Raw genomic sequence first — 72,089 nt, forward strand, 5'->3', positions numbered from 1 at the left:
GGATGTTAAAAATACTACACATTACTCTGTTTTTGTTCTCACCTGTCCACATTTAGTTTGTTTTTACCCACAATTGCAAATTTCCTAGCATCTCTCTTTTACCTATGTTTTTTGTGGTTAGCCCAGTTGCAGAGCACTGGCAGAACTAGTAAATGCTTGCATGCACAGTGTGAACACATAAGCTTGCCATTAACATTTTAAGGCAATATATATATGTAAATAAATACTAATGTTAAAAAGTATAAATCATTTATTGTTAGGTCAAATGTTTGATTGGATCCAAATGATGACTGGTCCGTAGTCTGCCACTGTCATATCAGCTTTGTTAGGGAGTGTGGGCATACTGAAGGCTGTGTTAACATCTTGTTGGACTGCTCCTTTAAAATGCAGTACGTGTCCATCTCCATCATCTGGTGCCGTAGCTATGGTAACGACATTTTCTTGCTGTTAGCATAGGTATAGTAGTGTGAAGCCACCTGCATTTTGCATTTTGTCACCAACCCTGAAATTAATTATTCGAAATGCAGAAATAAATATAAATAAATAAATGTATAAAAGTGATGCATCTCAAATGAAAAATAATAGAAATTAAGGATGCATGCGTTGAGTCATACTTTTGGCATTGTTAGTCTTCCATACACATGTGGGAATTTGAAGGGTAGGTGTGTAGCCACAGGAAAAGAGCTATGATCTAATGTGTTGCTTGTTGTCTGAGTCTTTAACAATGGTAGAAATTTCACCATTAGATATTTCTCCTTGTTTTCCACTGCATTGTTTGAGAACAAACTCACCACATTCTATCTTTGCCAGTGTACTCTGGTTCAAGCTAAGGAGAGCTACTGCCAAAAATAACTCCTTGTCCTCACTATTTTCTGTCTGAAACAGATCAATACAGTCAACAATCTGTCTCTTAATATGCAGTCAGTCTCAGCAAACCAGTAACAATATATGGAGCAAACCTATGTGAGTCCAAATGGGATAAACGAACATTGCTTTACAAGCACGTGCATGTGAACTCATGTACTTCTGCACAATAATACATGCTGTCTGACGGGGGCTGTTGTTGGAGGAGGGAAATTCACTCCAACCTCTCACAACTCATCCATTTGTTCTATGCTTGAGAGAGTGAGAGCAGCACATGTGCAGCCAAGCAGCCACATCAACATTAGCTTTGCTGCACCCTTGTGTATGTGGGTGTATGAAATACGATGTGTGGGAGGAAGTAGGTGGGGGGCAGCGATCATATAAGTGAACCAGGAGTCAGGTACTGCCTCAAACTGTTGACGGTAAAGTCAGCCGCTGAAGGTAAGCTTGCCTTTGTCACTGCACTTCCTCTGTCCTAGCCCGTTGCTTTCACTTTTTTTTTTCTGTCCAACTGTGTTAGCCTCGTATCCTTCCATCTGTGCTTAGGGCCTCACCGCTCATTCACTCCCGCTGATCTCTTTCTGTATAATCTATGTTTTCAACTTGTCCTCCGGAAGTCTTTGTTTGACAGTCACACACACACACACCCACCCAGCCAGCCCTTCTCCTTCCCTCACTCCCCTCCTCTCTGCCTCACCACTTTCAGAGTGCATCTTCTCTCTCATTTGCATTTCTTCCGCTTCCTCGTGACAAGAAACAGTTCATGTCAAAGAGCCGTGAGAGAAGATCAGATTGGAGAGGTGCTAGATGGCAGAGCAACACGAAAGGAGCAGGTACACAGAGGATGGGCCGGTTCACTGTGAACGGCTGTTTAGACTGGATAACTATCAGTGATTGGAGTGCAAAGCGAGACGGTAAGTGACTTCTGCTTTATTGTCTTCTGCTGTTTTTTCTTCTCTCAATTGTTGCGCCTGAGTTTTGACCTAGTTAAACACACTAAGTTCTGGTTTCTGGCAGTGCTGTTCTTACCTAAACACTGTGATGGCTGGCAGCACTGTCAGATATTTCCTCTTTTCAAACTTTCATTTTATAAAGTCACATCCATAACTGGAAATGACATTTTCACTTTCCACAGACACATTTAATACGTCTTCTTTATGTCCCCATGTCGAGAGATTTTTGTGATGTTTTGTTCTTAGTGCAAGCACAGGCTGGTGTTTCAGCACAGCGCAACTTCTTCTTAAAACTAACTCGCACATCTTTAACCTCTTAACAACCATTTGGTCAGTAACAACCCATCCAGGGTTAGGGCTGGAATTTAATTTTTTTTTGACACATCATAATAAATACGGAAATATCCAAAAATTACAAGTTGTTACTCTTCAAGTTCTAAGTCGGCTGTTGCAAGCTTTTCCACTTGGTGTTCCAGATATGAGAAAGGTGGATGCTCACTAAACCCTAACCTTTATCTCTCACTTAGACTAAGCGTGCTTATAGGATGAAAGCTCCCTTCATTTCTCTTCCTACATGAAGTTGCAGCATGTGCACCATATGACATATTTACATAACGGTAAGGAAGTGAAAGCACATTACAGCAGGAGGGTCGAGCTCCATGAATAATGTTGTAAAAGTAAGACACACTCACAAGGGGCTCTTCGCTCACTCAGCCGAATGTGAGCAGAGACCAACTTTCCTCAGTTCACAGCACCAGAAAAAGTCTCTGACGTGGGCGTGCTCATGCTGTACAACCAACAAAAGAACGTGTCGAGTGCCAACTGTACTTCTGTGGGTGAATTATGCAAAATCACCATCACAGCAACAGGAAATGAAATTTTCTCACTCTAATGCACAGCTCCCCTTTGATTTGATTTGATCTGATTATTGCACCAATATGACAGTCAGTCAGGACCGAACGCTGCCACATGATACTCTGAACATCAAAGGTTTGCCTTATAATTGATGCAGACTGGTGACAGAGGTAACAGCTAATGCCAGCAGACATACTTGATTTGGCGAGATAAAAGCCCGCCCCAACACACAGACACACACACACACACACCACTGTGACACTACATGCGCGTATGTGCACATTTCTCTCCACGGTTTCGACTAACATTTCCACACGCAGTGCACATCTTAACCTGCCACTGAAATGAAAAAGGAGAGCTTGAAATGCCTTTGCTCCCACTGTGGATATTATTGCTCATTATCACAATGATATTACTCAGAACCAAGTGTGTTTTCATTTTTCTTTTATATTGCAAAACACATCTCCCTGGATTTTTATCAGGCAAAATCCAGACTGGATTAATTGCTTTATTAGCCATCTGTCCTGGAGAATATTGCATATCTGTCATCAGTACTGTGCTCATTTCTTGGGGCTGGTCACCAGTTAAAGAACAAAACATACTCCAAGAGTAATCACATTTTCCTCTTTAAGTGAGCTGTAGCAAAATTCCTGCCCCCTTTTAATCTAACGCAAACTGAGGTCTAATGCAAACTGTTCTTATCTTACAGGTAATTAGAGACCTGCCACTGGTACATCACGACAGCAGCAGTGTTACCATGGAGACTGGCAAGCCAGGATTGGCGAGTGCTCCAGTGCACATCAGCTCCGTCACAGCGCAGGCAGAGAAAAGGATGGATGTCCAGGCTCCCATGACGGCTGTTTACATCCACACAGTACCTGCGCTGCCCGCGCAGCCTTACCCTCAGCCGCCTGCAGCTGCTCCAGAAGCAGCCACACTCCATCTGGGCATGCCGCCGCTCTACACCAAGGAGACATTTCCCATCCTCACGCTCCATATTGCTGGTGGGTTGCAGTCTCAGCCGGGATTGAGCCTGGCAGCTGCTGCTCCCGCAGCCAAACCCAAGTCTGCAGGAAAGCACGTGTGTCCTCACTGCGGACGGGACTGCATGAAGCCCAGCGTGCTGGAGAAGCATCTGCGCTGCCACACGGGGGAGCGGCCCTACCCCTGCACCACTTGTGGAGTTTCATTTAAGACTCAGAGCAACCTCTACAAACACAGACGTACCCAGGCACATGCACGCCTTTCACTGGAGTCAGAGCAGAGCAGCTTAGACAGCATGTCTGGCTCAAGAGAGACTTGCACTTCCAGTTTGTCTCTGGAGGAATGCGTCGAAGAGCCAGGCAGCACAGAGAAGGACTCCTCACTATCTGCTGCTGAAAGCACCGGTCCAGCCAGTACTCCAAAGGTCTGCTCTGTGAAGACACAGCGCTGTGTGCAGGAAGACAACGAGCTGAGCCTCACAGTTCAAAACTCAAAACCAAATGGAAGCGAAACGGTAATAAAGGAAAGTGAAAAGCTTCCACCGAGTGTTAGTAGACACCTTCCCCTTCAGAGACAAGAGGCCACGCTGTTTTCCAAACAGTGGGAAAGCTCAGTGTCAAGAGGGAAATCGCAGAGTCACGAGAGCACAGACTCTGGCTTCAGCGAGACTAGTGACCACTATCCAAGCCCTGGCAGTGTTTTGCTCGATCACAGTATGGATTCAGTCGCAGAATCCACCAAAGAGCATCTTGAAGAACCCGCCACCAGGCGCACACCTACAGAATCAGATCACGGCAGACAGGAGTCCAAAGACTCTGCCAGGGAGCAGGAGCAGAAGGCCCTAGAGGAGCGCATATCTAAGCTGATATCAGACAATACAGCTGTTGTGGAGGACAAACAGCTGGAGAACGTGAGGCCACGCAAGACGGTTTTATCAAAGCAGGGAAGCATCGACCTTCCCATGCCATACACGTACAAGGATTCGTTTCACTTTGACATGAAATTAGGTCAGACTCAGAATGTTTTGTCACAAAGAAACAAGAAGCCAGGGATTTACAGCTCTGTGCCCACTCAGCGCTCCTCCACCATGGACCATGCCCCCTTGACTCGCAGCAATTCCCTCCCCTTCAGTGTCACCCTCCTGCAGCCCGAGAGAAGCAGCCCAACCTCCTCCAATCAGAGGGATTATGTAACGCTAGTCCGAAGGGGAAGCTCTGGCCAGATCAACCCAACAGGTTTCACGATCAAGCCTGCGAACCAGCAATCATCCACCCACCGCCCACTGGTCCGGCAGACAGCCGTAGACTGCAACCACGCAACAGACGGTCTCATCAGGAATTCATCTGTGGAGGAGGCGTGGAGCAGCAGCCTCAGTTGTGACGGGGATGGCGGTGACATTTGTGGAGAACCGAGCAACAGAAAGTTCCGGAGGAAGAAAGCGCAGAAGTTCGCCTACAACAAGTGGTACATGTACGGGGGTGGAACATTTAAAAAGCTATACAATGCTGAGAAAAGTAGCGATAACAGTGTTATCAAAGGCAGGAAATGTTCAGCAAACCCTGAGCATGAGCCTGTTCAGGGTCTGCAGAAAAGGGCACCGCTGGCAGTAACGACAACAGGTTCGACAAGCAACGGTACCACAGTTGGCCCTCCTGCCAATCTCTCCTTTGTCCCTGCTGTGGATTTTAATCTACAAACTAACTCGCTTAATTCATCATGCCTCGCTCTCAAAGCTCCACTCAGGAGGAATCTGTCTTTGTCAGTACTGCCATTACCTTCTATCGGCTCACTGGTTAGTCACAAAACAGACTGTGTGAACAGACCAGAAGCTGGGAGACTGATGAACGAAGACAAAAAACATAGTGTTTCCACATCGCAGCTGTGCGGAGCCCATATTCCTTCAGACAGGAAAAAGCTGAGAACTGATGACAAAATAATTTGCCCTCTGCAGATGGAGACTGACCCAAACACAATGCTTGCTCATCCCACACCCTCTGTCACTCAGCAGGAAGCGAACCTCTCTTACATCAATCTTAAAAACAATCCACAACATACTCCGCTCAAAGGGCCTCTATTCAAGTCGGGCATAATCAATGCAAACACAACCTCTGTTAGCACCTCAGCAACTGCTTCTAGTCCCCCTGCTGCAAAGAACAGCTTCCTGCCCAAGTACCAACTCAAGTTACCCAATGTTGCTGAACCTGATTTAACTTTTTCACCACAAGTTGTGGATAAACCACCAGGAACTGAAGCCCACACTTTCACCTCAGTTCTGTCATCTCCTCACATCGAGCGCAGCGTGACCTCGGTCACAACGAGTGTAAAGAACTGCAAAGACCCCACAGCTTCACAGCTGGGGCTAACTTGTGATCTTAAGAAGACGAATGCTTTCAGCTCCGCGCAGGACCAGCTTGTCTCAACAGTTTGTCATGCTGCAACATCACGACTCAGTCAGAATTTGCCAGGCAGCGTAGCTGTAGTGCACAAACAATTTGCAGCAACCACAATAACCACAAGCTGCCTGCAAGATTATCAGGCAGGATTATGCAGCACTTTGATCCAGCCTTCGAAATGTACGACGTCTGCACAGCAACCCAGACCTGTTGCACCTGCTGTTTCTACACTTACCGTAACCACAGCGAGCAGTCAGACATCTGCCACTGCCGTTAAAGCTGCGTCATATGATCAGTCTAACCCTCCACTCTCTCACATACAACTCTCAGCACAATCAAACCTGCTGAATCCTGTTAGCGTACCACACGTTAGCACAAACACCCCCGTGGTGCCTTGTCACATTGTACCGTTTGACCAGGTACAGCCAGCTGCTCAGAACGTGTTCCATGTGCACACAGCAGACCTCCAGATCTGCCTCCAGATCATATCTGATGAGCAGTTAGCCCTCATCGAACCCCAGATAGAGCGTCTATCGGGTACCAGTGTCTCCCAGAGACAGGACGCTGAAGGTGGGACCTTAGAAGGTGTCCAAAGCAAAACTCTGGGCTCTTTTGCTGCTGAAAGCAACAGTGAGGCAAAAGAGAGTGCACAACCCAGACAACAAATGGACAAAAATGAGTCTTTCCCTGCACTTACCACTGAGAGAATAATGACTTCTGTGCCTTTGCAATTTGGGAAAGCAGAGCCAAGTTCCCACCTGGCTCAGCAAAGCACTTCCACTCAGGCTGCAGCATCAGCTGAATCTCTCCCTCCGCCACTACACCCACACAAAAACAGTCATGTAAACATGGTCACAGAGACTCAGAGCACTGCGGGTGATGTAATGTCAACTTCTGCTCTGCTTGGAGGTGTAAAGTCAGGAAGACGACAAACTTCAGTGGAGGAACAGACTCTCTCTCTGAACCGCTGTGCTGAGGAGCAGGTTTTGCTGGACCGGAGGGTCAGCCAAGGTGCAACCGTCTTGCAAGCTCTCTCTGGCCAACACAAGCTCAGCAGGAGCTCTCCCTGTTCCAGCACAGAAAATCACAATAACTTGAAAAGTGAACTGCTGTGCAAAGAAGGCCAACATAAGCTTAATAATCAGGGCGACTCATGTAATGTCAGCATAATGAAAACTAAGGGCAAGGCCTCCGAATACAAAGGAAGCAGGTTAGAAAGTGGAGAGCACTGCAGCCATTCTCCCTCTCCTGCATGCTCTGATAAACATTCTGGGTCGGTCTCTTCACTTTCTGTCAATAAAAGCAAAGCTGTGGGACAGCCAAACCCACAAGCATCCATCTACTGCAGTAATCAAGTGGAGCCCACAATATCTGAGACTTTGAATCCATCCAAAGATACAAACATGGGATGTGACAGAGTCGGATCTGTAGGTGATTCCAAAACTTTATTGGAAATCACCCCTCATGGATCACAGGATGTAATCAGCTCACGCCACTCAGAAAAAAGACCGACTCACTTTGCTTCAGCGTCCTCGAACATCCAGGTGGACAGATGCAAAGACAACACATCTGTGTGTGCAAGTATTCAGAGCCAGACAGCAGGTACAATTCACTATTTAAATGTATTACGTAACATATATGTTATTATTGCTTCCTACAGTGCAGTTTAAGAATATGACATCATTTTTGGCTCCGTACTGCAGTACAGTGGATTTAAATACAACATGGAATGAGAAAGGAGTGCCTGCTGTCCCCAAACTGCACCTGTCCCTATCTCTTTAAAGTCAACTTAAAGTAATGTGCTGACACTGACATGTCAGTCAATATTAAATTCAAAATATAGGTTAGCTGACAGACATACACTCAGCAAATGATAAACATCTGGCATTAGGATACAGTATAACTAGTATCTTTTATTTGACAGTCATATTTAATTAAGATTCTGTTAAAATATTCCACTTCCTTCTGTTATGTATCGTCATACATAGTCTTAAACTGACAAATTGTTTTAAAACAAGGTGAACTGATACGGTGAAATACAAATACTAGAACATACGCATGCTTTATTGCAGTTTTTGCATTTTTTCTCTTTCAACACTAGGTGGCACTAAAGATTCACAGATTTGCAATATGGAGCTCTGGTCTGTGCTCGCACAATTACCCAAACCTACAACTTACTGGGAATCAAATGTTTAGGCGAGCAGGGATTTGAATTGTAGGGAAAACAATCCAGTGGAGTTTCATCTGGAAATGTTTCTGTAGCAGAACTCGATATGGCTTCAGTTTTTGATCATCTTTGTCCTTTTCCGCTGTGACGTGTGGGCTGTTCTCAGGCTTTCATGCAGAACTCGTGTGTGTCCCACAGTGTTTGAAAGTGTCATTTGATCACCATCGCAGCATTGATCACATACTTTCACGCTTTTTAAATGAAAGGACTGAGGGATTTCAGACAGCTACAGGGTTAAAGGTCACCCCAGAGAGCAGAGGATAAACAAAATGCCTGCCACTCATTGACCTCCAGCTACTGCCTCCTGGGTAAAGGGGTTTGTACCTGTCCTGTATCGCTGACACAGAGGTTCAGACACATGGTAGCTGTCTGCATCTGTTTACCGCTAATAGGATTTTCCTGTAGTTTGTTATCATCTCTACCAGGCTAGTGGCACTGATAAAAAAGGTAGCTGTGGACCACAGAGCTTGCCAGGTTAAAAACATTTTCATTTCAATTGTAGTCATATCCTCAAATGCATATAACAGATGTGCACATTTATCTGTGTGTGGCACAAGAATGGGCACGCCTACTGGAAAAATATCTTTTTATCGCCCAGTGAATTCTTGTTTTATTGCTTTTACTTAGCTGGAATAAAGAGCTTTGGTTTCCACATTTATGCTTCTTCTCACATCGTAAAATCTCAGGTGCCCTTATGAACCAGCTTTCACTTGCTGTAACCCTTCCTCTCCCCCTTCATGTTGAACAGGGACCTCTTTATGTTCACCTGGTTTTATATAAAAGTTGTTTTTTAATAAAAAATCTGTTAATGTGGCTGATTCGCATGCAGCCAGAACAGTATCTGCAAATTAGGTTCCTTCTGACGTGTCGAAGAAGAATGTTTGAGAATGTTTTGTTGTGCATTTCTTGTGTAGTATAAGTAAAAGGGAACAAATCGTTCCAAGCAGTATCCCATTCAAAGTTTATCCTGATGTAACTCAGGCTGTAGCAGACTCATGTTGTTATCCTCCAAAATTCTTGCCTCTTTAGTATAAAATCCCACTGTTGTTTACTGCCTCACCACTGTAGATACATACTTTGTCTAACCGACCCATCTGAAGCCTCATGTGTGCTCCAGATAAACTTAAATACCTACCAGAAGGAAGATCAGAGTAAAAGCTTCTTTCAACAACCAGCATGAATAATATGAAGAATTACAGTGAACGCAATCCGCTTCAGTGTTCATGTGTGGCTGACTACTGCTTGAAAAAAAATGCAGAATGACTGATAAGCAGTAAAACTGTGGATTCAGTTCCTAAAGAAAACAACTGCTTTTTCATTTGTTTTTCTTCCTGGAGGGCTTATGGAGGGAGCCTCCCTGGCGAGGTGTGCAGCCCAGAAGGAGCTGCAGATGCAGGAACATGTAAGGACTCCCGGGCAGCCAGACAGCACAGACTGGAAGCAGAAGCAGAGCCAAGGGGCTGAAGAGAAAAACCACCAATGCCTGGGAGAGCGAGGTGACAGTGGGGTGACGGGAGAGGAGGAGGAGAACAGAGGAATCAAAGCAGACAAAGCTCCAGGACTGTGGGCCGAGTCAGACTGCAGATCCACAGTTTTATCAAAGGCAGAGGTGAGAGAGAGTGCATCTAATCAGGATCCGTGTTTACTATACAGTTCTTTTTTTCATGTGGTCTTAGTGTTTACAACACACATGCTGATTTACAAGAACAATTACAACACAACAAAAGCAAAGCCTCAGAGCCGCTTAACCCCCAACATCCAAGTTTTATATAAAATTTACAGTTTTCCGAAAATGAAACGCTAATAAATAATAAATAATAACCTCTCACGCTAATAAATGCATGAGAGGTTATTGAAATGTACCGTACTCTTGCTTCTAAAAAACGTACCTGATGACCTGCATTTTGGGAACTGAATGTTTAAGAGTTTACATATAAAAGACTTGTATCTGCAAAGGAAATAAAAACTATCAAACTCAAACTCAGGAGAATTTGAATGTTTAGACTTCTAAAGTTGAGTCAGTTTTATTGGATTAGTTAATTAATTCAAGCTCTTAGTAAAAAAGCCAAGCTGGAAAATAGAAAAATGAAAAACATAAAAGTATAAAACCACGTAACACAAGACAGAGAGAGGAAGCAGGAAGTTACAGTTAGAGATGGTAAACAGCACAACTATCACTAACCTTTCTCTCCAGCCGTCACCAGCATGCACAATGAGTTAGGAAAATAAGATGACAAGGATCAAATCAGAATTTAACAGTCCTGGAGTTGACCCCACTGTATTCTCTCTAATTTGCACTTTGCTGCAAGGTTATTAAGCTTTTAACATCTCTCATTTCAAATGTAGAGTCAGGATTAGGATTTAGTTTTAGAGACCCTCAGTCTGTTTGGAACACCCGGCTGAAAAATCTGGAATTGCAGAAATTCCAAAACAAATCATCAGACTTTATTTAAATACAGAGTCTTATTCTTCAAACATGTCCTGTTTAACACGTGGCTAAAACAAAAGCCTAATGCTAGAACCGTTGAGGTAAGAGGTTAACTAAACGTATCCCCAGGAGCTCATCTCTCTGGCTTTAGCTACACTGGTTTTAGTCCCTTTAGACAGAATAATGAAAACACCATGACTTGGATTATTAGTCTCATTACATTAGTCTATGCAAAACTCTTATAGGGTAGGTACAATATTGATAAATCATAGCACTGATAATGATATAATCAGTTTATCATACCTGTTCTATCGCCTCCTCAGCCACTGTAGAGCTGGTTCTAAATCCATCAGCTGCTGAGGCTGCACTTCTGCAGTAGCCTTGTTACTTCCTCAGACAGGGGCAGTGGTTAAAGGCTCATGGAGCTGGCTTCTCTAATATTTCAAGATGGGCTGTTTTAAAATTTGTTGTTGTATCACTGCTTTTCTTTGTGAGGATAAATGATGAAGAAGACCATGTAAGGAATGTTGTCACTGACATAATAGAAATGGGATGTTTTTAGTTTATAAGATTTACATACACACATGTGCAGTAACGCGTTACTGTAATGTTTTTCAAGTAACAAGTAAAGTAAGGGGTTACTATTGCAAAAAAAAGTAATTAGATTACTGTTACTTTCCCATAAGCACGCTACGTTACTAAACCGTGATTTTTTTGGCAAGAGTGTCTCATGACAATGACGTACGAGCGTGCGACGTCCGTGGCAGCAACAGACGTGTGCAGATCAACGATGGATAATATGGTGTGCAGGAGAGAGTACGACCGTGCAGCGTTTAAAGCTTGGAAGTACTCACATTACTTTAAGTTTGAGTCTGTAAAAAGTGCCAAAAACATTAGTGTCTGCTGTTCACTCTGCGTGGGAAGAAAACTTCTTTCTACAGTGAAAACTTAAACTTCAAGTCTGAGCGAGCACCGAGCACGCTGCCACGGGAATGTGACATTCACTGAGAAACCCCCGGATCCTCCCACTGACATGAACGCTGTGGCACCGGGCAAACCTCCACCCGCCCCACTCTTGCTAAACAGGTGAAAATAGATTTAAGAGCGACAGGACTCAGTGCTGCTCAATCTTTTATTTATTTTTTGCTGTTTTACTTGCATCTATTTGAAAGAGTGTAAACACAAAACTTTATTTTATTTTATAAGCTGGAATCTGCAGGAAATAGGTTTAAATGTTAAAGAATTTCTTCTTGCATATAATTCAATTTTTTGTTGATGCAATGCGCATGAAGTTAAAAGATTAAAACTAATAAAACAAGTTTTAAAAACAGACTTTTTCATTTGATTCAGTTTTATATGATGGATTATGCAGAAAAAATTGAATTGGGCTGAAAGATCTGCTGCTTTATTACTTATTCAGTTTGTGTATCAAGTTTTAAAAAAGTAACTAAGTAATTACTTGCTTTTGAAAATAAGTAATCCGTAAAGTAACGGAATTACTTTTTGGAGAAGTAACCAGTATTTAGTAACTAATTACTTTTTTCGAGTAACTTCACTAACAGTGCTCCTATTTGTGTGACCTCATTATTTAATGTTTAATACGACAGTTCACCATTGTTATATACAGAGATGGGCAGTAACGCGTTACTTGTAACGCGTTATTGTAATCTGATTACTTTTTTCAGGTAACGAGTAAAGTAAGGGATTACTATTGCAAAAAAGGTAATTAGATTACGTTACTTTCCCGTAGGAACGCTGCGTTACTGCGTTACTAAAACCGTGATTTTTTTTTTGCGAGAATGTCTCACGACAGTGACGTAAGCGAGTGCGCCGTTAGTGACAACAGCTGTGTGCAGATCAACAGTGCATCACATATCGAGTGCAGGAGAGAGTATGAGCGTGCAGCGTTTAAAGTGTGGAAGTACTGACCTTACTTTGAGTTTGATTCCATAAAAAGTGACAAAAACATTAGTGTCCATCGTGCGTGGGAAGAAAACTTCTTTTTACAGCGAAAAAAACCCCTAAACTTCCGAGCAGAAACTGCTGTATCCTTCCACTGACCGCGGCACACCTGCACCAGGGTAAACCTCCGCCTACCGCAGTCCTGCTTTACAGGTGAAAATAGAGCAACAGGACCGCTGAGTCTTTGACTTTATTTATTTTCTGCTGTGTTTTACTTGCATCTATTTGAAAGAGTGAGTGTAAACACAAAAAATATTTTATTTTATGAGCTGGAATGTGCAGAAAATAGGTTTAAATGTTAAACTAATTTCTTCCAGTCAGTGAATGTTGCATATAATTAAATTTTTGCTTGATGCATAAAGTTAAAAGATTAAAACTGATAAAACAAGTTTAAAAAAAGAGATTTTTCCATCTGATTACATTTTGTATGATGGATTATGCAGAAAAAGTAGAATTGGGCTGAAAGATCTATCACTTTATCACCTACTCAGGTTGTAAATCGTGTTTTTAAAAAGTAACTAAGTAACTAAGTAATTAATTACTCTTGAAAATAAGTAATCAGTAAAGTAACGGGATTACTTTTGGGGGGAGTAATCGGTAATTAGTTACTGATTACTTTTTTCAAGTAACTTGACCAACACTGGTTATATATATGTGGGTAATCTGCAAAGGCAAACAGCCTTTCCCACATTGACTCAGACACATGAACAAAGCTTGTTCTTGTTCTGTACCAAACATTATTTTGGATACTTATTTATTTACTTATTATTGCTGTATTCTTATTTTACCAAAGAGCGTGAGGTAGGTGATTCTTCCTCTGCTGTTTGAATATAAACCCTCTCAAAACAAAGTCACCTCCCAAATCTACACACTAAAAACACTCACACTGTGCACAATCCTTTCCAATCCAGCAGTCTTTTGCAATACTTTTTACCATTTTAATTTATTCTTTATCTACTAAAGTTTGCCACAAATCCCTGGTGCAATAAGGCCGTCCTTATTTGGGGATCATATAAAAGCAGGTTTGAGGCACACTGGGTTGTTACATCACATGATTGTTTTTCATTTTTTAACACATTTACCAAACAAAGCACAACAGCCAAGCCAGAATTTGTGTTCTTTCATTCTTATGAAATATTTGCAGCACCATAAATATAAAACCTCCCAAGATGTGTCACAACACAGAAGAGAGTGGTGCAAGAAAAAAAAGATTTATAAATATACTGAACAAAAAAGTGTATACTACCAAGCCACACACAGGGGCAAATATTTTGTGAGAATTTATGGGGCATTTGCACTTGAAGCAACAGCAATAAATTCAATTCCGCAGTATGTTAATACTAGAATTAGGCAGCTGACAGCAATTACAAGAGATTTTTATGGCAGTAATACTTCTTCTGGATTTCGAACTTCAAGTCTTATTATAAAGAAGAGTCTTTGTCACAGCAGGTCTCTATCAAATTCAATAGTATTTAGAAGTGGGTCACATCAACCTTTATGCAAAATGTCAACAAGATCCACCATTTTCATTCAATTAAGTTTCAGTTCAAATGTATTTGTACAGGGTCGAATCACAACGACAGTCATCTCACTTCACATTCCTTGTCTATGTAAAAAGCAATGCACGGTATTCTTTAGCAATTAGGTTGTTCACTCCTCATTTGTATTAAGTTGGCTCCAGGCAATACAATTACAAATCAAAGTGTGTTGGTATCAGTGAATGTTGAGTGCAGTAATGTTGATACAGATGTTCCAGAAAGTGTTACAGCTACATGTCCAGCATGTGGTGCAAAGGGTGTTGGGGATTTATGAATTATCAGTGTCGTCTTTTGGCTAGCTTATTATTCCAGCTAGATATCTGATGACCAGGAGGGTGTATGCATTGATGGCTTCTCAGCATCTCCCTTGCCTTCTGGAGGAATTTGGCTGTGGCTGCCCTTTTTGCATGTTTGCCATGGTCTAAGGAGCTTGGAAAGAAAAGCATCTGGAATTCTTTAAGCTTCCTTCAAGACATTTCACCTTGAATCCGAAAAGCTTCTTCCCTATGGGAGTGTCCCCAAGTGAACCCATTGTGAAACCTAGCCCAACATGTGACTTACTGAGGTCAAATAGCCCAGGATGTGAGTGGGTGCTAAGGCGGCTGGTGTAAATCTGGGACTCTCCACCAATTGCTCTTAGAACTGAAGAAGCTTCTCGGATGAGACGTGAAACGTCTTCAAGGAAACTTGAAGAAGTCCAGGCACTTCTCTTTCCAAGCTCCTTAGACTATGATGACCTGGATGACTGAGAACCTTCACAGACACGTTCGCCATGATTCTTATTGGTCTGTGGAATACCCAGGTACTTGTAGCTTTCCTGTATCTTGGCTATTCTACCTTCTGACATTCAGTCTAGATCTTTCCTCTTTTTGCAACCATTTGGCCACACTTATCCAATCACAATGACATGTCTATGTCCTTGCTGTAAATCTTGGTGAGGTGGATCAGTCAGTTGATGTGTTGCTTGTGCCTGGCATACAGCTTGATATCCAGCAGGGACAGGATGTGGCTGATGGTCGGTCCACTCCTGAATCTATATCTGTATCCACTGGTAGTGAGGAACTGGTTCAGGGGGTCGATCCATATCCTGAACAGCAGTACAGACTCTCCATCGCGTGGGTATATTCTGCACTTGGTGATGACTTGTGCGACTGTCTTGGAGCTGGCCTCTCTAGTGTTCCACAATCCCACTGAGTTCCCAATGAATGTTTTCAGTGCACTATTAGCCACGTCCAGTATCCATGTTCGGAGCATTGAGTTAAAGACTTTCTTCTAGTCAGTCCATGTGGTGCTCAGGTTGGTCTGCTGGTCTTAAAGTTCTGGTGTGCAGCTCTATCCACCGGTAGTTGGTGCTTTGACTCTCTGGTGTTATTTCCAATGCCCTTCTGAGCTATGCTTATGCACTCACCCATGTGCGCACTCCGGTTGGTTGTTATGATGCCTGAGAGGAGCTTCCATGTTGTGCAGAGGAAGTTAATCTGTCCGTAGTTTGATGGTGTCTTGTGTTGATCCTATGTGATCAGAATTGTTCTGGCCCATGTTAGCCAGTCTGGATGAGTACTTGCTGTTATCAGCCCATTTATTTGTGCTGCCAGGTAATCATAGAGTGCTGTTAGCGTGTTCAGCCAGAATGGATCGTGTCAGATCCTAGCGCTGTCCACCTCTTCATTGTATGTCTGCCTTTGTGATGTTAACTGGTTCTTGGCATTGCCATCTTGGCCTTTGTTTGTCCAGTTATGGCCATCATGTTGTACTTATTCATCCAGGACCTCTCACTCACAACACCCTACTGCACCTCAGTTGGGTGGAGCGTTCTCTATATGCATTCTTTATTTTTATACCCAAGTGTTCCTGGGATTACTGCGGCAGTACCACTACAAGCTCAGTGGTTTGAGTGATAATGGTAATGGGGGTGGTATATCCAGAGAAGATCAATATCCAAACACTGCTGGGTCATAAAAATTGAAATTAAAAATTGCTGTAAATCTTGGTGAGGTGGATCAGTCAGTTGATGTGTTGCTTGTGCCTGGCATACAGCTTGATATCCAGCAGGGACAGGATGTGGCTGATGGTCGGTCCACTCCTGAATCTATATCTGTATCCACTGGTAGTGAGGAACTGGTTCAGGGGGTCGATCCATATCCTGAACAGCAGTACAGACTCTCCATCGCGTGGGTATATTCTGCACTTGGTGATGACTTGTGCGACTGTCTTGGAGCTGGCCTCTCTAGTGTTCCACAATCCCACTGAGTTCCCAATGAATGTTTTCAGTGCACTATTAGCCACGTCCAGTATCCATGTTCGGAGCATTGAGTTAAAGACTTTCTTCTAGTCAGTCCATGTGGTGCTCAGGTTGGTCTGCTGGTCTTAAAGTTCTGGTGTGCAGCTCTATCCACCGGTAGTTGGTGCTTTGACTCTCTGGTGTTATTTCCAATGCCCTTCTGAGCTATGCTTATGCACTCACCCATGTGCGCACTCCGGTTGGTTGTTATGATGCCTGAGAGGAGCTTCCATGTTGTGCAGAGGAAGTTAATCTGTCCGTAGTTTGATGGTGTCTTGTGTTGATCCTATGTGATCAGAATTGTTCTGGCCCATGTTAGCCAGTCTGGATGAGTACTTGCTGTTATCAGCCCATTTATTTGTGCTGCCAGGTAATCATAGAGTGCTGTTAGCGTGTTCAGCCAGAATGGATCGTGTCAGATCCTAGCGTTGTCCACCTCTTCATTGTATGTCTGCCTTTGTGATGTTAACTGGTTCTTGGCATTGCCATCTTGGCCTTTGTTTGTCCAGTTATGGCCATCATGTTGTACTTATTCATCCAGGACCTCTCACTCACAACACCCTACTGCACCTCAGTTGGGTGGAGCGTTCTCTATATGCATTCTTTATTTTTATACCCAAGTGTTCCTGGGATTACTGCGGCAGTACCACTACAAGCTCAGTGGTTTGAGTGATAATGGTAATGGGGGTGGTATATCCAGAGAAGATCAATATCCAAACACTGCTGGGTCATAAAAATTGAAACTAAAAATTGCTGTAAATACTTAATACACTGGCAGGATACTAGACTAGCCCATGTCGACAACTGGATTTTCCTGTAAGATCATTTTACAACAGTTGTGTGTGTGCATGACCATGGTAGTTGTTTATGTACATGCTTCTCTGTCCAAGTTTGAATAAATTTTGAAGTTTGAATAAATGTTATGAGCTACAGAATCAAAATTAATTGAAGTTATATTCCTGTATTTTATTAAATAATTAAAAAAAAATCATGTGTATATAGACATGTTTTTAAATTTCTGAATGTGTTATAAGTTGTGGTCAGTTGACTGAAGTGGTTAAAATGAATAAATACATTTGGGTAGGCTGTGCTGAACAAAAGAACTCTTGGAATTGAACCAGCACTTATATTGTGCTTTTGTAGTCTGACTGATGACTCAAACTGCTGTCTTTGAGGGGTGAGTATGCATGAGGTCTATGCGGTATTTGGGTAATCCAGAAAGATAATGAGAGGGTTCAGTGGCTATAAAATGATTCCATTGTTTTGATGGTATAGTGGTAATAACACTCCTCATATTTTTCTCTCATTAAAAGGAAGAAGATCAAAAGGTCAAGAATGATTCTTTTAAAAACCCTTGGCCACCCGAGGAACACCTTCAGCATGTTTCCCAGATGCACTCAGGAATGTCTGAATACCCCCAACTGAGCTGTCAGCAAGCGTTGAATACATCGAGTAATCTCAACATACCTGCGTGCAGCATTCAGACGACCCTTTTCACTTCTCCAAAACTCCCTCTGGAAATTAACCACTCGTATCACTCGCAACACAACTGGCAAAGCGGTGTCACTCATAACCAACCAACACAGGTCTTACCTGAATTCAATTCAAGTCGACATATCAGTGCAGGAGCTCAGTTATCACAAACACAACATATTTTTTCAAGAACTGAGCCCACTATTCAACAAACTTTCTCAGTCCCAGACCAAAAGCAAACCAGCGTCAGTCTGACCATTCAACAAGGAAATAGCACTGCAGGTAACAGCAGCACAACAATAAGCAGCTGTAAGAAGTTCAACTTAACAGGTCACCAAAACTCTAATGTTGGGACATTACCCTCCACACATGCCGATCAAGTTTCTCAAGCCTGTAGAGTTGTTACTGGAGCTAGAGGAGACATCCAACCATCAAAGATGTATCACGATACTGGGTCTCCATGCAAGCCATTTCTATACGCTGACGAGAAGCATGACACTACAGCCAGTGACTCTGGAAGAGCTGACATTACCAGCAAATATCATTCTTTTTACTTGGCTGGCCCACTTCATGGCTACCAGTCTGCTGAGTGTCTGAACAGTGGAGTGAGGCCTGTGCAGAGCTGCCAGGAGTATACAGAAGACACGAGCAGCAGTGACGATGAAGGAAAGCTTATCATTGAACTTTAACAGACAGTAAAGCATACATAGAGTCTATTATTTTAATTTTATTTGCTGTAGATATTTGTTCAGAGGTTAAGTTGCTCAGGAGGCAGAAGTAATGTCAGTGACTGGGTTAACTCAGTGGCAGAGCTTTGTTTAATTAAAAGTCACGATATTTCAATATGGGGCCATACATCAAGGTAAAGTAATGCTACAGTCCTGTAATTTTGTACCACTCTCTTAATTTGACTGAACAGGAAGTTCAATCACAGTATCTAACATATGGCGCAATAGCACAGATTTGTGTTTAGCTTTGTTGTCACTTTATTAATACAGAGTAACAACTGAGATAGTCATCGTTGATTCATGTGAAAACACTGACAGTCTAGAATAACTGGAGTTCTTCCTCCTCTTTCCCACTCTGCCAACAGCAGAACACATGTAGCGACATGCTTGCAAGCCTGCAATGCCATTAACAGGCCTCCAGGCTTGCTTGGAAATCTTACAGTTGATATAAAAGTAGGGGAGTGTTCAAACGCAACAAACAAGACGAAGCTTCAAACTCTCTTCTTCACAGTAAGGCTTTCTTTTTGCACAGAGAGTGAACTCTGAGCTTCTGGCTTTTCCAGCACTCAAACAAACCTGAGGTGCAGGTCATACTATAAGAGGTTATTCATTAGACTTGCATGAATGTAATGAATTGGTCCTTAATGTGTTTTGTTGCCTCAGCTTCAAACCCTCCACATAGGAATCCCCAAAGTGTCCATTGCACTCATGTTCACTCGTATGACAATTATTTTCCTCACCTCAGACAGGTGAGCTATTAGAAACACTTTTTACAGTTAAATCAGCTCTTTTGTAGCATCTGCCCTCAGTTTGAGCTCCTGAGCTCTGTCATAGCTGCTGGAACATTTTTTCAAGCTCAGTGAAAGTCTGACCTGTTTAAAGTCCAAAAATATTTCCATAGTATTTGGAACTGCCAATACACAACCTTGCATTTTCTTAACCACTTATCTGGTTCCTGATGGTGGGAAACTGGAGTCTGTGTGAGTTGTGATAGGCCAAGAGGTAGGGTAATCCGTGGAAAGGTCATCAGGCTATCACAGGAATAACACACAGAGACCAGCATTCACATCCACACCTACAGCCAATTCAGAATTACCAGTTAACCTAAGATGCACGTCTTTGGCCTGTCAGAGGAAGCCAGAGTAACCATGAAAGCAAACTCCACATAGAAAGGCACCAGCTGGCCAGTGGATTTAATCCAGGACCTTCTTGTTGTGAGGCAACATTGTTAACCACTGCACCATTGTGTGACAATTATGACAATTGTTACATCATTGTTGTGCACGTGATGTTTTTTACAGAAAGACAAATTAGTAGCAATAACAAGACATTTTCTGATACAAGAAGTTGCTGTAGGTGGATACATTAATAACTAAAAATGCTTTTGCAAACAACATTAATCATTTATTAAGTTGCAAGACTTCAAACCCAGGCTTAAGTACACCAAAACACCAAAGCTAATTAAAATGACCAAAACCATTTTGTCTGCCTCTCGGGGGTACACTGTACCAGTACAGTCGAACCTAGCGCTGTCATTGCTAATGCCACTCGATAGTTGAAAGTTCTCAACTATCACTCAGTTTGCTTAACCCAGCCACTGAGTTTTCTTCTGCCTCTGAGAAATGTTGTGCGACTTCCATTCTGCTCTCTCACACATGCACATATACACAGACACACAAACAAACTTTGCCATAATTAGTGTCTACCTTCCCACAATGACTCTCTCTGATAAATTGCACTTTGTAACTTTCCCAGACAACACCTGCTTGTGTGAATCATGTACACATGCTGCCAAGTATCTATTAAGTTGATCTCTGCTGTCAATCAGCTCACCCAGGTAAAACAGACACTGGCTGCAGGGCCGTGACCCTTTTCCTAGTCTGGGTTTTGTAATGAATCAGCATCTACAATAAGGCACCTGGGACAGGAAGTGTGCATGTGTGTAACATTTTTGTAGATAAATCTGCACTCGGCTGCACGCTGACTCGCTTGTCACTCGTCAGCCCGTTAATAATAAAAACCCCCTTTTGCACCTGACGGAGGGAACATTGTGTTCAGTTGTGTTTCCTGTTTGGTTTGACACAAAGGAAAGCTATCCTTGTTCGTGTTTCAAGCAGATTTCTCAATGTGTTTTCATTTTCTAATTTTATATTCTTGTTTCATCTCCAATTATTTGCATATTGTTTGATGATTTCAATTATTTGAAAAAAGTAAATGAAACTTTACCCCAAATACTTCTCCTGTTTTCACTGCGTGCTCTCTCTAGCCTGAGCTGCATCAGGCCAGTCATTTTTTTCTTTGTAATTATATCGAGCATATAACTGTCACACTCAGACACACGTGTTAGCACATTATTATCAAATTAAATCTTCATGTATTAGCTTGTTAATTCATGTTAACAGTTGCTAGTTTATGCATCCAGCATATCAGCAGTCTTCTTTCTTGGAAACTTCTAGTTCCAGAGGTAATAATGTAATGTCACTCACTTTTATTTTTTCCCAATAAATCATGATTGTCCTATAATTCAAGTGTTGCAGACAGCTGTAAACACTTCGGTTCTTGGCAACTATCGCAGTCAGAAAAATGTGAAACAGCATGGTAGCAAATTAAACAAAAACTGTGATTCAAAACTGATCCACCATCCAAAGACGAACTGATTTAAAGATGCTGTGTTGTGCTTTTTGCATCTTCCCCGTCCCTCAGTCATGCAGCTATTTTGTTCATGTAAATGGTCCCCCTTATGAAAGATTGGTCAGGCTTCTTTTTTAATGCACAATCGGCACCAGCCATTTCAACACTAATGCTGATCCAGTAACGGCACAGATAGCACATAGGACACTTTACCGATGGAGCTGCACAAGTAAACCTGTGTAAGAAGCAGGGCAACGAGCATGAAACATATTCTAACAAAACATTAACAGAAGCTGAAGCTTGCTTAAAGCAGTATGATCTCAGGGTGCATGAGGTGAGAAAGTTAACCTCGTGAATTATTTCTTAATTTTTAGTTATTGTTTAGTTACAGTCAACAAAGACACAGTGAATATTACACTGAACCACAATCAGTCGTTTTCAGCTCCTCACTAATGTGAGTTGTCACACACCATCACAATCTCACCATAAATCATTTGTTAGAGCTGCTGCTTGTCAGTTGAGTCCTGAAGTCTACCATGGACGTTCCTGCTTATCTACGACATCATTCAACACCTTAACCAGAAGGGCATTCTCAGATCTCTACTTTGAATTTCTTTGAGTACAATAAGAAATGGGAACTTCTGCAGTGGAAGATTGAAAAACAATTTAGCTAACTGTTAAGATGGCTGTTGACAGTTAAACTGTACAAATAAACAATAAATAAATATGATACATTTCAATTAATAATTTTAAAAAATTGTTTAGCTTGTTCATCAGAGTGTCTTTAACTAAAATAATAGACTGGCTACACATCTGGAAGGTGTGCTAATCATGCATTAACATTGCTGCTTTTGAAATGTGACATTTCATACTGCAGCAATAATAATAATAGCAATTAAAAATACGAGCAGTAATCAATCCGTTGAGATGTGCTGCATGCTGCAGCTGAGGGACTAATCAGACTGTTGGACATATACAGGGAGTGCAGAATTATTAGGCAAATGAGTATTTTGTCCACATCATCCTCTTCATGCATGTTGTCTTACTCCAAGCTGAATAGGCTCGAAAGCCTACTACCAATTAAGCATATTAGGTGATGTGCATCTCTGTAATGAGAAGGGGTGTGGTCTAATGACATCAACACCCTATATCAGGTGTGCATAATTATTAGGCAACTTCCTTTCCTTTGGCAAAATGGGTCAAAAGAAGGACTTGACAGGCTCAGAAAAGTCAAAAACAGTGAGATATCTTGCAGAGGGATGCAGCAGTCTCAAAATTGCAAAGCTTCTGAAGCGTGATCATCGAACAATCAAGCGTTTCATTCAAAAAAGTCAACAGGGTCGCAAGAAGCGTGTGGAAAAACCAAGGCGCAAAATAACTGCCCATGAACTGAGAAAAGTCAAGCGGGCAGCTGCCAAGATGCCACTTGCCACCAGTTTGGCCATATTTCAGAGCTGCAACATCACTGGAGTGCCCAAAAGCACAAGGTGTGCAATACTCAGAGACATGGCCAAGGTAAGAAAGGCTGAAAGACGACCACCACTGAACAAGACACACAAGCTGAAACGTCAAGACTGGGCCAAGAAATATCTCAAGACTGGTTTTTCTAAGGTTTTATGGACTGATGAAATGAGAGTGAGTCTTGATGGGCCAGATGGATGGGCCCGTGGCTGGATTGGTAAAGGGCAGAGAGCTCCAGTCCGACTCAGACGCCAGCAAGGTGGAGGTGGAGTACTGGTTTGGGCTGGTATCATCAAAGATGAGCTTGTGGGGCCTTTTCGGGTTGAGGATGGAGTCAAGCTCAACTCCCAGTCCTACTGCCAGTTTCTGGAAGACACCTTCTTCAAGCAGTGGTCCAGGAAGAAGTCTGCATCCTTCAAGAAAAACATGATTTTCATGCAGGACAATGCTCCATCACACGCGTCCAAGTACTCCACAGCGTGGCTGGCAAGAAAGGGTATAAAAGAAGAAAAACTAATGACATGGCCTCCTTGTTCACCTGATCTGAACCCCATTGAGAACCTGTGGTCCATCATCAAATGTGAGATTTACAAGGAGGGAAAACAGTACACCTCTCTGAACAGTGTCTGGGAGGCTGTGGTTGCTGCTGCACGCAATGTTGATGGTGAACAGATCAAAACACTGACAGAATCCATGGATGGCAGGCTTTTGAGTGTCCTTGCAAAGTAAGGTGGCTATATTGGTCGCTGATTTGTTTTTGAATGTCAGAAATGTATATTTGTGAATGTGGAGATGTTATATTGGTTTCACTGGTAAAAATAATTGAAATGGGTATATATTTGTTTTTTGTTAAGTTGCCTAATAATTATGCACAGTAATAGTCACCTGCACACACAGATATCCCCCTAAAATAGCTAAAACTAAAAACAAACTAAAAACTACTTCCAAAAACATTCAGCTTTGATATTAATGAGTTTTTTGGGTTCATTGAGAACATGGTTGTTGTTCAATAATAACATTATTCCTCAAAAATACAACTTGCCTAATAATTCTGCACTCCCTGTATAGTATATATAGTATAATAGTTCCTTATTACTTCCTCTAGGCTGCGTCAAAGAAGACACAGTACTTATATGTCAAATGAAATGTCATGTACATCAAATGTGTATCGCCAAGTCACTACGTGGCGCTGTGAGTGTGACAGATGTTTCCAGACTTGGACGCTAATCATGTGATGTTTGGCACAGATTACGGTTATGACAGCTTCTGTCAGCAGGTCTGTAAATAAAAAACAGAACAACAGAAGGGTTGAGTCTAATTAAACTAAATCATCATCTGCGTAGGTTGATTACTGATATTAACATTAAATTTTGTATAGATTTATGGGTTTCATAATAACTGCAAACTGATGACAGCTGTAATGCTTAAAAATGAACTTGTAAACAAAACAACACCGTAGATAACTGTGTAATTGTCCTTTTTTTATACAGTTAAAATAACATGTTAGTCTCACCACCTGCAGGTACTTGTGTTTTAATTTTAATTTGTTAAAAATGTAAATGAACATTGTGATAACATCATTTTTACTTGAAGCTATCTTCCATAAAAGTATTTGGGTCACACTCCAAGGGTGTGGACTAAGAACTCATTGTCACCACCACACTGATCTGTAACTCATCTTTGAACTTGGCATAGTTGTACTGACACTGTGTTTACATTGTTGTGCTGATAAAAAAAATAAACCCAGATGGTGTCACGGTGGTGGAACGGACTCAGGCGCAGACTGAGAAAGCACGGTTCAACAATACTTTATTAATCACACTGGTGCGCTATGTACACGTGAAGGGGGGGAAACACCAGGGCCCCGGGGATCAATAGGCTGGGGAAACACACTTCTTCGCACTTGCTCCGCTCCTTGTCCAAACAATCTCCACACAAGCAGCCCACTCACACTCACGGGGTCCAGGGGTCACAAAAGGGCTGATCCAGGTAAACCTATTTACACAGACGAGGGTAAGTCAAAGGCAAGCACGGGAACAACAGAATCGCAATGAAGCCAGGCAACGCTAACGAGAGTTACTCAATATTCCAGCGACGAGTAGCTCAGAGCCCCTGCCTTAAGAAGAGCTGCAAATCACCGGACATCAGCTGCAGGTGCATGGGCCAAGGGCGGGAGCCCAATCAGAGCTCCGCCCAGGCAGACAGGTAGGAGAGAGAGAGCAAGGCGAGGGGAGCAGACAGAGAGTAAAACAACAAACACTTGTGGCCACACTGGGCTGGCCGGGGAGGCACAGGGAGCATGACAGATAGCAAACGATAGCTGAAACTATTTTAGGACAAAGATGTTGTCAATCAACATGAACTCTAACGTTAATCACTTTTGCACTCTTGGTTATTAACCAGTCCCAGGTTTCATCAGTTTGTTAACACTGATCCAACATTTATTTCACGTTGACCGTAATGATGATTGTTCAGTGTCTTCTCATATGGAAAAGAAATAGTAAAAACTTATATGATTTACTCATGAAAGTGGCCACTTTCTCATTACTTTCATATTGTTTTAGGAAGTATCCAAAACATACAAGTTTCATTATATAATTTTTCAGGGGATCTTATATCTGTTTTCACTCTTATATGCTTTTCATACAAGTTTCACACAAGACAGATACAAACTTTATAAGATTTATATTTATCTTTTCCATATGGGTTCTCTCTGCGATCTGTCTACAGACAGACCTTTCTTCAAACTTAAGCTGCTTTTTGATCTCATCTGAATGTTGAAAGTTTGGTGACCTTGTGTTGTTATGTTGCTGATAAAAATCTGTCCACAGACATAACTGATAAACTCCCCCACACAGTATTTGTGCTTAGTTTATTTCAAATTAGCATATTTGTCCATTAGAGAACCTATCCAGATACCAACACAGAGGGCTGTGCAAGGTGAAAATAATGCCAGTGTGCAAGCTGTGTCATGCCATGCTTCTTATTAAGAGGCAAAATATCCAAACCTACATGGTCCTGTGTGAAAAAGCGATCGCCTCCTAAAACCTAATAACTGTTTGGCGAGCCTTTGCAGCAACAACTCTACTCAAGTGTTTGCAATAACCTGCAGTGCACCTCTACAGTCTTTTACAGCACTGTGGAGGTGCTGTAAAAGACCTTATACTTTCCCCTTTACACAAAGGGGAAAGTATAAGGTAAGTTTTATGTCTATACAGTCAGGAGAGAGTCGAGTGAGGAGTTTAGGGTGATGAAAGGCCCAAATGAATCAGTGTTTTTTTCTTTTTTCTAACTATCTCATCACAGGTCTTCCAACTGATCCCAGACTCTGATCTTTCTAAACCTAACCAGCTTTGTTATGTGGCTGAACGACACCAAGAGGCAAAGCCACTATCTACGATGTTCTGTTTATTTCCATAAGGATTCGACTTGTTGATATTTTAGAAATGGGTTTTTTGTTTGTGCTGTAGTTATGTTGATTCCTTGTGTTTATTTTATTGTGAAAACCTTTTCTTTCTCATAATTGTTACTCTATGTAAGTTATTTCCATGTTATGTGACTTACTGTTTTGTTTTAGGAGGCCTTTGTCTCTTGTATCTGTTTTCAGTTTGACTTCCTTCATCTTATTTCCATTGATTCGTCTGTACCTTGTTTTTCCCAGCTGTGTCTCAACCCCCTTATTAGCCCTCAGTGTATTTAAAGTTTTGTCTCTCCTTTGCTTTTTGTTGGTGTGCCTGTTTACCTGATTTGTGTGTTTCTGTTTTTATTGTTTCATGCTCTTCGCGTACTTCTTAGTTAATGTTTAGTTTGTTGCGTTTAACTTCAAGCCCATCTGTGAGTCACACATTTGGTTCCTGTGTCTTGCTAGAGTTATGAGAGAGTGTCCAATCCACAAGGTCCAGTGCGGTCTGTGAAGCCTGAGCCAACATGTCCCGTGTTACCAAAGTCTCCAGTCTCTCAGTTTTGCTCTGGCCTCGGGCCGGCCCCCTCAGCTATTGCTTGGCTTTGCACCACTTCGTAATTGGCCACCCAAACTGTCCTTCTGCTTTGTTTTACCCTTGGGCCAACCTCCTAAACTGTTTTACCTTCATTCCTGGAGTTTTTGCGTTTGTTTTCGCGTTGTGGGTGTAGGGGGATGTGGGCTGTTGGTGGAAGAAGGGGAAGGGAGAGAAGCACAAACACTGTATAATCAAGTGTTTGTGCTTTATTTAGAAAAAAGACATTTTTTATTATCATCAAACACTTTTTTCAGGAACTTTTGATTAAAATGTGTCCTCTTTGCAGATTCACAGCAATGTCTAGAGAAATACATGTTTCAGAGTGATATTCTGGATATACAGTATTCACTTAAAATTTGTTTTTTCTTGTTACTTCCAGTAACAAATCACGACAACAGTTGCCTTAAGGCGCTTTATATTGTAAGGTAGACCCTACAATAATACATACAGAGAAAAACCCAACAATCATATGACCTCCTATGAGCAGCACTTTGGCGACAGTGGGAAGGAAAAACTCCCTTTTAACAGGAAGAAACCTCCGGCAGAACCAGGCTCAGGGAGGGGCGGGGCCATCTGCTGTGATTGGTTGGGATGAGAGAAGGAAGACAGGAGGAAGACATGCTGTGGAAGAGAGACAGAGGTTAATAACAGATATGATTCAATGCAGAGAGGTCTGTTAATACATAGTGAGTGAGAAAGGTGACTGGAAAGGAAAAACTCAATGCATCATGGGAATCCCCGGCAGCCTACGTCTATTGCAGCATAACTAAGGGAGGATTCAGGGTCACCTGGTCCAGCCCTAACTATAAGCTTTAGCAAAAAGGAAAGTTTTAAGCCTAAACTTGAAAGTAGAGATAGTGTCTGTCTCCTGAATCCAAACTGGAAGCTGGTTCCACAGAAGAGGGGCCTGAAAACTGAAGGCTCTGCCTCCCATTCTACTTTTAAATACTCTAGGAACAACAAGTAGGCCTGCAGAGCGAGAGCGAAGTGCTCTAATAGGGTGATATGGTACTACAAGGTCATTAAGATAAGATGGGGCCTGATTATTTAAGACCTTGTATATGAGGAGCAGGATTTTGAATTCAATTCTGGATTTAACAGGAAGTTTACTTACCTGGATGATTGAGAATGCATCAAGACATGATCAACAGAAATCAAAGATTAAAACTTGACAGATTGATGGTAACGTGTCTCATGAAAGCACCAGAAACATTAAAGTTATGTAAGACCCACATTGACCTCCTGAATTGTAGCGAGATGTCACAACAATAACAGACTTCACTGCAATTCTATCATTCCTCACAGTGACTAAGTCCTGACTACTGCTTCACACCCTTAACAAATGGGAATAACTGTCAAATTATTCATTAACCATATCATTCATCATCCTGTGCTTATAGGCAGGATCTGACTGAGTAGGAAGACTCACTGAGAGTATTTAATGGCACATACTGAAAATTAAGTTTTGCTGACATCACTTACAAAACATCCACAGAGGAAGTGATTCAAGGTGATGTGGTAACCAGAGACCATAAAAGGTCAATCACATTCAGCACCTGAGATTACCAATGTGAGCAGAGGATACGTGACTGACGTGTAGTAGGGTAGTACAAGGAAGGATAATGATTTTACTTAGTGGGTGAGACATGAGAGTGAGGTTGTAATGAAAAAAAGCCAGTAATCATGCTTGTAACAATTCAAACCTACTAACCACATCTTCTTTCCGTTGCTCCCTTTAGGGGTTGAAACAGCAGATCATTTGCCTCCATCTCACCCTAGCATCCATTTCTATCATACCAACCCTCTGTGTTGTATCATAGTTCGTTTTTTTACCATCTTAGTTTGTTTATATTTTCTTAGTTGCTTCACTTGTAGAATACAAAGGTATGATATACTGATGCACTGCAGCTGCCTGAAGCTCATGGCTGAGAGAACCCTGTGAGGGAGTGCATCCTTTTAGAGATCCTGACCTCTGCCCTCATGCATCACATAAAACACCCAGCTGCTGGTGTTCTGCAGGCACAGCCCTGTCAAATTGGCAAACCAGAACTACAGGTAGAATAATACTTACTTTCAACATAAAAGCATAAAAGCAACACAAACAACAATACAAAATACACATATGATTTCTTAATTATAATTAAGAAATTTACACAGATATATAAGCCCTGCATCAGATTAGCATCACTGCATCACTGTCCAGAGTGTATCCCGCCTCTTGCACTAAGAGGATAAGCCCTATCCCCAGCGTCCTCCTCTGGCACACCAACCCTCTGCATATCCTCCTTCACTGCATCCATGAACCTCCTCTGAGGTTTTCTTCTTGTCCTCCTACCTGACAGCTCCAACTTCAACATCCCTTCTCCACCCACTATTCTCCACCTTGTCTCTCTAACTTTGCCACTTAAACTGCTCAACCTTGTCGCTCTGCTTGATATCTGTGTGCTAGGCCACTATTTGGAGTCACTAAACTGGGTCTCTGTGTCATGTTTGTGCTGTTGGCGCACAAACATGGGTGTAACGCGCCTTTGATTTCAGCAGCGTTCAGCACGGTCTTTTATTTTGAAAAGTGTCTCAGGAAGCTGGCGGGATATCCATGCTCACTTGTCACAGCGGTGTCAGCTCATAACGAACCCCAGTGGCTGTAAAAGGCAAACGGAGTGTGGAAGCGCAGCGGTGCAGAGTTGTATCAGACACATGATGCTCTATGAGGACATCTTTGACTCGCTTCACTGAGATAAGATACTCGAGAATTTCGGACGTTTTCATTCACCTGTTCTCACATTTCGACTTTTTCGTTTGTTTTTTTTAAGTTGATTATTCATTTCTAATGTTTGACGTGTGATGGCTAACGCATCATCATCGCTTGATGTGGGAGTTTTGTTTCTAATCGTGGTGACAGCATCTTTGACCAACGGTGAGTAGTGGTCGGTCCTTGTTGTGTTTGTGTTTTAATGAAGCAATGATCACACAGACCAGCTGGTGTGCGTTATTGTGCAGCAGTGACTGACAGGTCACAACAGGTAGATCAAAACATGCAATTAGACTGAAATCATCGGTATAATCTTATACCGATGATTATTATAACATTGCAATTGACGTCATGATATCTATACAGTTTTAACCTTTTTAAAACACCAAAAAAATCCCACTAAAAGTGAGCACATGTTATGTCTTAGATCTTTTGAAAACTCGTCGGTGTTTTGTGACTCCAACGCGTTCGGTATTTTTATTGTTTTGAATCACTAAAACAAGAAATTCACTATTTAAAGTTCCATCAAAGACTCCGACTGGGACTTTAAATATATATATACATATATTTTCTCTCTGAGACAAACTCTACTCTCAACAGAATTGACCAATTACTGTTATGAAACTAAAATATGTAACTATTTATGCTTGATTTTTTTTTAACTACTCTAGAATCTGGATCTTTTGTAACCTTTTCAAGCAGAAATGTAATATACATGCATCTATAAAGAGCTTTTCCATGCTTTACCAAACGCTGTTTCAGGTTAAGACTATGAGAGGAAGCTCTCATATGCTGTAATCTTGCAGGTTCTTCATTTAAGAAAGATGTGAGCCAGAGGAAGGAGGTGAAAGCATTCGAGCAGAGCGCACGTCTGCCTGGCGGGGTGGAGGATCTCGCCACTGTTGCTTCCCACGTTGAGCCGTGTTCTGACTGCGAGCCACCATTAGCCAGGAGGCGATCCAAGAGGTGCACATGTTACACTTACAAAGACAAGGAGTGTGTGTATTACTGCCACTTGGATATCATCTGGATCAACACACCGGAGTAAGTGTCCTTCTCCAGGCATTCTCAGTTTGCACCAGTTTTTAAGCAAGTGATGTGTGTAGCTAATGTCTTATTAGGTTACTATAGGTTACTAATGTGTTGGGCATCATGTTTCTTAGTGTGCACTGTACACAAATAATACAGAGACAAGAAATCAGATGTTGAAACGTAGAAATTAGATTTCTTTGATCATTTGATCTGCATCACTTCTTACTTTAGCTACATTTTCAGAGTCTTTGTGATCTGGGGAGGCCGGGTGCTGTAGTTTTAAAAGTCGAACATTTCTTCTTGATATAGGGTTTCAGCGGCTCAACAGTTCAAGGCCTCCTTTGTCTCGTGTTTTGCTTCTTAATTGGCTGAATGTTTTCGCAGGCCAGGTTAGCTGGCCTTATTTTTTTTCATATTAGCAATGCTGTTGGAAAACATGTGGTGAGATAGCCGGGCCCAGAAGGTAGCAGGCACCCCGTGAAAATGTCTTTCAAAGTGGGCCCCTCCCCGTCTACATTATACTGGATGCTTCACACAATTTGGACACATAAGATTTTATCTTGTGAACCAAAGCCAAACATTGCTTGAATGCAGTATACATTTTCCTTATGAATTAAATTTCAACTGCAAATATTTACTCAGCCATTTCACATTTTACTGATTAAATTAAGCACATTTTCTGAAAAACTTTGCAGGCAGAGAGGCATGCTGGGAAACGCTTGTACTTCATGACCTTCCTCCCTGTAATTTGTGCAAAATGCCCACAAACCTTTTGATGTCAACTACGCAGGAATTATTTTTTTGGAAAGTATCTTATAGAACAGTTTTAAATTGTGTTTATCAAGCAAAGTAAAAAAGTGGAAGGAAGAGAGCAGGATGAAGATAGTGTAAATACTTTGGATCTGAGCAGCGTTGGCAATGACTTTAGTGAATGCAAGGAAGGTCCAATAGATAAGTTCTGCTGGGTGAATAGTTTGTGTATTTGTGAAAAACTGAAACATTGTTGCCAATTGGGGTCATGTGATTGTTCGTTTTCTCTCTATATGCATTATTGTAGGGTCTAGCTAACAATATAAAGTGCCTTGATGCAACTGTTGTTGTGATTTGGTGTCATAATATCATGGATGCTGGCGAAAAAATGTGCACTGCTAACAAGATTGATGGTTCTTCTCCTCTTTCGATTTGATGAAATTGAAAATTTTGATTGGTCAGCTGCCAGGCAAAGTTTGCACTTCACCTCAGTGCATTTAAAAGAGCTTAATACCAGAGACAACAGCATTGTCCTCAGATCTTGGTTACAGTATATTTTCTCTTTGGATGGAAGAGTTTTAACTTCCATTTGTATAACTCTGACAATTCACTGACCAATCAGACTGGCTGGTTGCTGTCTCATTCCCATTAAGTTTTCCGTTTTGTTCTTTGTGAACATTTTTCTTGAGTAGCCATAGATCATGAAATTCCTAAATTCTGTTTAGAACAGACTTTAACAGTACGATGGACCCCTCCCCATATTTACTTAGAAAACAAGGAATCTCTCTGGGATTTTATTATGCCTTTGCTTTATGAGATGTTCTATAGAGTACTTTTCCCCCCCAATGGTGACGGTTTTTCCAGTAATTTATTGCCCCACCTATTTCGAAACATGTTGATAGCATAAAATTCAAAATGACCATATATTTATTTTAATATATATATATATATATATATATATATATATATATATATATATATATATATATATATATATATATATATATATGCGGGAGTATGGGGTGTCTGGCCCATTGCTACGGGCTTTTTCTCATATGTCAGTATTTCCTGTGTCTTTGTGAAGTGTAGCGATTCCATATAATCCGTAAAGGTCTAGACCCTGAGCCCTCTGGTATTTTAATTCCACTGAGGATTTCTTGCAGGCAGCAGGGGAGGGCTGTGTCCACCTTTTGGCCATCTTGGATGTTTGGATTGTTTATAGGTAGCCTTGGAATGTGAGATAGAAAGAACCCTTTGGAAATTTACTCTAAAGTTGAATCTTAAAACAGAAGAAACGGGTTGTCCAACACCAATCACATAGGTTTGACTAGCCGAGACTATTGTTTTCCTTCGTCTGTTTTTCACTCATTCGGCATTCTTGTTCCTTTATATTAGCTTAACAGTCTTCAATTTGAAATCTCTAAATATTGCGCTTTTCTTTCCACAGCTGAACTCGCTTTGAACCTTTTCATCACTGATAAGTGAGAGACAAAGCAAAAGCTAATTCACCTGCAACAGAAGACATTAACTAATGCCTATCTGCAGAGTAGTATGTAGATTTAGCTGCCTTTACTGATTTCAAACAACAGGCCTCAGGGCAAGTTTAGCAGTACCCAGACGTAATGTGTTATGAGAATGTGTGTAGTGGGGTGATGGTTAGAGCCAGGAGGGGAATGGTATCTGGTCATCCATCTACTATCAGTTCTCAGATTTTTGCTTGAAGTGTGGCCATCAGCAGCAGAGTAAAAGCTGTCAGCCTGGTTTCAGTGCAGAGCAGCAACTGTGTCCTGTAACCACATGCAGAAGTACATGTGATCAATAGCGAACATCTGCGATGAGATCAAAGAAGCTCCTTTTCTCTGCAGTAACACCTTACAGATGAAGCCTCTGTGTGTCGGCTTTCTTCCTTTGGTACCTGGGCATTGTGCCATGTGGAGTGAATCAAGATGTCTTTCCTCTTCACATGTATTGCAGATATTAATCAATACTGGCACAGCAGGTTCAGAGCTCCCAATTTTTAAGCAGTGGTGCAGCCAGAAATGTGACCAGGTGTGGACGAACAGGCCAAACTGTTGAAACTGTGGTTTTTGTTCTGAAGGGATTTGATAAAATATAATACTCCAAGTATCCAAGTTTCTCGATTACAAAACTGTTGCATTTTGTATTATTGGGTAGGTTTGGTTCTACATACATGTACAGCATCTGTTACTGTTCAATTTGTTTTCTATTTAAGTATAAATCAACATAGTCTCAAATCAACATTTCCATTGTCTCCTTCCAGTCACAAGCAACCTGTCTTGGGTCAGAGGAAAGTAGGCTAGACTAGATGCATAGATTACGGGTAGGGTTACGATAACATTCACTCATGTTATGAAATTTCAACTGTCTGATCTACCCAAATTAATATGTTTATGACAGAAGAACTGCAAGGCCAAAATGCATGCATGTGTGACACTTAATTTGCAAAATATCAACGGTTAACTTGCTCGCTACTAGGGCTGCCACAAACGATTATTTTGATAGTCAACTAGTCACCGATTATTTTTGCGATTAGTCGACTAATCAGATCATCATCCATTGGACGTAAAACGTACAGCTTATTGCACCAGCAGCATCTGCTCTTATATAACTATCATTAGCTTACAGCTTTAAGTGTTTAAGGTCTGTGCTAACTAAAAATAAAGACAAGATGGTAGTTTATTACATTTTAATTAAATTTGCAGATTGTTTCGGTGGAGTTTAATAAACTCAGACGATTTACTCAGGAACAAATAAAATACTGAAAAAAGCCAAACAATAAAATTTTTAAGTTATCTAAGTGACTTATATATGTTTAACCTGAGTAGCGAAAGACGGCGGTGGGTTTGAAAATGATCTGGTGGGAGTCCGGTGTTCTCACGGCTCTAGCTATCGAGCTAGTGGGTAACAGACGTCTCTGAAAACGTCGGAGCGCTTTTGAAAATATGTGGTGTCCTGATAAACTGAGCAGATATTTGAGGTTTCCACGGCTACATTCTCGCCTGAAAATATGTTAAACGTTTATTTTGTGACCCAGAAAGAATAATAAGAGTAACATTAAAACTAACTAGCTGCCGCCATTGTTGGAAACTGAGCTGGGCTGCGCTATGAATTCTGGGACAGAGCTTCTTCTTCTTCTTCGGGGTTTAACGGCAGCTGGCATCCTTGTACATGCAGTGCTGCCATCTTCTGTTTCAGTCCGTTATTACACTCTTAAATCCTACTACTTATTCCTGCGTCTTTTGTGATCTTACAAAGCTTCAAACGACACGTCGACTATTAAATCAGTCGTCGACGATTTTGATAGTCGACGTAATCATGACTAGTCGACTAATCGTGGCAGCCCTACTCGCTAAACATAAAAACGAACTCAGCCGTAAATGGGGATATCATTGAGGAGGTCAAGGGTCATCCTTAGACATCAGGCATTGGGGTTTACTTTTAACATATCACTTGGCAGTAGTCTGCAAACAGTATTTTATGTTTTGGGTGAAATTTCACATGTTGAAAAGGTGAACATAAGTGATTGGACTAAAATTAGTTTCCTAAGGTTTTATGCCACCATCTTGTTAACTGTAATAACAGAGTTAGATTTTGGTGCGTGCCTCTGTCTGTCTCAGTCATGTATCATTTTTGTTACTACTAATGTGAAAATGTGTATGATGCATGGTAAGACCGACCTCCATCCCAAGTTGAAAGGCAAAGATCAAACAAGTGTGAGGTATGCATGCTGTCAGAAGTGTAAGATTATCTGGTGACTTTAAAGGTTTAGGTGTAATTAATGTGTTTATAGGGGGTGAAGTTGTTGGGGCTCGCTTAAATAAATCACAGTTATGTTTTTAACATTGCACTCCAGATTTATGGATGTTCAGAATATAAACTAACATCAGTCTTAAGCATGGATGCTCATCCTTTTTCATGTAAATGTTTCAACATTTTTTCCTGTACTGTATCAGAAAACTAGTTTATAAAGATATACACTTTGTAGAGGGTTTACCTAAAGTAGAACTGAAAGAACTGCAATAACTGGCTGTGGGTCTTTTACATTTCTACAGAGGAATTTTAACCCAGCCACCTCAGCCCGAATGCCATGTTTTAAGGTCATGTCACAATATGTCAGTTTGATTTAAGTCCAGGCTTTAACTTTAACCACTCCAAAACATTCATTTTGTTTTTATTGAGTCAATCAGAGGTGGACCTGCTGTTGTGTTTAGGGTCACTGTCCTGCTACACAACCCAAGTGCGACTTGTGCTGCAGGGCGTAAACTGATGGCTCGACATTCTCTTTCAGGATGTTTTCATTTGTGGCAGGTAGTCTATGTCCTATCATCACACTATCGCTGCGATGTTTGACTGTTGGTATGATGTTGTTTTTATGAAATGCGTGACTGGACACACACATTCCAAAAAGTTCAACTTTTCTCTTGTCAGTCCACAGAATATTAAGTCTTGGGGACTATCGGTATGTTTGTTGGCAAATGTGAGATGAGCCTTTGTTTCTTTTTGGACAGCAGTGGGTTTTGCCTTGGAACCCTTGGATGCCATTTTTGCCCAGTTTCTTTCTCATTGTTGAATCATTAACTGTGACCTTAACTGAGGCAAGTGAGGCCTGCAGTTCTTTAGATTACTTCTCAGTTCTTTTGTGACCTCCTGAATGAGTCATCAGTACACTCTTGGAGTCATTTTGGTCTGCTGGCCACTCCTGGGAAGGTTTACCACTGTTCCACGTTTTCTCCATTAGTGGATAGTGTTTCTCACTGTGTTTCACCCTTTCCAGACTGATTAGATGTCAGTGATGACAGTTTGTTTTTGGTTCTTGAGGTTGTTTCATGGTACGATGTGTTGCTTTTTCAGATCTTTAAGCCTACTTCACTTTGTCAGACAAGTTTTATTTAGGTTATTTCTTGATTCAACAGGTCTGTCAGTAATCCACCCTGGGTGTGACTAGTGAAACTGAACTTTCATTAATTAAGTTTTTTGGAAAGTTAACTCATGATTTAACAAGAGAGCACAATTCAGCAGGGTAAGGGCTATACTTGTGTTTTTATTACAACATCCTGATGTCAGCCTGTTTGTATCTCAAAATATGATGACTTCAGCCTGTTATGGTGTCACCGTGACGCCATCATATTGAGAAAATAAAAAGTTTGTTGTACAGGTATCTCCAGGCACTTTCATTTGAAAAGTGACCTCAGGCGCTAACAATAAAGATCAAGGTCAAATGCTTAGCCAACCTTGGTACGCATAGCCTCAAAGGTCTAGTATATTGTTGTAAATTTTGAAGACTGTCCATAAAAAATTGCAGGTAAAGTAAAGCTTTGACAGATTTTCACACTTGGTTTTATCCTTGACCTGATTTTCACCAAAATTAAATCCACTCGAAATGTTATTGTTATCTACCATCACACAAAATTTGAACATAACATCATAAAACTGTGGATGCTACACTGCTAACATGCTAGAAAAACAAACAAAGGGCCAGGCAGGTTTGGATAGTGTTTTTTTTCCCTTAAGGCAGCTGTGGCTCAGGAGATAGAGTGGGTCATCTACCAACTGGAAGGTCAGTAGATTAATTAGCCGGCTATTTCTTTCATCCCACGATTTCCAGAACTTGGAACAATTTAAACAAACAAGAAACAAACAAGAAATGTTGTGATCGTACGCGGTTAGGGTCATCGGTGAAGATGACTTTGACCTCAGAGGGTTAATGATAGAAATCAGCTATGTGGAACAGCTATTTTCCTAAATGTATGAGGTCTCATCATGTGGGGGCACTTTCAGGCTGAGTTCATTACTCTACATAATCATACATACAAGCTTGTTTATGTATGTGGCTGACTTTATGAAAACTCAGTCACCCGAAAAAGCTGTTTTTTGCAATACCACCAAATCTGTAACAACTGGGCCTCTGGAGAACTTCAAGACATGTTGAGGAGCTAATTTAGCCATTTAAATCTGCTGTGTTGGATCAAGGACACATAAAACCTGCAGGACAGGCCTGGCTTTACCTTACCACAACCTTATACTCACGATGGGTCACCAGTAATCTGGTGGATGCAAAAAGGTTAAATACTCAGAACTAGAGTAACAATCAGTCAGACTGCACTTCTCTCTCCAGGTAGAGTTTACCTGATTTTACCCTCAGGGCTCAATTTCACTGACAGGTAGCATTCCTGCTCAAGTTCAACACTCAAAGCATTTTCAATTAAAAATATCATTCACCCAGTTACACACACAGTCATATGACTCTCGCACTCTGATGGTTACATTGAGGGCAACTCTGGGTTCAGCATTCTCCGCCTCGACAGGTCGACTGGAGGAGCAGAGGATCGGTGCATCGACCTTCTGCAACACCCGAGTCACAGCCATCGCAATAAATAATACTGTATATGTTTAATAAAAGAAAGCTTACAATGACAAAGATCTGTACCCAGACATGTGACAAAGCCATATCATTAAACTCATACAGAGGTATGGATAATGTCTTCTACACTGACTCTGATTTAAAACCCTGATGCAGATGCATGTGAAGATACTGACTGAGTTCTGTGTGGACAGACCGTCTCTCCTTTCGGAAGTCAGTAGATGAAACATTTTGTAAGAGAAAGGATCACCCACATGCTGTTTCTGTTTGTAAGAGTAGAGAAGAGGAGGTTCGTGGTCAGCGTGACGCCCCTCCCGCAGCACCACAGCTTATATTGTTCAAGAGACCCGCTTCTGAAGTTCAAAGGAAACAACATGTTCACTGTGAAGTGATCTGTTTTTTCCAGCTCACACTTTATAGCAGTTTACAGCTATTTAGGGAGACTCCAACAAGACTGGACAGCAAGGTCAACATGATGAGTTTACATGTACAGCGTGGTTCTAACTGGTCTGGTTTTTGTCATTTTTTGTTGTAGTACTGATAGACAAACTTAATTATGGAGATCTGTGTTTGACATATCAGGGGAAGAAAGAGAGGGGATTTGGTGACTAGTTTGGCCATCCACCAGATGGAGGACATCAGTTTAGGGTTGTAACACTGGAAGCGATGGGCGAAAAAGCCTGTAGGAGACCATAGTTTGTGAAATGCTTTTTTATCATGTGGCTAAAATGCATTCTAACACTGACTCCACACCTAGAAACCTGGAAACCCGGGTGTTGCGAAGTTAAAATCTCAGTGAAAAAATTTGTTACGTTAGTCAACTTATTTGGAAAAGAAAAGAAAGTGAACGATTGATCGATAGATGAGAAATTTAAAACATGAAAAAAAAAACATGTTATTAGGGTGCTGCCAAGACACCCTTATTCCTCAATGACTTTATATCTCTGGAACTTTACTATAAAAAGCACAGGGCACCAGTAGTGGACCATCAAACTCTGGTCTTCTAAAGCAAATGCCGATCGGGCTCCACTAGAGGACGCCGGGTCCTCAGGCTGCCCTCATGAAGTCTGTTTGTAATCGTCTCATTGTTCCCCCTCTAGTGCACCTGTTAATTTTATTAATACCAAAGCAGCTGAAAGTGATTAAAGTTAAGATTAACTGACTCTGATTAGAAAGTGTACAAAGTTGAGCTTGTTTTTGATTCAGTGAGCCTTCACGACATCTAGATGGAGTCGTTGTAGGATAACGGTGATCAGTCACAAAAACTTTGGATTTGCAATGAGCCTTTCCTCTGAGGTGTTTCATGGACCCAAACCACAGCAGCATAGCAGTGTAGCTGCCTCACATCTTTTATATCAGCATTTTATATGGGCCTGTTCGTTTGACCAGTCCATTTTTGTCTGGCTACGGTTAACAAAGAAAAACAAAACATATATTAACAAAAAACTGCAATAAATTTGCCTGATATCAGAAAGAATTAATCTCCTTCCATCTTTGGATTAGCACTGCCTCCATTCTTTGGCACTGATGGCTAATCACTAGTGCGCTCATTTTTCAAAGGTATGATCTGTTTTTCAGTTTTTATTAGGGATTAGTAAAAATATGAATTTTTTATTTTGGACTCGTAGGACATCGTACTATTTGACTTTTGAATGTTTTTTTATGTGAAAGTTCAAAAACATAAAATATAACTTCAAGCTCAAGGAATTAAAAACTAAGTATCTCTGGCTGTCATCCTAAATGTATAAAAAATGCCCACAAAAGAGAAAACTAACATGGAATTTGGGTTCAAATCATTTAAAAATGCATTAAAAGTTATAGCTTTTACTTTTGCTGCCATCTATTAGATTTTTGATATAATATATATATATATATATAGAAAAACGCCTGAAAAAGCAGCAGTTGAGGGCATTTGCAGTTAAAGCCTGACAAAACATCATGAAAACAGAAACTAAGCATCTGGCAGTGTCCATTTGTTCCAGACTGAAGCCAAAACTTGCATGAAGATCTCTGTTTCCATTTACATTAATTTGTCCATGAAAACAGAGAAACTGTGCAAAAGTTTCTGTACTTGCTGATATATCATTTTTGTAGAAACTGAGACGTTAGTGCATCTTTATTGTTTCATTTCAAGTCCAGGAAAAAGTCGTTATGTTTCTCTCCTTTTTGCTTTTCTCCAAAAACAGACAGAGTTTGGAGCTACGTTTGGGACTGAGGTTGGGGTCATAGCCATGGATGATTAAAAAAAACCCCAAAAAGCTAGCGTGGTGTTGCCTTTTGTTTTATACATATGCTCAAAAAGCATTTCCAGAAACTAGAAAATGTTACAATTCAAATGAAGTCCTATACGTTTTCACATTACTGTCTGTTTGGTCTAAACCAGGGGTCGGCAGCATGCGGCTCTTTAGTCTTTATTTTGCGGCTCCGCGTGGTTTGGGAAAATAAATTAGAAGTATTTAGCTGAAGTGTATTTTATTTGTGTTTAGTTCTTTTTTACCTTGTAGTTCTAAATTGGAAGATTATTGTGATCTTGAAATATAAAAATAAAATTATATTCTATTATTTTTTCATCGATCAAAATAAGCGTCACACTCGCGGAAGCCGGTGTACCCGCCGAAACGCCGCGCATTTATCGAGACTTTCAACCCCAGGTAGGCCAATTATGGATCCACATTATCAGCTGTTCTCCACCGTGAACTATGTTAAAACAACCACCGCTCACGCCTCACAGACGACAGCTTACAGTCCTGCGTAAAGATGAAACTGGCTTCGTACAGCCCCGACCTGCAGACGCTGTGCGCAGAGGTTCAGGAGCAGAAGTCCCATTGTAAACAGACCTGACGATGTTTGCATGAACACGCTTTTTAGCATCTCTTTATTGACCACTTTTCACACGCGGCTGCACGCATGGGTGCAGCTTTTTTTTTTTCCAATTATTTTTGTAAAGTCAGGTCAAGGCTCCAAAAGCCCAAAGGCGATATAACAGTTTTTGTTTGCTGGATCATTTTAGTTCAGCTTTCCTTTTGTTATATTTCTTTAAGAGTTCAAAATGTGTTAATTACATAAATAAAATGTAATTTTCTCTGTAGCACTTCATGGATTTCATAAGCAGCAAACTGTAGTTGTTCAAACAAAGCATAAAGGTAAAAAAACAATATAGTGTTATCTTTCATCCTAAAAAAAAAAAAAGAGGGTCACTACACTTTACTTCTTTCATTTCTCTGACATCCATCCTCTGGCTCAGCAAATCAGACAACAACCTCATGTCAATTTCAAAAAGTATTTGTGGCTCCCAGTGTTTTCCTTTGCGTGGAAACCGGGTCCAAATGGCTCTTTGGGTGGTAAAGGTTGCAGACCCCTGGTCTAAACTAATCAGGTGAAAATTTCATGAAAAGGAACGGATATTAACTGAATCCTAAACTTAGATGGCTCACCTGCTTGATGTTAAGAAGTGAATAACAGGGATATTTTTAGGCAGCAGTGTCGTGTTGTGGTCGTGATGTGCTGGATTGAATTGTTCCGAAAGGTGTTTTATATATTCTGCCCCCATTTTTTATCACAGAGTTGGAAGACAAAAATTAGAACCACCACAGAGTACCTTTACCCTCATATAACCACAACAGAGTGTAAGCTGCACCCCTTTGATGCAGAGTCAGAGAATAAACATCCCAAGGCCAGGATTATGCTTGCTTGTGGACATGCACACAGGCAGCTGGGGAAGCCACAGAGTAGCTGTTCCATCCTTCAGGGTGCATGTTGGTGCTTTGTAGTGTAGTGTCTCTGCAGTCACAACAGGGGGCAGGTGATGACAAAATTCATATCACCCAGTAAAGTGTACTTGTGGAAACTGTAACACTGATGTATGCTTCCAGCTGTAAAACTCATAGTTCTGTGGTCAGTAAGTGCATTGTGTCTGCTTTTCTTCTTTTAGGCACACAGTACCATTTGGTATGTCCAGTTACCAGGGTTCCCTGCGTTTAAGACGCTCCACTAGGACCGAGCGGGTGAGGATAGGGGTGGAGGCTCAGCGCTGCGCGTGCTCACAATACAGCGACGTGGACTGCATCAGCTTCTGCAAGATCAGGTGAGGTGTGATACGAAATAAAACAAATGAATGTGTTGTACACCTCTAACTTTACAGCACAAGGAGCTCAGGGGACATGACGGAAGTGGAGAGCTGAAAAACCTGAACACTAGACTGGGAGTGCAAAACAGCCAAAACCTCTTACTGGGCATAAATATAAAGTAAATACACAAAGTGAAAAATTAAACTGCAACCAAACAAAGACTCAAACTGAAACACGGGGTCAGAGATCCAGGATCATGACATCGTTCTTTTCCAGTGCAAAGGAGTTCAACCTTACTGTTACCTAATTAAACTTATTCAACTAACAGATATATAATTCAAGAGAGGGGCCTGAAAACTGAAGGCTCTGCCTCCCATTCTACTTTTAAATACTCTAGGACAGTGGTTCTTAACCTTGTTGGAGGTACCGAACCCCACCAGCTTCATATGCGCATTCACTGAACCCCTCTTTAGTGAAAAATAAAATGTGATTTTTTTACTGGTGCACAAAATGAGCCATGCATGTCATGGCGAAGGCTCTGCCGAACCCCTGAGACCAACTCACCGAACCCCTAGGGTTCGATCGAACCCAGGTTAAGAACCACTGCTCTAGGAACAACAAGTAAGCCTGCAGTGCGAGAGCGAAGTGCTCTAATAGGGTGACATATAAACAATAATAATGATTGTAATTATTTTCAGTATTTCAGAAATGATCCTCTTTGAATTTGACTTTAAGATGTGTGTTGTTTTTCCACAGTCAGACGAGACCACACACAGCATTGCCAAAAACAGACGAGAGGACAGCAACTCAGCGGAGTGGCCCTGCTGTGAAATAAGTGCATTAAAAGCGGCAGGCCTATGAACTGAAAAGTGGTTACACATTCTAAGACATAGCGTGTATGTCTGCGTTTCTGTAGGTGGATATCTTGTAGTGTCTTGTCATCAGACTGAAGGATGTGTAACACCAAAGGTGCTTGCACAAATCTAAAAGCCAGCAATTCCACGTTCCACTAACAGAATCTCCGCCCCTCTTCTCTCCTGCCAACCTCTGCTCATCTTTCAGAACTTGCTGCCTGTGTCTGTTCAGCAGGTGTGCATGATGGTTTCCATTACTCTGACACAACTGAAGCTAGTTTACATGGCTGATTTGTGCGGACTATAAGACATTTGGTTGCTCACACACAATGTGGACGCCTCTGCTCCAGGGACATCACTGAAACTCCATGGCAACATTGGCACAACATCAAAGCCAGGAAGTCAGCATTACTTTCTTTTTTTACAAATTCAGTTTGTCACAGTTACTGAAAGAGTCAGGATATCTTTTTTTTTTTCTTTGTATCATTACATTAAGGATGTTCTTTATTGTAAAGCACGTCTGAGATTTTTGGAGGTAACAGAACTGAAAACAAAAGTTAGCAGTCTGTTTTATAAGCTGAATCCATTCCACGGTCGTGTGTGTGTGAAATGTGTTCCAATATATAAAGGCTATAAGTTATTTTTCATACAAACCAAATACGATAGTAAAAGTGTGTGATAAGATGTTGTATATAGATATATCTGATTATTCTAGCCAGCAAGTCTCTGTATTGAAAAATTTAGAAAAGTACAAAAGTTTGTACCACAAAGTAAATTTAAGGTGCCACTTCTTTTTCGTCTGTTTTTCTTAACCTCTTAACATCCATCATACTGGCAGTAATCTTTTGGGGAGTACTGGCAAGGTTAGATTCACATCTACTCTGTTATATTTACCTCTCTGGCATAGCACATGGAAATCTAATAGAAGATCTCTAAAGCCAAAGTGCATATAAGAGAGTTGATTTCAAAGTTAAGATGTTTCACTTTCTAAAACTATGCTTTTTTACCCCGTGGCTAAATGTCGACTAACTAACTCTACCACTACGTGGTTAACTGGCAGTCTGGTGGATGTTAAAAGGTAAATGACTGCACCACGGAGTAAACAGCTGACCACCTGTGCAGGACGGATGTTAAAATAACTAACTCGGACAAATGGAAGACTTCTTTGCTTCATGTTTGTAACATTCGGATGAAAATCAGGATTATTTAAAGATATTTAAAATAAACTTGATACCTAATTAACATGTCTGATCAGAGGCTCCGTTACACAGGGATAATAAACTGTTGCAACTAGCTGTTGTATCTGTTCTGATAAAGTCAGCACACCATGTTTATTGTATTGCACAGCGAGGTCAGCACTATTATAAATATTATCCTGCATTTGAGTAACTGACATACAGAGCTATGCAGCATAACTTCAGAGAGCTTTAGCATTCATATTAAATCTGCTGTATTTATGTCTCTGTAATAAATAAAGATAAAATATTAAAACTGTGCATGGTTTGTACATGCCGATGATTCCTAGACAGGGTAACATTAATGTTATATAGTATGCATATAAAATTATCCCAAAGAAGTGCCAGTATTTGCCGTATATGTATTTAGGCATCAGTCAAGAGTAGTCAAAAAACCTTTGTGTTACCCGTCAATAGAACTTAGCACCGTTCATACTGTGTCGTAAAGAATTTCACTAATTCTGAAGAACATGAAGTTGGGTAAGGGGCATTGCTCCATGCCAGTGTAAGAAACAGTCAACACTGTGTGAAACTAGGAACACTGCACATGTTTGTAAAAGATGGATCTGTATTGCAATTTTCCTGCAAAAGAGTAAAGAAGGATTTGCATCGTGTCACACTCCAGCAGACAATGTGTACTTGTTGTCCTGTTGGATGATGGCTTGGATCAGTAAGTGCTATTAAATGGGTGTGCAGTGACTTTTTTGCACACAAGAGTTTTGTCAAAAACACTTCAGACTTGGTTTTTAACCATGACCACAAAGATCTCCTAATCTTTGTTGTTTTTTTGCCCAGCCTTAATTATGGTTTACGTGGCATAAACACAGTCTTAGACGTACCGTGGAATGACAGTGATTACTGACCGCCTACAGCCTGGTTTCTGAAATAAAAGTTTTTAAAAATCAACCAAATTTTATATCTCTGTCAATATGCCACTCTTAGCAACATGTAGTAACAAAATAAGGCAGTTTGTGTTTTAACTGGAGATGCAATTAAAATCCAGGGATTGCATTACACGGTTCCAGTAATGGTCTGCACTTGTATACGGTGGTAATTCAAGGTACTTGCATGCCATCTGAACAACATGGGACCTTACCCAAGGGCATTAGCCTTACAGCCCCCCCCCCCCGACCCCACATTAATTATATCTGGACAGTTTTCCTCATTATGGCAGAGGAATGTACCTTAAACATATAAGAGCCAGTTCTTTCGTATTGTCTGTAACTTGTGACTGCAGGATTGTTGCCAACACAACATATTCAAGAATGTTCCACATAAATTAAAGTACCCACTTCTTTGCCCACACGGGCTTGTAATGACAGAACCATTCGAGTACGAGTGATAAATAGAACAATTATGTGACTAAATTAAAAAAAAGCTTGTGGTTTGTGGTTGTTCCTGATATTGGCAGAGGACAGTCTCAAGCCAAATAACAAGTTAAGACACCTGGGAAAATGCTGGAGTCAGTCATGGAGTAAATTCATTCATGTTGGCTATTCTTCAGCGTTTTTCATTATGTTTTGATCTTTTAATAATACATGGTATGAGCATTGCTTTGAAGATTTAATAAACATAGCTCTGAGGAATGTATTCTATTGGTACGGACAGATGTTGTGTTCTCAAATAAAACTGTGAGAATAAGACTATGAGAAGTTTTTAGTGCAAACTAAATTGTGTTTGCACAATACTGATGGCACACACTTAACAGAAACCCTCTCACATTTGGAAATGTTTACTTTTTTGATTAGATGGGGTATTCATGTTTTCCTTTTAACCCAGAAATACATTATTGTGGCGCACCCATCCTCACTCCTCGGGTGGGAGTGGCTGGCTGGCCCGGTGGCGCCAGTGTCCGGCAGCCTCGCCTCTGTCAGTGCGCCCCAGGGCAGCTGTGGCTGCAATGTAGCTGCCATCACCAGTGTGTGAATGTGTGTGTGAATGGGTGAATGACTGAATGTAGTGTAAAGCGCTTTGGAGTCCTTAGGGACTAGTAAAGTGCTATACAAATACAGGCCATTTACCATTTACCATTCCGTAAAATGGCCTGAAACACATTGTCTCATGGCTTTCAGTTAACAATATAAATCTTAGGCTGCAGCTCTGCACAACATCTAAGCCCTAATGTAATGAGAACAAACATACAGTCTTTCTTTCAGTGTTTATATATGAACACAAAGCCAACGACACAAAGCAAAGATGAAAACCAGCAGAATGAATCTTTAAAGTGATGACTGCAGTGATTCTACTTTAGAAACATGAACAGGTAGGAATGGAGGTTACAAGCCTGACTGCTCATCACTTCTTTGGTTACCTGTTGAAGTTCACTCTCTGGCTGCTGGACAAGGGCAAGCATTTGATGGTCTGAAGACTGAAGACTTTCTGAGGGACTGTTTCAGTTCCACTGTGTTGGAAGAGCCCTGTTCCTCACGGGGATGACACTGATAGCTTAGGTCAGCACTGACCTTGCATCTGATAAAGACCCTCGTGAGGCTGGTCCTCAAACATCTCCACCCCACGGTGAGGTCTTCGTTGGATCCGCTGCAGTTCACCAACCAGCCTGGCTTTGTGAGCTAGGTGCCTCCTGCACCAAGCTCTGACCCACCTGGGGAAGCCTGGACATACTCCGAGAATCATGTTCTCTGATTTTGCCAGTGCTTTTAACACCATCCAGCCTGGACTTCTGAGGGACAAGCTGAAGCTGTCAGGAGTGGACCACCACCTGTCCCAGTGTATACTGGACTACCTCACTGAGCCCCCACAGTATGTGAGGACACAGGGCTGTGTCTCTGACAGGCTCTGCCCGTCTCAAATTACCCCAAAACATCAAAGTCCATAATGTCTTCCATGTGTCTCAGCTGAAACCTGTCATCTCCAGTCCTTTTTCTGTGTGTACACACCTTCCTTGGATTTCCCTCCCTGGAGTGTTTGGTGAACCTGCCTGAGCTGAATGAATGTGGAGTGTCTTGTATTGTGGATATTTGGCACTCCCTCCAATGTGATATTTACAAATGGTGATGGGAAATTGGGCCTCCAGGGATCCAGGGAGGAGGGAGCGCCAAATATCCAAGACACTTTGAACACTCCACATTCACTCAGCTCAGGGAGGTTCACCAAACATTCCAGGGAGGGAAATCCAAGGAAGGTCTGTACACACAGAAAAAGGACTGGAGCTGACAGGTTTCAGCTGAGACACATGGAAGACATTATGGATTTGTAATGTTTTGGGGTAATTTAAGATGGGCAGAGCGGGACCTAATAATAGAGTCAATAACAAAAGGGCCAATAAAGGAGAAAATCTTTGGGCAATAACACGAGTAGAAAGCCAAACTTGCTGATCAGGACTGTACAGGATCAGGGACTTAGTTGCAGTCCACCATTTATTCTCTTCCTTTGTGCAGAGCAGAGCAGCCTGGATGGCCCTCCAGACACGGTGGCACCTGCGGAGATGACGTTTAACAGATGGAACAGAGAGCTCACCTTCGAGGGATAGGAAGAGATGAGGTTGATAGCCAAGAGATGATTCAAATGGAGATAGCCAGGTAGCAGAAGAGGTCATAATGTTGTGAGCATATTCAATTCAGGACAGCTGAGAGCTCCAAGTGTTTGATTAGTAGCGACGATGCAGTGAAGGGCAGTCATCAGTTCTTGGTTGGGCTGCTCTGCCTGGCCATTGGTCTGGGAATGAAACCTGGAAGATACACTAGCCGTAGCACCCACGGCCGAGCAGGACACAGCCTACACGTGTGAGGTGAACTGGGGTCCCGGTCAACAACGATGTCCAACAGTATGCCATGAAGCTGGAATAAATGATTGGTAAGGAGTTTGGCGGTCTCTAGGCATGAAGGGAGTTTAGGCAGAGCAACAAAATGTGCAGCCTAGGTGAACCAATAAGTCCAGTGACAAAATCGAATATAGAGCATGCTAACACATTTTCACAGACATCCTTGATTAGTATAGGCCACCAGAACAGGTGCTGGATGAATGTTATGGTTTGGTTGATTCCAGAGTGACAAGAGAATTTGGCGATGTGTGCATGATGAATTACCTTGGAATGAGTGGAGGACGGAACATAGATAGCCAACTAGATGGACCATTTCCAGGATTGGGTTCGGCTTGTTGAACTTAGTGGACAGTCGACTGAAGCTGGACTGTTGACTCATCTGAGAGATTATCAGAGGTGGTGAATTGCTGGGAGAGAGCATCCGGTTTGACATCCCAGGACACAGTCCTGTAAGTTATTGTGAAATTAAATTGTGTGAAGAATTTAATTTCCTGGCTTGACGAGCGTTGAGCCACTTGTCCGACTGGAGGTAAGCCAGGATCTTATGGTCAGTCCATACAATAAAGGGATGCTCAGCTCCTTACAACCAATGCCTCCATTCCTCTATGGCCAGTAACTCATGATCCTCCACATCATAGTTGTGTTCAGCTGGGGAGAAGTGACAAGAATAGAAAGCACAGGAATGCGCAGTACTGTCCTGTTGTTGAGAAAGAACACCCCCCAGGCCTGAGTCGGAGACATCTCCATAATAAATTGATGGTAGAGGTCAGGTTGAGATAGCGGTCAAGTTTTCTGAAGATGGGACTCTGCAAAAGCTGAAAAGCAGACATCAGCAAAGGCAGTGGATATTTATTTTCTGCAGTGATTGTGCTGAGACCCGGAAATCAACAGATGGATGCAGAGTTTTATCCTTCTCCACAACAACCCCCCCCCCCCCCCCCCCCCCCACAAAAGTGGAGAGAAAGAGAGTTGAATTATGCTAGCAGCTAATGAATCCTTAATGTAGTTCTCCATGCATTCACGTTCAGGTTTGGGTAAACTATGCAGGTGTCTAGAGGGTATGGGAGCGCCCAGAGCAGATCTATCGCACAGTCATACAGTCTATGTGAAGGAAGAGATCCAGATCCAGACCCAGATCATGACATACAGGAGGAACAGATTAGAGATGGACCGATCCGATATTACGTATCGGTATCGGTCCGATACTGACCTAAATTACTGGATCGGATATCGGAGAAAAATAAAAAATGTAATCCGATCCATTAAATATCACGAAAGCACCTCGCAAAACTTGCAACACGCCGTAACTCACCTCAGAACGTTAGCAGTCGGAGCAGTATGCATCACGTGATAGAGCAGCTGTGGCATGCCGGACCTGTCGGTGGTCTGGATAGCATGTGGAGCTTCGCTAGCAACCTGGCATTTCATCTCCGACAAAGTTATCCCCGAGAGAAGTAAAGCAAGTGTGTAAGTCCATCTCTGAATGTTTGTAAAGCATTCCCACGCTAAGCTTAACAAGCGACTGCCTCTCCTGCTGCTACTTCAATCGTGAAACTGCTTAAATGATCAGCTGATCGGCTTTTCTGTCGCGAGTCCTCTCTCTTGTTTGTTTTTGGCCCACTTTGCACCAGAAAGAGGAAACCAGCGGCTGAACAACAGCAGCACGTTTAAGCTTGATCAGCTGTTGTTAGAATGTATTTAATATTACTTTCTACACCAGGATCTTTTTCTACGTAGCTGACGCTGGTAACTGTGCAGGGGCGGATCTAGCAAAGTTTAGCCAGGGGGGCCGATAGGGCATTAACAGGGAAAAGGGGGCACAAAGACATACTTTTCTTTCTTATTCTCATTTAAAATGTCGAGCTTTTAATAAATAATTATCTGACACCCAAAGTTTTAATTTGATGTAAAATGAATAGAAGTCAATTACTGTATATAGTGACTATTAAGTCTAATATATACCCTAGTAAGCTATAGTACTTTTTACTTTGGGAAGGTACCATCTGTGCAGTCTGCAATTTTGTTGAAGAAAGATGTTGAATCTATTTAATATTTCTTGAAAAATAATTGATTTCTGTGCATTTTTTTTCACACTGCATCAAATTAAGGTTGATTACGTCGATTAAGCATCATGAGGTGGCGCGTGAGGGGTGGTTCCTTATTTTTTATTTATTTATGTTTGTTGTTGCTGGGAGTTGGAACCCTATTAGTTAGGTTGCTTAATATTTACGCTAAGTACTCTTTAAAATACCAGAATAGGGAGGATGGTGTAGGTCTAAGTTTATTAGATTGATCAGTATTGCTGAACTATGAAATATTTTTTTTGTATACAGGTATAACAGAATAGCTTTAGTGTAGTTGTTGTTTTAAACTTGAGTATGAACTTGCAGACTTGCAAAATGCAGCAAGATATTTTAAAAAACAGTTTTGTTGATTAAAAAACACTATATCGGATTCATATCGGTATCGGCAGATATCCAAATTTATGATATCGGTATCGGTATCGGACATAAAAAAGTGGTATCGTGCCATCTCTAGAACAGATATAAGGTCAGGTGAGTCTGGAGAGAGTGAAGGGGGTGTGAAGTGGAGAGGTGGATTCTAAACAAAACTGGTCGCAACGATTCATGTGTCCTTTGCTGAACCTCAGGGTAATGGTAGGTGTAGTGAGTTTATTTTATTATTTTACTTTAGCTCTCAGAGGAGGTGGACGCACTTTTCTCCTCTCCCTTATCTTTCCTGCTAGTTCTTATGTCCTTGTCTAGTCTCGTGTCTTTTTTGTATTACTTTCCCTGGAACACTCTCTCACAGTCTGTGTCTAAAACCTAAAAGAGAATTATGGATTTGATCAACTGGTCTCTGAATGCTATTGACACCCTTTAACGAGAAGTCTGGGCTCGGGAGAACCCGAGTGCCCTGGAGGGACTTTCCCTGCTGGATACACGATGGACGGGTGGCAGAGGATCGTGTGCCTGGCGGGACTGTCGATCGAGGACGCTGAAGATATCTACCTATTCGGAACCATGATAACAGGGTTCTTGCTGATCGGAGCTGGCTTGGCCCTGGCTTATCGGAGAATTAAGAGAGCGGAACCGGCTGTTCAAACCCCCACAAGGCTGCCCGCTGGGATTGGAATGACAGGTGCGACTTCTCAGAAAGGGCTCACTGAAGGCAGCATGGTTAAGAGCTTGGAGGCGCTTACGACTGCAGTGAATGCTCAGAATAACACCTTTGAGCGTATGTATGTTGGATTACATCAGGAAAGAATCAACTCAGAACAACATCTCTGGGCGGAGCTGGATTACACCTCGGATCAGTTGGCTGCGGTCGTGAGGTCTCAGAATCTGCTATGTGAGCAAAAAAGAGTGACAAGACCACAGAATCGACGGCTAATAACATCACGGAGAAGCTCGCAGCTATTAACGGGAGACTGAGAGACCAGTGTCGGAGTGTTAAAAAACAGCTTGAAATTCTCAATTACCATCATAACCCGGCTACCCCTTCGGCGCCAGCTCAAGGCTGGAGCTGAACAACAACTCCCTGATAACGACTGTGTTGAGTCTGTTCCTTCCCATTCCCTACAAGGCCACCTGGGTTGGCTGGAAGACTGTTTACTTAGCCTGGCAGGGCGAAGGACACTGTCTCAGCTGAACTATGGACACGCACACACATACATATACTGATACTGATAAGCACTCACTGACGCATAACGCCACCTCCAACGCTTACCTCCCCCATGATGTGGACATCGGGTCAGCTGGAGGCGCAGTCGAAAGATTGTAGCGGTCCCAGTTCAGATGTACACACTGGAACTCTTTCCCATGTTGCTTGTCTGTGTTTATTGTGTTATGGTGTGTTGATACCTGTGCATTGCTGTACCCAAATCCTCCACCATCTCCTCATTGAACGACTGGCGACCTGTAGCCCTGACCCCCATCGTAAGCAAATGCTTCGAGAAGCTGGTCAGGGACTTCATCTGCTCTGCACTACCCGACTCACTGGACCCTCTACAGTTTGCATACCGCCACAACAGGTCCACTGATGATGCCATAGCCCTGACACTACACACTGCCCTGTCACACCTGGAGAAGAGAGACACGTATGTGAGAATGCTGTTTGTAGATTACAGCTCAGCATTCAATACCATCGTTCCCTCGAAGCTGGACAGGAAACTGCAGGATCTAGGACTGAGCAGCTCCCTCTGCAGCTGGATCCTTAGCTTCCTGTCTGACAGACGCCAAGTGGTCAGACTGGGCAGCATCACCTCATCCCCCATCACACTGAACACTGGTGCTCCACAGGGGTGTGTACTGAGCCCTCTCCTGTACTCACTCTACACCTACGACTGCACAGCCACTAACAACTCCAACATCATTGTGAAGTTTGCGGACGACACTACAGTGGTGGGTCTTATCACCAACAGTGATGAGACAGCTTACAGGGAGGAGGTCAGCGCCCTGACCCACTGGTGTCAAGACAACCATCTCACCCTCAACGTCGCAAAGACAAAGGAGTTGATAGTGGACTTCCGGAGGTGCAGAGAAGTACACACCCCCATCACCATCAACGGCGCTGCTGTGGAGAGAGTGAGCAGCTTCCGGTTCCTTGGAGTACACCTGGCTGAGGATCTTACGTGGTCAGTACACACAAACAAAACAGTGAAGAAGGCGCAGCAGCGCCTCTTCTTTCTCAGGAGACTGAAAAGATTCGGCATGAGCCCCCGCATCCTCAGGACCTTCTATCACTGTGCCATTGAGAGCATCCTCACTGGATGCATCACCACCTGGTATGGCAACAGCACCGCCTACAACTGCAAAGCTCTCCAGCGAGTAGTGCGGTGCTCTGAACGGATAATTGGAGGTGAGCTTCCCTCCCTCCAAGACATCTACAGGAAGCGCTGCCTGAGGAAAGCGGGGAGGATCATCAAGGACTCCAGTCACCCCAGCCATAAACTGTTCAGACTGCTTCCATCAGGAAGGAGGTTCTGCAGCATCCGGTCCCGTACCAGCAGACAGAGAGACAGCTTCTTCCACCAGGCCATCAGACTGCTGAACACGTCATAGACACGTCAGCTTCACTACTGGAACTTTAACATTATGCACTCCATACTGTACAGTAACGCCACTGTTTTGCACATGTCTCACTCTGTATATTTTATTTTATATATTCTATTTATTGTTTACTCTATTTAATTTGTAAAATATGTGTACACACACACACACACACACACACACACACACACACACGTAGAAAAATATTTAGTATACACATCCAGAAATGCATATACTATTATATATTGTACATATATTTATTAGTTTCAGATGTAGCCATTCTTGTATTTTGCTTGTTTACATTATTGTATTTTGCACGAGCTTGTGAAGCTCGCACACAAGAATTTCACTCACATGTGCTGTACCAATGTACCTGCACATGTGATGTGACAATAAAAGTGATTTGATTTGATTTGATTATCCTTTTGTGTTGCACATTTCAATGTTTTTTTTCCTCGCTACCTGGCCTGACCTGTCTCCCCAATGTGATGTTTGTATTGTATGTACGGTCGGCAAGGTCTGTCATCTCGGTTGTGGGCAAAAGACCTGCAACTGACAAATAAAGGCTATCTCATCTCTCATCTCATCCCATTTACAGTGATAATACCAAAGTGATATATACAACAGATGATGGGGAAACGGGGACTCCAGGGATCAAAGGATGAGTCAGAGCAATAACCAAAAAATCCAGAAAAATGCATTTCATAAAAATGATAAATTAATTCTCATTTTCATGGATGAAATAAGTATTTGCAAAACATGCTTTAGTACTTGGTGGCAAATCCTCCAATTTTGTCCAACTCCTCCTTGCATATCCTCTCCAAGTCATTAATGTGGAAACTGACTAGGCCACTGCGAGATCTTAATGTGTTTCTTCTTGAGCCAATCCTTTGTTCCCTTGGCTATGTGTTTTGGATCATTGTCATGCTGGAATACCCACCCACGACCCATTTTCAATGCCCTGGCTGAGGGAAGGAGATACATGCCCCCATCCATCTTCCCTTTGATTCAGTACAGTTGTCCTGTCCCCTTGACATTCCCAAAGCATAATGTTTCCACCTCCATGTTTGACGGTGGGGATGGTGTTCTTAGAGTCACAGGGAGCATTCTTCCTCCTCCAAACATGGTGAATCATTGGGATGTACAGTGGTAAACTTCAAACATTTCTGTAAATGTACTTTCTTGAGCAGGGGTACCTTGTAGGCACTGCACGATTTCAGTCCTTCACGGCGTTACCATTTTCTTGGTGACTATGGTCCCAGCTGACTTGAGATCATTGATCATCAGTTCCTCCTGAGCAATGTTCCCTCTAAGCTGCGCACGTGCGCAATTGCGCACTGCTGGCACGTCTCTGCACACAGAAAATTTGCGTTGCGCACAAAAAAAATCTAACCTGAATTGAAATTAAAATTAAAACTTTAACAATTCTGTTTTGCAGTATTAGTCAGTGACTGGCTGCTCCCGTATGGGATTAGAACGATGCCACCTTATCCCATAGTCCAGCCAATGATGCGATTCACATTCGTATATACGCAGCTAATCCACGTCGTTGACAGGCTATGACAGCGTCCTTATGTGCCGACACCGGTGTTTTAGCGAGCAAAGCGGCGTGGCTGATGTGGAGTGAAGCCACGTTAATGACAACGTGTACAACCACTGGAGATGTGAGCAGGACAGACGGAACAATTGATGGAAAAAGTGTGGACCAGAGGCGGAGCCAGACATTTGAAACACCCGGGGCTTAGCCCTAAAGGGTAGTATGCATGTGGGATTTTTATTTATTTATTTATTTTGGGGGAGGGGGGGTTACAAATGACTGAAAGATTAATTGGCTCTGTTTTGAGTTTTGTTCAAAAAAGAATGACTTCATATAGGGAAAAATATATATCACATATGCATCAAGGCAGAACAAAGTCGGGCTGTATCAAGACACGAGGACTAAACCCCAATTCAACCAGACCCAGAACTGATCCGGAATTAAAACAGGACTACAACAGTTCAAAATCAGGAGTACTGAGGATTTAACCAAGACAGAACCAGAATCAGAACTAGATGATAGTAGCACTAAAAATCATCATAGACCTGCACTACACTTATCTTTTAATTCTACCAAAGTACAATATTTAGATTGAGAAAAGTTTATATAATTATTTAGCCTTGTTGTGCAAACAAGCTGCATAACTGGATAAATATACAACTTGAAAAATAACAAACCTAAAAAGAAACACTAGGTACGAGATACATGAGGACCTATGATACGGTGATACTTTTGGTAAACAACCATTTGACTAACATGTGTGTCTCACCTGCTCTTGTTCATCTCTGTTCTGTCCTCATTCTCCATCTCCCTCTCTCTCCCCCTCTGTTCCTCTCTCTCCCCCTCTGTTCCTCTCTCTCCCTCTTTGTGCTGACAATCATCAAATATACAGTTGAAACCACATATTTATGTACTCTTCAGATCAAAACACAAACACTTTTTTAATTGTAAGATCAAATCAGACTAAATGTTTATCTTTTTAGATTGATAAATATAAAAAACATATTTGTTAAATTTAAGAGTAAAGTGAGAAACTATCTGTATTTCTTAATTGTAAATGGCACCAAATTGTATTCAAACTGAGCCACACTTATGGAGCTCCACAGTTCTGTTCCTGGTGTTTTGGTTGACATCTCTTGATGTTCCCATGTCACAGAAACAGGCTCTGTGTTTTGCCTTATATGCATCCACAGCTGTGCCACCAGTTTACTCACATGGACTCTACTAACCTATCAGAAGCTTCTTCAGCTCAGAATGGAATCTTCTGCAGTTTCTTATTAATTAACAATAAACTTAGTGTACATGTGCTCCTAAATTTGATGAAAGTGATAAAAAATAGACAGCTCTGTCTCTCTTTATTCTGACATTTAACTAATTCAAAAGATATTTCAATATTTATTTATCCAAAACAAAACAGGTTTACTTTAAATTGATGTTGTACAGTAAAAAATGTTCTTGTGTTTTCCATAAAGTGTATGTAAATATCTGGTTTAAACTGTGAATATACTGCTGTGTATTGAAATTCCTCTTGTTTTGCATAGAAATATACTGAACAACATACAAACCATAATATATGAAATACTACCAGAGTTTTTTCTTTGAAAGAAGCTCCTTATGTCCATTCTTGTATATCAGTGCATTACTGAAGCCGATTTATTTAGCCGTGGAGGGAAACAACTGAAAATATGAAATAAACACACATGTAAGCTAAGACTCTCTAAAAAAACAGCATTGTTGTTGTTCGGCTTTTCATTTCGCCATTTGTTATATCATTGAAGAGAAAGTAACGTAATATGGGTCAAGTGATCAGTTTGACATCAGTCTTTCTTGATACACCGTCATATTTACATTATTTGTACAGTATGAATGATTTGCTTTGGTACCTGGTCAAACTTCAGTTCTCTTCTGTCTGCCTAGCTCCCCAACAGCGCACTCGCAGGCTGCAGCTGCCCCGCCCCGCTTAGTGCCTGAATTCGGATCATACCAATATTAGGGGGGATTTACGCACAGTCGTAAATTCCCACAGTGTGCACTATGTGCTTCGAATATTGTGTGTAGTTTTTTGTTTTATACAGTTGTCAGCCAGGCATCTAACTATGAAAAAAATTACACACCAAAAAACCCCGGGCTTCTGAAAAGACAACACCGGCTTAAGCCCAGAAAGCCACCCCCGCTCCACCACTGGTGTGGACTTCATACCAGTTTTTTAATTGTGTTGATCGGCCACATAAAACCAGAGTTGTGATAAAAATATGTGCAATGTTTGGTTTTCTTCCTGAATATATTTATGTTTATATTTACTGCAGGAAAAACGGTAAAAACTGCGTTTTATAAGGAAAACGCTCGAAAGCCTGTGAGCAAAAACAAAAACAAAAAACTCCCACCCTTTCCTATTGGTGGAAAAATGTACCATGTCGACCAATCAAAAACTGATATGGCAACATTGCCTTTAGTTGTTTAGGAAGGGGGAAGTTTTAGGAGTGAAGGCGGTGTTTTGAGATGTGAGAGATTTGCGAGGTTTAGCGCAAATCTTGTGTAGTTAGTGTGTAGTTAGTGTGTAGTGTAGTCAATAGTGTTGTTGTGTGTGTCAGAACAATGAGGCGACTTTTGAATGTTACAGGTGTTACAGCAGTGATACATCTGCTGCTGTCAGGCCTGCAGGTATCAGGCTGTTGTTCTCCTTCATCTCATAGTGGACAGAAATTATTTTTTGGAGTGAACAAATAATTTGTGTGGCATCAGATTTGATGCAGAACAGCTGATTGTTCTGTAAATAGTTTGAAATGTTTATTTAATAAAAACGCCTTGGCTGCATTTTTAGGTAAACAGCTGCAAAAAACTTTGTTTGCATAACTCAGTTACTTTTTTGAAGAAGTAACTATATAATTAATTACCCAACATTGGTCATTATTTACTGTATTTTACAGAGAGAGAGTTAAAGGACTCTCTCCAAGACCACAGACTCATACTCATAATACAAGTCAGAGCTTTATTTAAAAAAGAAAGAAAGTTGTTTTCAAGGTTGGAGTTCAAGTTATTTTTACTTCCAATAGTGTTAACATCCTACACAGGTCATGAACAAGATTTTTTAAATTTTCATTGTAAATGGGCTAAAGAAGTTAATTAAAAGTAGTCTAACATAAATGTAAATGCTGTAATTTGATTATTTTAATAAACCATGTAACTTGGATGGATTCGATGCCGGCGTGACCACAGTGCACACGTCTGCTGTTGCTCACAGTGATCCAAGGGACGGCTCAGGGAGTTTGTGTGTTCGCTCAGACACATGAAAAATTAGAGATAACATTGCTCCTGAGTAATTCTGGGACGGTTCCACACCATTATCATTGTCATTGAAACGTGAGATCTTGTGTGGAGCTCCAGACCGAGGGAGACCGGGAGTTATTTTATGGTTCTTCCATTTGCAAATCACACCAACTGTTGTCAACTTCTCACCCAGCTGCTTGGCGATGGTCTTGTAGCCCATTCCAGCCATGTGTAGGTCCACAATCTTGTCCCTGACATCACTGGAAAGCTCTTTGGTCTTGGCCATGGTGAAGAGTTTGGAATCTGTATGGGCAGAACTTTGTGCCAGAATTTGAATAAGTTAAATTCTAATTTGAGTTGCTCAGATTGAATCTTTATGTCTCCTTTATTTTTTTTAGACTAACTATTCACTTTAGCTCAAGTTATTAAGTTAGCTAAAGAGCTGTGATGCTGTGTAAGACATAAATAAACCTAAAATACCATTGTTTGGACATTTTTTTGCACATTTCACCTACTGTAGCGGTCTCTGCAAGCACACAGGGCTCTGAGAGGGTACAAAATCACAACTTTGGAATTCTACTAGAAACAGTTGATCATATTTGTTTGTCAAAGCTGAATCCAGGACAAACTACACTAAATTAGCGTTTTTAGCTAATAGCTACAATAAGCATAAAAGTTACTGTACATGACGCTTCTTCTCACTGGGGTGGCAGTGAGGTGGTAGAGCTGATTGGAAGGTTGGTGGTTCGATCCTTGGCTTCCCCACTCTGCATATTGGGCAAGATACTAACCCCAAGTTGCCCTTCGATGCGTTCATCGGAGTGTGAATGTAGATTAGTTTGTACTTGTGTTTAGAAGTGCTTGTATGAATGGGTGTATGTGCATGTTGTATACAGTGCTTTGAGTACTGTATAAGAATCAGTCCATTCACCATACATGTATTACCAACCTGAGAGTTTATCCGCTGGTCATTTGACATGACTTCTTAGGTCTTAATCCAGCTCCAGCTCAACATGCTGTAGATTCCTGTCTGTACACTTTCAATCCGCTGGTAAAACGGAGTTCAATTAATCTGTGCTTGATTACTCGGGAACCGGAACCGGATATAAGTCCGAAAAAACTGAATTGTGAAACTGAACTTATTCGAGAGCTACATTTTTAAGGGATAAAATACAGTTTCAAAGCAAATGAATTCATTTTCCAAATATAAAATTCAATGTCAATTTAGTGCCAGTCCAAAAAAATTATTTCTGTCCACTATAAAGGAGAACATCACAGCCTGACCTGCAGGTCTGACAGCAGCAGGTGTGTCACTGCTTTTTCTACCTGGAGACAGCAGTCGCCTCATTGTTCTGACACACAACAGAAAATTGTCCACAACACTACACACTAACTACACAAGACAACACATTAACTACACACTCCAAACACGCTAAACGTCACAAAACTCTCACATCTCAAAACTTGCTCTCTCTCTCTGTCTCTCTCTCCTCACTCCTAAAACTTCCCCTGTGTTTTTTTTTGGGGGGGGGGGGGGGGGGGTTGCTCATAAGCAGCGAGTGCTAGACAGTAAACGTGACGAAACTAGGAAAAAACGCTGCATAGATATTGTTTATCATGACTCTGGTTTTACGTGGCCTATCAACACAATTTAAAAACTGGTATATGTCACCTTGTTGCTTTGTCTATAAGCCGTCATGTGATCGGTCAAACAGCAGCACTCATGCAATTGTTTTGCCCCCTGAGCTCCAGGTGTTGTGCTAGACAGTGATCGTGATTACCGTCCGCGGGAGCGCACAGCTGCTTAAAGCTGTAGCGTCCAGATTACTTACAGCTGCTTCCGTGCAGCTGATATAAGATGCGGTAAGCTGAACACAGCTTCAACCGTCTGTTTGTTGAAAAATAGTAACGGACCGCATTTTCTTATTAGTAACTGTAACGGCGTTGTAACGATAGGAATAGTAGTTAGTTAGATTACTCGTTACTGAAAAAAGTAACGCCGTTAGTAACGCCGTTATTCCCATCACTGATTATAAGTGATTATCAGTATTTATTTTTGAGTATACTTTGCTTCATATTTGTCTCTTTTACGCTGCTATTACATCTGATTTTGAAGTGACTGTTGAGGGAAACCACACCATTGTTTTGATGTTTTTTTTATTTATTGTGGGCCAGAGTTGCATGGACTCCACACTGAGATGAAGAGAAGCCTTCCCATGATGCAGTGAGCATGTCTTCTTCAATCACCTTTCTTCACACCTGTCATAGTGTGCTGTGTGATAGGCAAGGCAGGACTTAAATGCAGGACCTAGAGACAGAAATGATTAACTGAAAGAGGCAGGTTTATTGCTGTTACTAAACACAGAGACACAGACTGAAACATGTGAACTTGACAGGGGATAAACAGGCAGAGAAATGACTGGGAAGCAATAAAGGAACAACAAAAAATGATGACTAAACATAATCACACAAGAAACCATGAACCAGAAATACAGATAATAAAACATAAAGGCACTAGGAATTAAAAACAAACAGGAGATTTTGGATTGCAAACACAAAAACTTATGTTAACCAAGAGTGTACCCAAAAATCTGTAGAACAGGATTAATTGAAAACCCTCAAAACATCCCAAAACTTAAAACTCTGCATAAATGAACCGGGTACCATGACAACACCACGTTGCATTTAATCATTAGTTATTGTTATTGTCCCATCTCACTTCCCTCACCCCCAACTGGTCATGACAGATGGCTGAGACTGGTTCTCCTGGAGGTTTCTTCCTGTTAAGAGTTTTTCCTTCCGACTGTCGCCAAGTGTTTGAAAGTGTTTGCTTGTCTGATTGTTGTTTTTTTTCCCCAACCTATTACTATAAGATCTTTACCTTAAAACATGAAGTGTCTCGAGATGAATGCTGTGGTTTGGAGCCATACTGAAATGAAATTAAAACTGAATTATTGAGGCCAATAAGAACAGCGGAAACTTTCGAGATAGTTTTATAACCAGGCCTTGTTTCTCAGCATAATTCAGTCTCGGCAGTCTGCACTGAAATCCCTGAACTTCATAGCTTGTCTTGACATTGTAAGTTATGGGGCTTTTTATACAAAATAGCTCTATCTCTAGTCCATTCATTTTGCCACAGGTACATTCCAGGTGGCTTAAGTTCTGTTGCATATGTATCTTAAGGAGTATTTAAGAAAACTATATGGAACATCAAAGGGCTGAAATACTCGTACTTGTTCGTACATGGCTGCAAGCCAATAGTGAATACTCAAATTAACAGAACAGTAGTTTTACATGTTTCCAATTAAACTTACTTCCTAGAGACATCTGTGGGGAAAATGGCAGAAGCTATGTAACATCTTTTCACACAGACCACCGTACAGTTTTATGTCTATGACATAATGGGTTTGATTTATGTCTCTAGTACAATATCTGTGTGTTAAAGGCTCCAGCTGAAACAACTATACATATTTTTCCTCTTTTCGTGACACATGCCTGTCATGGATCGGCTGTGTGGCAGGCGGGAGGAGGACCCAATCGCAAGATTCACAAACACGGGGATGAACTCACAAGCAGCTTTATTGCTGACAGGCAGAACATAGGAAATACAGAACTCAACTAAACTGGGAATCAATAAACTAACAGTCGTAGGGAGACACAGGGACTCCACACAGCAATGAGGGAGAACGCGACACAGAACTGAGGGAGACGCAGACAGAAATACACAGAGGGTTAACGAGGAAAGTGGGAACACACGGGGAACACAGCTGACACAGATAACCATAACGAGACAGGGCGGGGTGAACATAACACTGACGGGAGCCGGGCAGTCAAACAGGAAGTACAGAGGTTCAGACAGGAGGAGAGAGAGCACGGGGAAAACACAGACATAACGGGCGGGGGAAAACATGGAATAAAACATAAGGAGAGACGAGGGCTCACAGATACACAGAGGGGCACACAGGGGGTAAAAGCCACGAAGGGAAAACACTTAGGGAACAACACAACAGGGCAACTCAGGAAACATGGCCTAAATAGGGAACAAAATACAAACATACAAGAAAACTAAGAATACTGGGCCAACATGGCCCAGGACCATGACAATGCCATACATTCATGTTTCCAATTGGGATTAAAGTCCCATAAAAGATCACACAGACACATGTCTGATCAGATGTCATGACACCACCACCTGTACAGTTTGAGATTGCCTCGGGAATCAACAGCTTTTGCACAAAGCTACATGCACATTCATGCAGCACTTTTTTTGTGCATTTAAACATGTGTGATACTTTCTGTCTTAAAACACAATCCGAGGTTCAGCATCTTTCCTGAGGACACTTGGAGACCAGACCAGAGGAGCTAGGAGTAACTACACAGCAAATCCAGCATGTCCAAATTAACACTGTCAGATTTGATTTCAACACTATTAAAGTGTCTATATGGGTCCACACCAGAGAGTGTTAATTTAACTCTTTTTGGAGAGTTGGTACATCAACTCTGATTCAGTGTTAAACACCAAATCTGTCTGGAGTTGATAATTTAACACTTACTAATGCTAACCAGGTGTTAAGAGTTTATATATTAACTCTCAAAGAGTATTTTAGTTTAACTACGTAAGAGTTATCTTCTAATTAATTCTAAAAAGTGGGAATTTTCCTGTTCTGAACTTCTAGAAATTTCTTTTGGAAATAAACATTTACTAAAATGACGCAATGGTTTTTGAAAAACATTTATTCTGAACTGTGCACCACAATTTCAAAACATTTTCTGAAAGATGTAACAGTATACATGTTCTCACTTTCATTAGAATTTTGTTTATCAAAAGGTCTGACATGGTAAATGCAAATAACAGCATCTCATCACTTATTTCTTCAATACAATATGCATGTCCTTCATTCATCCCTTTGTGGAACTTCAACGCACTTCTGCTCTCCCCCATATTCCATCTTCACAAGCATATCCTGTGCGGAGATTGAATAAAAATTAGTTGACACTAATTAATGGCACAAATAATCCAGTAAACAATTGCAGCACAGTAAAAAAAAAAAAAGGAATCCTCTTTGAGCCATTACTTGTGTAAAGTATTTTCCTTTTTCATTTTTACCTAAACCGTGTGCACAAAACTCTGGAGGGATCTAAATGCTAACGTAGAATCCAGTCAGGACGTCAGCTACTGCTGTTTGCTCGTTTTTTTATAGGAGATCATTTTCAGGCTTCAAGCAGCACCATTATACCAACATTTCACATTCTAGACATTGTTTTAGGTGTATTTGACCAAAAGTTTGACTGAAAATTCACATGCAAGCTTTTTTTCAAGGCTGTGTGTTAAGAGATATATTCTAAAACCCTTCTTCAGTAGAGAATCAGAGAAGAGAAACACACAGAACTTCTTGCTAGCAAGGGCAGCCTCCAGAACAGAGACTGCCCTGGTCTTTATTTATATGCTTCAGTGAGCGTTTGTTCCTTACATTGGAATGTGGAGGTGTGTGTGTGTGTGTGTGTGTGTGTGTGTGTGTGTGTGTGTGTGTCAGAGTGTGACCCCGTAAACGACTTCCCTTAACCTGCTGGTCTGGAAAATCCAACAGTTCATCTATATGTAAAAAAGGCACTTAGACTAAAACTGACATAGCTACGTTAATCGTACCGTAAAACAATAAAACAAGGTACGACCTCTCCCATACTCCCAGGATGTGGGGGTGAACGCCAGAACACCCTGGAATGTCACAGACCCCCTAGGATGAGACATTCTTTCAATATGCCACCAACTATATACTTCTAAACACTAATGATTACATGCAGTATTCTACCATATGCAAACTTATATCATTAAAAGATTATACTGACTACTAAGTACAATTTTCTATTGACACTGTGTGGTATTTGCCTGCAAACAATACCTTTCAGCTAGCTAAAACAGAATATTATGCTATCACCGAGCAACATGGCTAATGCCTTTCACACAGCTTTGTCTCAACTCCAAAGAGCCACAGAAGTAAAAGCTAATAGAAATAATTGAAACAATCTTTGAAAAAATGACTTACCAAGCATGGCAAACAACTCAAATATGTAGAGCAAAATGTTCTGAAACGGCTTCACTTCAGCTTCGATTGGAGCCGTGCTGGGGGCGGAGTCTGTGAATTTACTCTGTTGGTGTCATAGCCCCTGTAGGAGTTCAGAGTTAAGAGGTCAAGAGTTAATGTTTCCATTGTAACACCTCCAGATTTGACAGAGAAACACTCATTTTTAACACTCGATTTTAACTACTATCATTTTACACCTCAGAGTTACATTAAAAGAATGTGACTCTACTTAGAGTAAAATTAACTCTACTTTTGCAAGAAGACTACTAACACCAAAACATTTAACACTTTTGAATTTGTCAGTATACTGACAAATAATTCACTCTATGTCCTGAACCATAGGCTGCTAACAACAATCCTTTTCACACAATAGGTAATTTTGCTGACCTTATAAAATGATAACATTGATAACATTTAAGTCCCATTTTTGTCATACATGCAAGGCTTGTTACAGCTGTGGTTTCATTAAATTATTAAGGAACTTTTAAATACTGAGTTCACTTGAGTTGTTTCAGGACACAGATTCAGTCCGAATCAGGCACAGCGAGCATGTAGCAAGACTGCTAATCACTCCCAAGCACTCAAATGCTTCCTTAAATATAGCCACCTCGATAAAACTCACTGTCAGTTAATAAGGTATGTGACAGGACAGTGTATCACTGCTTCCAAGAACTGTCCAAATCAAACTATAAAATCACAAACCTCATTGTGTTCTGCAAGAATGCTTTGTATGAATGTATGTGAAAGAGGGGAGCTGAGAGGCTGAGACTCACAAAGGATACGTAGGCTTAGATCTTGGAGTATAGTGCAAGTTCAGGCTTTTAATGATTTTTTTTTTACGCTGCGTGGATTAGGGAAAACCTTAAATAAATTCCAACAGGTGGTCATTTGGTAATTCACAAAGAGCATAAGACTACTACGACTGAATCTGTTTAGTCGTAATGTGTTTTCATGTGTCATGTTGAAAACATGTTAGTAGGTCTAACCCAGTATTCTGTTGGAACTTTTTTATTTTTAAGAAAGTCAACCAGTTTGGTTATTTAGTCATAAGTGTCACGGCGGGGTGAGGTGGACCCAGACGCAGACACGGTGGAGACAAAACTAAGTTTCAAAAACAAAGTGAGCCTTTATTGTGGCTGATGGCACGAGAAAAACATGAAACTAGGGAAAAGTCACGTGACCAGTGACGTCCGAAGCTTCATTACGCACGTAACTGCTTCGGTACCTTATTCAAACGGATATAAGGAAGTGAATCATCCACGGGATTCGTGGAGTGTGTTGATGGTGACAGAGAGCGAAGAGGTGACCATTCCACTGACAGATATGGAACCAGCAAGGAAGAGAGGACGTTCTGGCGTGTGGGAATATTTTGAGTTGATTTCGGTCAATCGGGTAGGTTTGCCAGCTTTCTGTTCTTGTTTGCCTCTGTTTTGCATTTGTTTATTTTGACTGAAAAGTTCACAAACCTTGTCTTTACACACACACACACACACACACACACACACACACACACACACACACACACACATATATATATACATATATATATATATATATATATATATATATATATATATATATATATATATATATATATGTGTGTGTATATATATGTATATATATATACATCGAATTTCCCAGAGGAACCCACCCGAGGGATTGATAAAGTTCTATCTAATCTAATCTATATATGTATATATATATATATATATATATATATATATATATAGAGAGAGAGAGAGAGAGAGAGAGAGAGAGAGAGAGAGAGAGAGAGAGAGAGAGAGAGAGAGAGAGAGAGAGAGAGAGAGAGAGAGAGAGAGAGAGAGAGAGAGAGAGAGAGCTCTATCTGTGTGTGTGGGGGGGGGGGGGGGGGGTAGTGTGCATAAATAACACTAGGATCACTCCATGTACTACTTAGGTTCGGTGCTTGGTCTGTGACCAGCAGCTGGCCTACAACAACAACACCTCATCGATGCTGAGGCATCTCCGTGCTAAGCACAATGCGGTCTCATCTACGAGTACAATGACAGTGAATCCAAGCATTCATGGTATGGACATCAACCATTATTCAGTCATTCATTCATTCATGTCTCACATCACTAGCACAAAATGTCACTAATTGCGTTTGACTTCACTTTCTGGGTGAGAGGATGCACTGGTTGGTGGTTCTTCCGCTTCCTATGTAATGTCCGCAGGCTATTGGTAAGATGGGAGGCCCATTTACTTTATCCCACAACACATAATAACCATTGAACTACCTGTGAATACTGGCATTAAAGACTAATCAACTTATACAACACAGTTAAGCCTATTTCCATCCTCACATTCAAATGTTTTTGTGTATTGAAGGGATCATGCACACAAATCCCACTCAGACCAGACAGCAGGTGGTCGATGCTGCTTTGGTGAACATGATCGTGAAGGACTCGCAGCCCTTTTCCATTGTTGACGATGCTGGTTTCAGACAGTTTGTTGGTGTCTTGGACCCAACCTACACAATCCCCACCAGAAAGGCTCTAAAGGAAATGGTGGCGGAAAAGTTCAAGGAGGAAAAGGAGAGAGCAAAGAGAGAAGTGGAGAAGGCTACAGCTGTCAGTCTCACCAGTGACATGTGGACATCCATTCATATGGATGCCTACTTGGCTGTGACATGTCATTTTGTCAATGAACAAAATACACTGTCCACAGTGTTGCTAGGAGTGGGACATTTCCCAAAGTCACATACAGCAGAAAATATTGCTGAGGTGAAAAAGGTTTTGATGGAGGAGTGGGGCACCCAAAATAAAGTCAGATGCCTCGTCACTGATGCAGCACCAAACATGATTGCCTCATCTAAAATATTGAAAGTGCGCCACACAAAGTGCATTGCACATACTCTGAACCTCATTGTGAGAAAATCAATTGACAACACGCCTGGGCTCGAGGAGATCAGAGGTAAGGCACGTAAATTGGTAAGCTATTTCCGATCTAGCACAACAGCAAAGGAGAAGCTCTGCCAAATGCAGCAGCAGATGGGCAGATCACATCTAAAGCTCCTTCAGGAGGTTGATACCAGGTGGAACAGCACATACACCATGCTGCAGCGTCTGTATGAGGAGAGAGAGCCAGTTAGTGCTGCCCTTGTCTCAATGAGAACAGATCTCACACCTGTCACTGCTGAGGAGTACCACTCAGTTAAAGAGTGCCTGGAGGTGCTTTCTCCTTTTTACACAGCCACTGCTGAACTTTCTGGAGAGCAGACAGTATCTGGGTCCAAAGTCATTCCACTTGTCTGCATGCTGCGGTATGCAATTGCTAAAAAACAACCTCAAGTTCTGGATGACAAAGCCCGCCAGCTGTGCATGAACCTCACAAGAATGCTGGGTGAATGTTCGTCTCACTTGGAAACAATGAGTGTCATGACCATTGCTACCCTGCTTGATCCAAGATTCAAGGCTGTGGGGTTTTGCAGTCAGACCAATGCTCAAGCTGCAGTGAGACGTCTGACTGCAGAATGTGCCACCATCATTGAAAATGAAAAAGACCAGATCATGCCCGTCCTTCCTATCCCATCTACCTCGTCACAGCCAGAGCCAGCAACCAGTTCTGCAACTCAGTCAGGTATGGCTTTTGTTGACCTGAAGTCCATAACACAATGACAGGGTTCCAGCATATTATAAACATGTCTCAATAGTAAGAATATGCTTTAATATCCCAAAGTTTCAATTCCGTTATTGGAAATATGTGACTATTAGACGTTTCTTAACAAAACGACAATCTGCTTGTCGAAATATAAATTTCATTAGATATCTTTAGTAACACTTACAGTTGAATATTCACATGTGATGTCATTTTAAAATACATCTGGAAATGTCAGTCTACAGAATGTGCAGCTATTTAATTCCATTAGTCTTTCAGGTGGTGGGCTGTGGGATTTGCTGGACAGCCATATGGTGGAGAGGCAGGTGAGGAATGCCACAGCAGATGCCACAGTGGAAGTACAGAGGTACATGGCAGATCCTTTGATTCCCCGGACAGAGGATTCACTCCACTTCAGGGCAACCAGGAAGAATGTATACCCCCATCTTCATAAACTTGCTTTGCAGTTTATGTGCACCCCAGCATCATCCGTTCCATGTGAGAGGATCTTCTCTAAGGCAGGGGAAATCATATCCAAGAAAAGGAACAGACTCAGTCCTCGCACAGTGGAACAAATTCTTTTCTTGAATAGAAGCCACACAGGATAACCTTGAATGCATCATGTTATATGATTATTTGTATGTGACAAATAAAATTTGAATTTGAATCTGAATTTTTGTATTTCACATGTTCGCAAGGATTCCCCCCACCCAGTTCACAATCAGTTCTTTCCCCAGTTTCAAAATATATCAGAGATGTAGCAAATATCATATGATCTATAAACAGATTTGTCCAGGTGTCCAGTGGTTAATTGCTAAGTACCTGGAGGCAGGACCTCACAGCAGAGGCATGCGCCATACTGTGTTGTATGTTATTATATGTATTTTGCATGTATTTTATTTACCAACATAAAGAAGTGACAGGCAAAGAAATACCACACCATGATGCATGTTTACATAAGAACGGTTTATTGATTACATCTACCCATTAGACTAATGATGGCCCGCTTGAAGCTGGCGCTCCGGTGTGTACCCAAAAAACAACACACTGCAGAAGCACTGTGTCGTTTGGCCAGAGTCACGTGATCGGTGACGTCCGAAGCTTCATTCCGAACACAAGTGTTTCAGTGGTTTACAGGCAGGTGAATCATTCGCGGGATTTTGAGTTGATTTTGCTCAATTCATTTTATCTGCCGAAGTGAAAAACCTGACATGTCCAAAATCATGTTTTCATAATGGAAATGCCATTACAGCATATGACTTTAGGAACACTTCTATGTGAATTAAAGCTGATGAAGACTACAACAATGTATTTGACACTATACGTACATTACATTGCTACAGTTTAGACAATCAATTTGTTTATTGTTTTTAGGTGATAGTCTGCAGGACCCAGGAATACCTGCATATCTACCAGCTTGCAGTGTGGTTCCTGCACTCCACAGCCTCTTCTGTTCCATGCAAGTGGATTTTCTCCAGGGCAGGAGAAACTATTTCTAAGAAAATGAACAGACTCAGCCAGCGCACAGTAACACTAATCCTCTTTTTAAATGTAACTAACAAAAGGGCTACCTGACATAGATCATGTTTTTACTTTGCAAGTTCTTGATTAGGAGTGGGTTTTGATTATCGCCTTTCTGATTACAATCCATGCTAAATTGAATAAAGTGATATTGATTCATTACAATCCTGTGTCGATTTGTGAATTAACGTTATTATGCCTGAAACGCCAGCATCTCAGGTTAAACCTCACAACATGTCGTCAAACACCATACAGCTAAAACAGTAACTGGGAGCAGGTTTACGGATTCTGCATACAAACGTGAACACAGAGCGCGGACCCGACGCGTCAGAGTCAGATTTTGATGTGTCGTCGGGTCCGCGCTGTGTTTGTCTCTTTTTTTTCCGCTGGCTTCTGCAGCTGCAGGTTTCATAACTCTCTGTTTACATCTCTAATTAAGTCTCACATGTGTCAGCTTTCTTTTAATAGATACGAAATTATGGATATATACTGTTAAATGATCAGAATTGTAATATTTCTGACTGAGGCAAAACTTTCCAGATTCCAATCATATTGAATCGGATCCTGTATCGAATCAAAATGATTCTACAAATCAGTAACGATGCAGCCGTACTCAGCCCCCTAAGCATTTTCCCTTTCCAGTTCACAATCAATCCCACCCCTAGGTCAAAAATATGTATAGGACAATTGGCCTCATCTAATATTTTGTATGAACCTGTCCAGCTGTCCAGTGATTGAATGACAAGTAGATGGTGGAAGGACTCCACAGCAGGGGCATACTCCATAATGTGCTGTGCGTTATCATATGTATAATGTATATATTGCTCACTTATTGTATTTACCAACATCAAGGAGTTATGAGCAAAGAAAGGCCACACCATAGTGCATGTTTAAATAGGGAAAGTTTATTGATCAACATGTATTACGCAAATACGCATTACATTTTTTCAGCCCCCGAATCGAGACAACAAAACCAATTACATGTTCAAAGCAACGGAACGGTGGCCCAATATCGGAGAGAACCCCACTCTTGAGTGAGCAGCGATGATTGAGCAGTCCGTTTTATTTTGCAGATTCAAGCTGCTCTTCAAAATATTCGCCACCAGATGTCACCGGAGAGGACTGTGTTGAAAAGCTTCGAGTAATGAACCATTTTTCGATACAAGCTTCAGTGCTTCGGAAAGCTTCATTTGGCCATCACTAGTGTTAACCTAAAGACTTTGACACTGAGTGAAAAAACTATGAAAAACTATGAACACGGAGTAAACTAAGAGTAATATGAAGCGCAGTGAAACAATGAGGTAAACCTGTGAAATCTGTGAGGATAACGGACGACCTGACAATAATTGAACAGAACCACAGTGACTAAATACACACAAGGGTGAGTAGGGGGAGTGAAAAAACACGAGGAAACAGCTGATACACATGAACCTAATGATGCTACAGGGGAAGTGAAACACGATGAACGAATAACACAAGACTCTTTCAAAATAAAACAGGAAACATAACAAGACACAGACATGACTCGAACTTGACAAACAAAGAAAACTTGGACATGAAACATGACAGATAAACACACGTAGACTTAACATGATGAGCCGGAAACTTAACACAGGGATGAGACAAAAGGGAAGCTTGATAAATCATGAACTAAAACTGTAACCTAGGCATGACAGAATGTAACTAGATAAACTGAAATGGAACTAGACTCAAATAACAAAACATCAAGAAACTCAGAACCAGTGTTGGTCAAGTTACTTGAAAAAAGTAATCAGTAACTATTTACCGATTACTCCCCCCAAAAAGTAATCCCGTTACTTTACTGATTACTTATTTTCAAAAGTAATTAATTACTTAGTTACTTAGTTACTTTTTAAAAACACGATTTACAACCTGACGAGGTGATAAATAGATCTTTCAGCCCAATTCTACTTTTTCTACATAATCCATCATACAAAATGTAATCAAATGGAAAAGTCTCTTTTTAAAACTTGTTTTATTAGTTTTAACCTTTTAACTTTATGCATCAAGCAAAAATTTAATTATATGCAACATTCTCTGACTGGAAGAAATTTGTTTAACATTTAAACTTATTTTCTGCACATTCCAGCACATAAAATATATATATGTTTCATGTGTTTACCCTCACTCTTTCAAATAGATGCAAGTAAAACACAGCAGAAAATAAATAAAATCAAAGACTAGCGATCTTGTTGCTCTATTTTCACCTGTACAGCAGGAGTGGCATAGGCGGAGGTTTACCCTGGTGCAGGTGTGCAGCGGTCAGTTGAAGAATCCGCGAGTTGCTCTGTGAGTTTCCCATTACGTCATAGCGCACTCTGTGCTTGCTTGGAAGTTTAGGGGTTTTTTTCGCTGTAAGAAGAAGTTTTCTTCCCACCCACAACGGACACTAATGTTTTTGTCACTTTTTATGGAATCAAACTCAAAGTAAGGTCAGTACTTCCACGCTTTAAACGCTGCACGCTCATACTCTCTCCCGCAATCGATATGTGATCCACTGTTGATCTGCACACAGCTGTTGCCACTAACGGCGCACTCGCTTACATCACTGTCATGAGACATTCTTGCAAAAAAATCACGGTTTTAGTAACGCAGTAACGCAGCGTTCCTACGGGAAAGTAACGGTAATCTAATTACCGTTTTTGCAATACTTTACTCGTTACTCGAAAAAAGTAATCAGATTACAGTAACGATTACAGTACGCGTTACTGCCCTTCTCTGCTCAGAACGCTGGGTCACATGACCCAGGACCATGACAATAAGATGATGTGGAAGTATTTTGAAGACTGCAGTGTCCATGGAATGTACCAGGGATGAACATAAAGAAGTGAACTAATGTTGTACTCATCTTGTAGGCTACTCTGTTGTGTGCAAGTTTTAACAGGTAGCACATTTGGCACTGTGTGCTGTGTTACATAGCAACAGAAGGCTCTGCAAGCCTCACTCATTAAGATGGTGAGGCTTTCTGCTTGATTGGATCAGCTGGAGCTATGTTCAGAGTTTTGCGATGGAAAAGCCACATTTTTCACTAATTCTTTTACAGTTTCCGGTATGTGCCATATAGATTCTCTGCTGAAGGAATGTGTTATATATGCACCCTGTGGAGCTGAACACAACCAAATGAACCCCAGCTGTAAAAATACTGTACCGCAGCACAAACTGTATGTTGCAGTGGAATTTGCATTTGATTGGTAAAAATGCAGAAAATCTATATTTTTTTATGCTTGATAATCTGTTGCCAAACTCATCCATCCATCTTCTGGCGCTTATCTGGGTTCGGGAGGTCTAAGCACAGAAGCCCAGATTCCCTCATCGGGATCATCTCTGACCATGGCCGTCTCTTCCAGCTCATCTGAAGGGAG

General features: G+C 41.4%; 2 protein-coding genes and 1 long non-coding RNA gene across 6 annotated transcripts; 2 read left to right on the forward strand and 1 right to left on the reverse strand.

Annotated features, from left to right (window-relative positions):
- The first annotated feature begins 586 nt into the window (after positions 1 to 586).
- On the forward strand, positions 587 to 20,918 carry znf831 (zinc finger protein 831). 4 transcript variants are annotated; one of them, XM_026169083.1, is made up of 5 exons: positions 587 to 1,305; positions 1,571 to 1,778; positions 3,382 to 7,651; positions 9,614 to 9,885; positions 17,799 to 20,918. In XM_026169083.1, exons 3-5 carry the CDS (start codon positions 3,430 to 3,432, stop codon positions 18,645 to 18,647), a joined length of 5,343 nt encoding a protein of 1,780 aa, XP_026024868.1. In that variant the 5' UTR covers positions 587 to 1,305; positions 1,571 to 1,778; positions 3,382 to 3,429; the 3' UTR covers positions 18,648 to 20,918. The 4 variants fall into 4 exon arrangements, with proteins under 4 accessions (XP_026024868.1, XP_026024869.1, XP_026024867.1 ...); XM_026169084.1 differs by having other exon boundaries at positions 1,619 to 1,778; XM_026169082.1 differs by having other exon boundaries at positions 587 to 1,778.
- Positions 20,919 to 24,570: 3,652 nt separating this feature from the next.
- LOC113021754 (uncharacterized) lies at positions 24,571 to 24,971 on the reverse strand. The gene is made up of 2 exons (XR_003272354.1): positions 24,850 to 24,971; positions 24,571 to 24,773 (listed from the first exon to the last, which is right to left on the reverse strand). It is a non-coding gene; the product is annotated as an uncharacterized LOC113021754 (long non-coding RNA).
- A 4,471-nt stretch (positions 24,972 to 29,442) lies between these two features.
- Positions 29,443 to 44,475, forward strand: LOC113023032 (endothelin-3). Its single transcript, XM_026169085.1, has 4 exons — positions 29,443 to 29,693; positions 30,335 to 30,572; positions 41,624 to 41,776; positions 42,516 to 44,475. The coding sequence occupies exons 1-4, from the start codon at positions 29,621 to 29,623 to the stop codon at positions 42,592 to 42,594; spliced, it is 543 nt and encodes a 180-aa protein (XP_026024870.1). The 5' UTR covers positions 29,443 to 29,620; the 3' UTR covers positions 42,595 to 44,475.
- The last annotated feature ends 27,614 nt before the right edge of the window (positions 44,476 to 72,089 follow it).

Source organism: Astatotilapia calliptera, chromosome 5 (genome assembly GCF_900246225.1).
Source record: "Astatotilapia calliptera chromosome 5, fAstCal1.2, whole genome shotgun sequence".
Classification (NCBI taxonomy): Eukaryota; Metazoa; Chordata; class Actinopteri; order Cichliformes; family Cichlidae; genus Astatotilapia; species Astatotilapia calliptera.

Coding starts and splice junctions, on each gene's coding strand:
- znf831 (XM_026169081.1), top strand. CDS start 3,358: ATGCAAACTGTTCTTATCTTACAGGTAATTAGAGACCTGCCACTGGTA. Junction 7,652..9,613: donor TATTCAGAGCCAGACAGCAG/GTACAATTCACT, acceptor TTCTTCCTGGAG/GGCTTATGGAGGGAGCCTCC. Junction 9,886..17,798: donor CAGTTTTATCAAAGGCAGAG/GTGAGAGAGAGT, acceptor TCTCATTAAAAG/GAAGAAGATCAAAAGGTCAA.
- LOC113023032 (XM_026169085.1), top strand. CDS start 29,621: ATGGCTAACGCATCATCATCGCTTGATGTGGGAGTTTTGTTTCTAATC. Junction 29,694..30,334: donor GACAGCATCTTTGACCAACG/GTGAGTAGTGGT, acceptor GTAATCTTGCAG/GTTCTTCATTTAAGAAAGAT. Junction 41,777..42,515: donor ATCAGCTTCTGCAAGATCAG/GTGAGGTGTGAT, acceptor GTTTTTCCACAG/TCAGACGAGACCACACACAG.